Raw genomic sequence first — 70401 nt, forward strand, 5'->3', positions numbered from 1 at the left:
GCATAGTCTTGAATAATCTACCTTTGAATAAGGTTAGGTATAGTAAGAAGGCTATTGTTAAAAACATGCCACGTCCTTTTTTGGATTTATCTCGTGTTAGGTACGAGGTTGATCAAGTTATTTCAAGTTTACATAGACTAGACTTGTAGTTGCTTTGTTTTTGTTTTTGTTTTTCCCTTGGGCTTATTGACCTTCATAATTACTAGGGGGGGAAATGTCACGTGATTATCTTAGTCTTCTCTAATATTTAATTTTTCTATTGTTTTATCCACTTTTTTATCTGATATAAAGCAGCCCAGTAGCTCACCGATATGCAGCGGCCAAAGCCCAATATAAAATCCAACTCAGTTGCTATTGTTGATCATTAGATAAAATTGAATAATCATGATAGAAGAAATACCACGTGAAGAAATGCCAAGTAAGCTAAGTGAGCCATGTGACTCAATTAGGGAAGTTACACAGACAACTTTTAGTTAGTGAGTTTGTTTACTGTTGTGTGTACATTAATGGCTATACATGTGAAATATGTACGTAAGTTGAAAGCATTCTTCATAATAATGAATTCAACTTTCACACTTCGTCTCTTTTCTCCGAGTTTCAATATGGTATCAGAGCTCTGGTATTTGCTTCATTTATCATTGTTGTTCTTGCTTCTTGTTTGCCATGACGAATCAAAATCCTCTTCTTGAGTTCTTGACAAACCATTCTCATTTGTTCTTTTTACATCCTAACGAGAGTCCATCTCAAGTGCTTGTTACTCCTCTACATAATGGAAACAATTATCATGTTTGGGATCGTGCCATGACTATGACTTTAAGATCCAAGAATAAGCTTGGATATATCAATGGAAATCTTGCTCCTCCACCTGAAGAAGATCCTATGTTTGAGGCTTGGGATCGATGTAACACAATGGTTGGGAGATGGATCCATTGATCCATTACGCATATCATCGCTCAGTCTATACTTTGGATTGAGAAAGCATCAGATGAATGGAAAGACCTACGAGATTGTTTTTCTTAAGTGGATATCTTTTGTGTATTTGATCTCCAAGAAGATTTGTACAAGTTGTGTCAAGGAGAAAAATCAATAAGTGAGTATTTCACTCAAACTTAAAACCATGTGGGAAGAATTGGAGAATCTGAAGCCACTTCCCACTCCTATTACTCCATGTGTTTGTGGTGTTGTGGCACAAATGCAGTTGTATTGTGAGAACGACCAAACTATCAGATTTTCGAGAGGTCTGAATAAGCAGTATGCTCATGTGTGCTCTCAATTAATGCTACTAGATCCATTGCCAAGTGTGACGAAGGCATTTTCTTTGGTAGTGCAATAGGAATGGCAGTTCCAATTTAAGAGCAACACGAATTTTTCGAATAATCCTCAAGCTCTATCTGTTGTTGGAGATCAGTCCATAATAAGTACCTTTAATGGTGGCCAAAGTTATAGGGACATGGGCGTAGCAATGGAGGACGAGGATCCAATGACACAACGTTTTGCACTCATTGCAATAGGAGCAATCACATCGTGGAGACGTGTTATGCTCTTCATGGCTTCCCACAGGTTACAAGAGAAATGGAAGTTCCTCGGTTGCCAATGTAACAATGAATGATCAAACACAACAAGAAACTTCCTCGATAGCTCTCATCTAGGATCATTACCAGCAAATCTTGAATTTGCTGCAGAAATCCAATATACTAGAAAATGTGTCACAGGAACACTCAGCTAATGCTACCATTATTTCTCACTCACACATGAACACTAATCCATCAGGTATAACAAGTATTGAGTGGGTCGTTGACACATGTCCAATAGATCACATTACATACCTTTTATAGAATTTTTCATCTTATCACACAATTCAGTTGATTCTAATTTCTCTTCCTAATTGATTCACATGGCTCACTTAGCTTACGTGGCATTTCTTCACGTGGTATTTCTTCTATCATGATTATTCAGTTTTATATGATGATCAACAATAGCAACTAAGTTGGGTTTTATATTAAGCTTGGGCTGCTACATATCAGTGAGCTACTAGGCTGCTTTATATCGAGTAAGAAAGTGGATAAAAATATAGAAGTGTGAAAACTAGGATATTAAAGGAAAATGTTTCTAATTCAATCCAATTCAAAAAGGGAAAAATTAGGTTATGGCAAAGCTTGCCTCCAATTTCTACTAATTCAATCAATAATGTAGGTAACCTTTCGATCAAGACATATCCTAATTGATAAAGAGCATGGCTTAAAAGTTTTTAAGATCGATAACGATAGATCATTCCACACCTTAATACTGTTCCCCAATTTTTCGTGTCATCCCAAGCCTCTTTAAAGAAAGGTTATTCCTTCAAGGATGCTACTATAAGTAAAAGATGAATTATTACTTCAATTAACATCCAAGAAAGAGCAACTAGGGACATCATAATTGTCTAAAAAAGGTCAAATCAAAAGATTTCAAATTTCAAAAATCAAATTTTCTATTAGCTTTTGCCCGACACATTCTTTTTCCACAACTCATTTAGCAAGCCTTCCTTTAACCAAGTAGTTTGGTTGGCTAATGATAAAAAATATTTTAAATGCTCTCGTCGCACCCACTACTTTATACATCCATCAAATAGAAATAAGACACTAGCGCTAATATGACAACATGTCAGCGTTGACGAGAGAGGAAAATGGAGAAGTCGCAAGTGACTTACTTATTAAATACAAGTATTTTATTTTAGGGTTCGCTTTTTTCTGCAGTTACTACAGATAAGTTATCTGCAGTAAGCCCAGTACGACGTTATTTTGGGACGGAAATCATGGTATTTTTGTAATTTTAATTTATTTCAGGGTTATAATAGTCTTTATATTTATAATTTTTTAAGATTTCAATACCAAAATGACGTCATTTTTGGAATAAATGCAAATAACTTGTCTGCATTAACTGCAGAAACATTTTTTCCTTCATTTTAAATGGCAATAGTACCCATTACTGGATGCGATCGGAGCACTAAAAATACTCTCCTAATGATACACCCACCTTTTTTCTTCCAATACCAAAGAGACCAAACTAAATATTTCAAAAACCATGTCTTCCACCAATTTTTGGATGAGAAATTCATTTTCTCAGCTCGTTTAGTAGGTCTTCCCTAGGGGTGTAAATGGGCTGGGCTTTGGCTATCCTGGCCTAAGCCTACGTCAAAAAAATTCAGCCTATCTGACCTACTGGCCTATTAAAGACTTTATTTGTAGGTCAAGTCTGGCTCATTTTCAAAAATAAGAAAGTCTGACATGGCCTACAGGCCTTGTAGGCCTCCCACTATATATACTAAGCAAAAATAATAATTGTATAGTGCAAAGAAAGTTTCATTTATGCATGCACTAATACTTCTCATAAGAAAAAAATGACAAACAAGAAAGAGCCAACATAATACCTCAGCTCTAGAATGTATATCATAGAGGAATAGAGTCAAATAAATGGGAAAAATAAGAAAAATACAATTACTGGATGCTGAAATAAAGTCTATAAGAGAATGTCATTCATCTAAAAATCTTTAAACCACCATCAAGACAAGGGAAAAAAGAGTATTATTGAAAGATCTTCATCAGTAACATCATAATCCAGCAAGGTACCCATTGCTCCATGGTATTAAGCTGCAACAACATGTAAAATTTGGAGACATTAGACAAGTTTTTCTTTCATAAAATAAAATAACACAAAAAGTAAGAGATATTGGTATTTGGTACTTTGTGTCTTTGCCACATAAAATAAATATTATTTTATTATTTTATTTTAATAAATTAAATAGGCCAGCTTACAAGGTTGTAGGCCGGGCTTGACAAAATTAGCCTATGGCCTATTTATTAAAAAAACTTTTTTATAAGCCTAAGCCTACTCTACTTTTCAGAAAGGCCGGGCCTGAGCTAGGCTCAATGTAGGCTGGGCTGGGCCAGCCTGACCCATTTACACCCCTAGTCTTCCCTATCTTAGAGAAAGGGTTTTCTTTCCAACCCTAAATAAGTTTTCCTTACGGGTGGTAAATGGAAGGATTGCTTAAACTTGAGTTGGTTTACAATGGATAAATCATTAATCCATTTAGTACATGTTAATTTTTTTTATAAAAATCCAGCCAATCCATCATCCTCTGAATAAATGAATATATTATTCATCACATTTATTAGAAGTTCTCTAATCATTATTTTTTAATTGATTATTTTATGACAGATATAAGGTTTATAATGTTAATATATATATTTTGGTTTTAGATAATTAAATACATTCCTAAATTTACTTATTTACATCATATCTTTTTTTTTATAACAAATGATAACTACATATAGAGGGTTTTCTTAAAAAGGGACATAAGAAATTAAGAAACATATGACAAGCATGGCGAGTTGGCGACACGAACTAATAATTGTACTCCAATAATCCATGTATCCCCTTAATAGTAACTGCCAGTTTGAATGTGTTTTTATTCTTAAAAAAGTTAATTTTTCTAAATAAAAGTTATTTTGAAAATTTTAAGATGTTTGGATAATTTTTTTTTAAAAAAGCAAAATTTTAAAATTAAAGTTAAAACGTTACTTTTTTTATAGTTAGTAGTTGGTTGCTTTTGAAAAAAAACAGAGATTAAAAGATAATATACATTTTTTTTTGGAAATAAGATAATATAAATTTTTCAAATACAATTTTAACCTTATCCTATCATACCTAGTTTATCTCTCTTTATTTCACGATAATGCTATTTTATTCTTTTTTATTGGAATTTTATATATAAAAAGTGTTTTTATTTTTATTTTAACATCCAAATAACTTTTTTTATGTAAAAGTGATTTTGAGATTATATATAAAAACGTAAAATAATTTTACCTTTTAAAAAAAGTTATTTTAAAAAAGTAATACATAAAAAGTTATTTTTTTAAAAGCTTATCCAAACGGACCCTAATTAGTATCATTTTCGCATGCATATGTACATAATCTAACAACATTAATTTAACCACATATCATTTGAAAAAATACAATACATTTTTTTATATAAAAAAACGTGAAGCCGCCCTTCCTCTTTGAATTTGAAATGTATTTATTTATTTTTAATACTCCCTAACCCCAAATTGTTTTTACAATAATATTTTTTTTTTTTTTTTTTGATAACAACAATAATATTTTTTAATTTGAAGTGAGCACCAGTCAACATGGCCATCATGATTTATTCGTGACAGAAAATGATCAGTGTGAGCGTTTTACATGCGGACCATAAGGGCGCCTAAATTCAAAAATTCGAAATGACGAGACTGAGAAAGGTGGAATCCAATGCGGACCCGTCCACATAAACATTCGGTGGAGAAACCATCTTCGAGAGTCACATCAACGTCAATAGCTCAAGGGCCCCACTCTAAAGCGAAATCATGTCAAATCATAATAATGATCATCAAATCACTATCCACGCGTCAAAATCAGGCACGCGAGCAACTCTTTGAAAACTGAAAAGAACCCCTCTCTGCTATTTGAATTCCAATTTCCAACTCCTGAGTTGATCATTGGGAAGAGGTGGTTCCGAAGATGAAGACAGAATCGCGTTCGAAAGATGAAACGAAAACGTATCAGGAATGGTTCAACTTAGCGGATTCAGGTTAGTTTCGCTCACTCTCACATTCTTTACTCAACGCATGCTCATTCAGAGACTGCGATTCCAAAAACGATTCGTTTTGATTCGGCGTTTGATGGTAGATGGAGATGGCCGCATCTCTGGAAACGACGCCACAAAGTTCTTTGCTCTCTCAAACTTGTCTCGCTCTCAACTCAAGCAGCTTTGGGCTCTCGCTGATACCAAACGACAAGGTTTTTTGGGATTCCCGGAGTTCGTTACTGCAATGCAGGTTCTACGTTTTAACTATATTGTATTGTTACTTTATATCGGATTCTGATACGAGAAACTAGCTTTTGAATTCAATTTTTCGTTGCAACGAACAGCTGGTTTCTCTGGCACAAGCAGGATGCGAACTTAACGCAGATATCCTCAAAACTCAAAGTAAGTGTGCTTTCTTTAATGCTTCCTGATCTTGATCTTTACTCTGCTTATTGACCTATACAAAATGCTTGCATCAATTTTTTGTATTTGCTTGTAGAACATGATGTGTTTGGTTTGCCATGATAATATCATAAGAATGCACTAGTGATTCGAATCTTAATGAATTAGACATATAAATCTTAATGAATACGGAAAGAGCAACGAGACGGGAGAGAATCTTTTATCCTTTAGACATAAACAGCAAGTATTTATCCTCTGTATTAAATAAATATCAGTTATTGACTTTAAATACCTGACTTTCTTTTCATCATTTTAAGTAGTTTTTTTTTTTTAATAATTCACTTGTTTCAATGAAATTCATTACTCCATTTTTATTGATTACAGTTGACAAGGAAAATATTAAACCTCCATTGATGGAAGGACTTGATGCTTTAGTAGCAGTAAGAGTTGCTTTTTACCTTATTCCTTAGATCATGTTATTTCAATTGATTCTTTTCCTTATTGTCTTTTATTTTTTTATTTTTTCTTTCTTTTTTTTCCCCAGAAAACAAAGAGTATGACAATTGATGCCCCACCTGAAGTAAATGGTTAGATATATATATCTTGTTCTTTTTAATTATTCATAATATTGTACTCTTTAATATTTGATTGGAATCGGATTATTTAACTAATAATATGCAGGGACTACTAAGCCTCAACCATTTCCAACTAATCCATGGTTTGCTTCAAAATCTTTAAAGAAAGTGAGTCCCATTATTTATTCTCAGACTTACAGGTGCTACTTTGTTTTGATGAAATTAAAATTTCCAAGTTACATTCTTTGTGTAGCCATATTATGAATTCCATATTGTTCCCTTAGTTGTTGGCGCGGGATACTCATTATGTTGGAGATAAATTTATCATTTCTTTTTATTTGATAGACTGATTCTTCTGTAATGAGAATTGAGAGATCATTGAAGCTAATCCACGAATAATGCTCCCTATAATGATTAACTAAAAGATTTTAAGCAAAACGGTTGACATATTGGGTTGTGTATTATACTTTAATGTTAAGTTATAATTCACACTTTCGATTATTATAAATTAATAAGAATTCAGTTTTGCTTTTTTAGTTCGTTGATGCCTAGTTTTGACAAAAATAAAGTTTTACCTTTGATATAAAAGAAAACTATGAAAGGTCACCTTATTTGTACTGTTGAACCAATATTTTTGATAATATTTGTAATAAATTAACAATTGATTTTCTGGTGCAAAGGTGCATGGTGAATGCTGTCAATTTTGTCCACCTCTTATTTATCAAATGGATTTTTTTCCTCAATTGTTTGTATTATTGCGAGAGATAGATGTATAATAGTATAATTTTTTATGAATTTATTATTTCTTTCCTCTCCCATTTCCATTCATTACTTTGATGACTCTAATGATGTGTACACTGTACAAGTCAATATTGGAGCAATGTGGCTACATGTTTATTCTATGGAAAAACAATTTAGAATGAGCTTTTATGATTGTTTCTTCTCAAATATCAAGACCTATTGTATATGGTCTTGCTCAATTTTAATTTGTGTCAGATATATTCTAATCATGATAATTTGCTTTTTCTTAGTTACCTCTCAATGCAGTTACATCAATAGTTGATGGCTTGAAGAGATTGTATATTGAGAGGCTTAAACCCTTGGAAGTCACTTACCTATATAATGATTTTGTATCTCCATTGATGGTAAGTGGCGTTTGCATCCAATGTATAAATAAAAGACATTAATTTTTGTCAAATGCGTGTGAGCATTGTACTTGCTCTACTTAGCTATGTCTTATTCATGTAAATAGGATGATATTAACTTATTATATTGGTTTCTCCCTTTCAGACCAACAGTGATTTTGATGCTAAACCCATGGTCATGCTCCTTGGTCAATACTCCACGGGAAAAACAACATTTATAAAACATTTGTTAAGATGTGATTATCCAGGTAGGCTAAGTTGTGGATGATCTAGTGGCTACATTATAGCAATTCCTTCCTTCATAAAATTGATGACTGATGGACGTAAACTACTATATTGATCTTGATCCTCCTATATGCTGTCTTTAAACACTTTGTACAGGAGCACACGTTGGACCAGAGCCTACAACTGATAGATTTGTTGTCGTCATGGTACAAAAGCTTCCTTTTATTCTTGTATTTCCTCTAGAAGTCAATAAAGTTCAAACAATAAAATGTGTGGGGTGGGTGTGCGTGTTGCATATTCATGAGTTTGCTTCAAAACTTACTATCTCATTATTTATAGTCTGGACCTGATGAGAGGAGTATTCCTGGAAATACTATAGCTGTCAAAAGCTTCCTTTTATTCTTGTATTGCCTCTAGAAGTCAATAAAGTTCAAACAATAAAATGTGTGCGGTGGGTGTGCGTGTGCGTGTTGCATATTCATATAGTTTGCTGCAAAACTTACTATCTCATTATTTATAGTCTGGACCTGATGAGAGGAGTATTCCTGGAAATACTATAGCGGTTGATGCTGACATGCCTTTTAGTGGCCTGACGACATTTGGAGGTTCATTTTTGTCAAAGTTTCAGTGTTCTCAAATGCCACATCCAGTGAGTTTTATTTACATTTCCAAGTCCAGTGATTTTGTTGTTATTTGTGCTTGAACATGAAGCAATTTTTTTCAGCTGCTAGATGAAGTAACATTTGTGGACACTCCTGGTGTCCTATCTGGAGAGAAACAAAGGACTCAACGTAGCTACGATTTCACTGGTGTTGTATCTTGGTTTGCTGCAAAATGTGATCTCATTCTTCTCTTATTTGATCCCCATAAACTTGACATCAGTGATGAGTTTAAACGTGTAATATCATCTTTACGTGGTAATGATGACAAGATACGAGTGGTTTTGAATAAGGCGGACCAGGTTGATACTCAACAAGTAAGACACTTTCAACAAAATTTAACCTGATTTATTGTTTTTGTTATCTATTTTTTGGCTTACGGAGATGCCTAATTGTAATATCGCAGCTTATGAGAGTTTATGGAGCGCTAATGTGGTCATTGGGTAAAGTTTTAAATACTCCAGAAGTTTCACGTGTATACATTGGGTAAGTTTGTTATATTTCAAACATGTCTAATGGTCCACTGCTTTGTTTACAAGGTTCAATTTGACCATTCTTTTATATTTATGCCATCATGTAGTGATTTGAACAGTCTAAGCAGGATGATGACAAGTCTTTGGGTTTTGTTTATTCAGAGTTTTAGTAAACATTTGATCTTACTGTTTATTGTTGACATTTCATAGTTGAAATTTGCATTATCTTTCTATAATACTCACATTTATTCACTTTACATTATTGGATTGCTTCTCCAATTAATTTAATATTCGAGAGTTGCAAGTTTATGCTATTTTTCTTGAATTAACAGCTCATTTAACGATAAGCCTATGGATGAAGGCTTTGTTGGTCCATTAGGACAAGATCTCTTTGAGAAGGAACAGAATGATCTGCTAGCAGATTTGATAGATATTCCAAAGAAGGCTTGTGATCGTCGGGTATGGTCCCTAATTTCTTATTACTTTTGTGATCTGTTGGTGCAAGTTGAATGAATTATAGGTAGATCGTTGATCACTGCATGCCTATACCTTATGTTTGCTTCTATATATTTACTTCCTGTTTCAAAGATTGGTTGTAATTGGAATGGTGCAGATCAATGAATTTGTGAAGCGTGCTAGATCTGCTAAAATTCATGCATATATAATTAGCCATCTTAAGAAGGAGATGCCTGCAATAATGGGTAAAGCCAAGGCTCAACAAAGGCTTATTGATAATCTTGATGATGAATTTGCAAAGGTCTACTCCTCCGCTTCCTTCTACCTTGGTTGCTTAATTTCTCAATTACTTATCATTTATATTTTTGCTAAACAGGTTCAAAGGGAGTTTCATCTACCTGCTGGTGATTTTCCTAATGTAGAGCACTTCAGAGAAGTTTTAAGTGGTTATAGCATCGACAAATTTGAGAAACTAAAGCCTAAAATGATTCAAGCCATAGATCACATGCTTGGATACGAAATACCAGAGCTTCTAAAGAAATTCAGAAATCCTTATGATTAAATTGAAAAATGTTTATGTTACTAGTTTTCATATTTGAGTACGAGATTTTAATGTTTGAATTCATTACTAATGGATTGTGGATGATTTTATGTTCACTGTTTAATGTCCATATTCGGTTCAGTGCTTGATAAATGTTTGTAGCAAAGGCGAGTTAAGAAAATACTCCTTCGGTCCTTCCCATTTTTTTTGCTTTATAATGAGTGCCAGGGCTACTTATCCAAATGCTTTTTTTTATCATAGGCACTAGCCCTGTAGCATCAAACATTTCTAGTGCTTTCGTGAGAGTGGGAGTGTGGGACAAGACAACCATGTCTAGGTAAGTAGTGCATGTGCGGTACTGATAGAATTGCTGTGAGAAAGTATTCAAATTTCAAAGTATACTTATATATTGTATGGGGAAAGTACTTCTTATGTGACTGCAGAAGAGAAAATTTGCAGCAACACAGGATACGCGTCCGAATCCTGGATTTTTTTTGTTTTTTTTTGTTTTGATAGGATCCGCACGTGTATCCTAGTGTTAAAAATTTGCTGCAACTTTTCTCATCAGCAGCCACATGAGAAGCGAGGGACCCATATTGTATATGGTGGTATCAAATAAAAGTCGTTTTCGGAGGTGCTATTTGCCAAAAACGCGTCCACTGAAGTTCCTATGTCGTCTAAAGGTCACGATGAAAATATAACTACTCTGACAAGACTGCATAGTAACCTGGTCAGCTGATGATAATTGCGATTTTCAAATATATTTACCTAATCGAAGCAAAATCAAGGTTCAATTCTGCACTAGTATTACTAGACTTGTTTGTATTGACCGGAAGAACTCGTGTCAGACAAAGGCAGGATTTCACTGCTATGGTGTGGAAGAAAATGCACTTGTGCAAATGTTTATCTTTTGCCCTAAACAATGAGGATGGATATGACTAAATATTGAGAGGACTTGCCAGCATAATAGAATCTCTCTTCTTTGCAAAGGTGATTGCATTAACATTCTTTTGTGCGATACAACTTTAGCGACAAAACTTTAGATCAAGATTTTGTGTGCAGTCATAGTTTTTTCCTTGAACTCTATTATTGCAATCTTTTCATATAGATGATTAGATGTTTAAGGTCTTCTGATGTAGGTGTTTTCCTACACTTCTCGAAAAGTAAAAATAAAAAGTAAAAATCTTACCTTATTTTTTATTATTATTATACTTACAATCTGTAACAGCCCCAAACCCTGTAGCATGATATTGTCCGCTTTGCCCCGCGCACAAGCACCGTCGAGCTCACGGTTTTATTTCTTGGGACACCCCACAAAAGGCCTCACACTAGAAGAGGTATCCACACCCTTATAAGGCATTTGTTCCCCTCTCCAACCGATGTGGGACATTACATCCTCCCCTACTGGGAATACAGTGTCCCCGCTGTACACACCGGTCCAGGGCCAGGCTCTGATACCATAAATGTAACATCCCCGTCTCGAGCCGGTTCAATTAACATACATATGATACAAACAGAAACAGCGGAAGACTTAACTTACGAAAATATAAGCTAACTTTTTCTTTTTCTTTTTAAATTCTCATTCGTCGTAAACGAAAATCGGACAGAGTTTCCTCTATAAATCGGACAACTGGGGATTTTCCAATCCCACTCAGAAGCATTTCCTGATAAACAGCTTATACAAATATAATCAAATGCCCATCCATGGGCGCATGCATAACTTGGCTCAGTGCCACTATATCTAACAACATGCAATCCAACACGTAAACATATCTGAATACTCAAATGTACATGCATCAAACTGACAGACATGTACAAAACATATACAGGCCATATACAAAATAAAGGATCAATGTCATGATCCATCAAAGGCTGAAATACAAAACGACATGAATATACTTCCAAAAGGTAGTAGCCTACAGCCACTCAAAATCCGATCCGTCAACTGCCTCAGCCACGTGTCGCGTCCCTGCCTAGTGAGGACTCACCGGGAATCTGGGCACCTGAAAATATGTCCCCAACGAGGGGTGAGATTACAAATCTCAATAAGCTCCAGGTTTATAGAGAATTCTCCGTACCCTGGCTCACTCTTGCATGAAAGTCAGATACAGAGTATACAAATACAACATATAACAGATATCATAACAGAACAGAGCATATATCCATATCATATCAAAGATGTGCGTCGTCATTCCCAAGGGAGGACCCCAAGCGGAAATCAACGCACGTGTTCCCGAGGGAGGACCCCAAAGCGGAACTAGACATATCAGAGGCGTACACAATCAGTCCCGAGGGAGGACTCCAAAGCGGACATCCGGGTACTATACAATCAATGGCCAGAGATTGTTACAGAAATCATATTACAGAAGTCATATCAGAGCAAAACATATCATGTTATCAAATAACTCTATATGAATGCATCTATACAAAGCATCTAAATAATAGTCATACAGTCCAACCATAGTTCACTAACCATGGTGGAGCACTCAAGCCGGAAAAGACTCCTTAAACATAGAGCTTACTTCTTGAAGCTTTACCAATACCCTTACTTGTTGCACAAGTTACTTATATATCTTCAAGAGATTCTGATTCCTTTTTAGTCCCTAGGTACACCTAGAGCAAGAATCCACAAATACCAATTAATAAAATGCTATCATGCCTAGCTATGCCTAGCTTTCACATAAGGCACACATTTTATCGCTTCTTTTCATTTCTTTGCATTTTTTCCAATCCTATGCCAATACACAAGTCTAGACCACCTTATACTCGTTAGCGTTCTTTAATTTAATCAAGTGTTCACTTGAGAATTCTCCAATATAATTCTTGCCACTTTCCTTAAAAGGCCGTGGACCTACCTAGAGGAGAACAAAATATCTTTCAACGATTTTTAATTCATTTCACTTTCTTTAACTCATTCATTTTATACATTGCATTACAACACATTTTATTAAAATAAGATGTGACAAAATGTCCCCTATACTACCCTCTAGGTCGAACACTATACGGAAAAGGCAAGGGCTTTTTTCTTATTAATTACATGTAACTTACACATACAAATGTATGTTGCCATATTGTTCTAACTTAATATTTGAACATCAAGTCCCTCACCACTCTCCATAGCCGAAACATAGGGAATCAAGACACAAAGAATTTTTCCCACTTTGGCCTTTACACTAATTTACCAAATTCATACTCACTCCAACACATTAGACACTCTAAATATATCAAATAACATTTTGCACAATGCACCCTATGTGACCCATCATGGCCGAAGCATAGAGGAGGGCATAGGATTTTTTTCTAATTTTTTTTACATACATATTAACACTTATTTTCATTTCCTAAATCCAAAACATCAAGGATTCATCATCAATCAAAGTTTAACACACAATGCTTTACCACCAAAGCATATTCATAATTTTATAACTTAAATAATCAAGACACTACCATGAAAATAGAGGTTTGTTACCTCTAATCAACTACCAAAGCCTAGAAGACACATCTCCAAGCAAGGCTCCTTAAAAAATGCACCTTTTCTTCCTTGATGAATAGTGTCACGAAAATGAGATGACCAGTATCTTTCTCCACACACAAAATCAGCTCAAACGGAGGGGTGGAATAGCTTCCTTGGACGATTTCCTATGAGATTGGAATATTGGGTGGAAGATTTGGTGGCTTAACCATGGAGAAATCAAAGAAAGAAGAAGACAACCCCAAACCCTTCCCCCATGGCTGCAGCTCGGTTTTGAGAGTGAGGAGAGGAGAGAGAAACTGATTTGGAAATGAGACTTAAGTGACTTAAGAAGGTGAGCACATGTGGCCTTTTACCCGGGTATTTTTCTTTTGCGTATTTTCACTTAAACTGACCCGGAACTAACTCAATGCTACAAAAATATTTTTTATTTTTCTAAATCATTTACATTAATTTTTATTTCCTAAGGAACAATATTCTTAATTTACAGTATGGTTTCTGCACCGTTTTTGACGAAATGCACTGTGAACCACTAACTGTACTTCATTTACTTAGGAAATGAAAATAAGTGTTAATATGTATGTAAAAAAAATTAGAAAAAAATCCTATGCCCTCCTCTATGCTTCGGCCATGATGGGTCACATAGGGTGCATTGTGCAAAATGTTATTTGATATATTTAGAGTGTCTAATGTGTTGGAGTGAGTATGAATTTGGTAAATTAGTATAAAGGCCAAAGTGGGAAAAATTCTTTGTGTCTTGATTCCCTATGTTTCGGCTATGGAGAGTGGTGAGGGACTTGATGTTCAAATATTAAGTTAGAACAATATGGCAACATACATTTGTATGTGTAAGTTACATGTAATTAATAAGAAAAAAGCCCTTGCCTTTTCCTTATAGTGTTCGACCTAGATGGTAGTATAGGGGACATTTTGTCACATCTTATTTTAATAAAATGTGTTGTAATGCAATGTATAAAATGAATGAGTTAAAGAAAGTGAAATGAATTAAAAATCGTTGAAAGATATTTTGTTCTCCTCTAGGTAGGTCCACGACCTTTTAAGGAAAGTGGCAAGAATTATATTGGAGAATTCTCAAGTGAACACTTGATTAAATTAAAGAACGCTAACGAGTATAAGGTGGTCTAGACTTGTGTATTGGCATAAGATTGGCAAAAATGCAAAGAAATGAAAAGAAGCGATAAAATGTGTGCCTTATGTGAAAGCTAGGCATGAGGGCATTTTATTAATTGGTATTTGTGGATTCTTGCTCTAGGTGTACCTAGGGACTAAAAAGGAATCAGAATCTCTTGAAGATATAAGGGATTGGTAAAGCTTCAAGAGGTAAGCTCTATGTTTAAGGAGTCTTTTCCGGCTTGAGTGCTCCACCATGGTTAGTGAACTATGGTTGGACTGTATGACTGTTATTTAGATGCTTTGTATAGATGCATTCATATAGAGTTATTTGATAACATGATATGTTTTGCTCTGATATGATTTCTGTAATATGATTTCTGTAACAATCTCTGGCCATTGATTGTATAGTACCCGGATGTCCGCTTTGGGGTCCTCCCTTGGGACTGATGGTGTACGCCTCTGATATGTCTGGTTCCGCTTTGGGGTCCTCCCTCGGGAACACGTGCGTTGATTTCCGCTTGGGGTCCTCCCTTGGGAATGACGGCGCACATCTTTGATATGATATGGATATATGCTCTGTTCTGTTATGATATCTGTTATATGTTGTATTTGTATACTCTGTATCTGACTTTCATGCAGGAGTGAGCCAGGGGTATGGAGAATTCTCTATAAACCTGGAGCTTATTGAGATTTGTAATCTCACCCCTCGTTGGGGACATATTTTCAGGTGCCCAGATTCCCGGTGAGTCCTCACTAGGCAGGGACGCATCGGTTGGAGAGGGGAACGAAGCATGCCTTATAAGGGTGTGGATACCTCTTCTAGTGTGAGGCCTTTTGTGGGGTGTCCCAAGAAACAAAACCGTGAGCTCGACGGTGCTTGTGCGCGGGGCAAAGCGGACAATATCATGCTACAGGGTTTGGGGCTGTTACAAAGGCTGTGGCTGTGGACCTTGCCCACCAGCCCTCACCTCAACCAAGAGTAATCTCATCATTTCAATATTCGTCATTTTGCTTGCTGCCATCATTTCTTGATTGGCCAACCTATTAGCCTCTAACAGATCTTGATTTGCTTTCATCATCACTTCTAGCTCTCGCTGCCTAGCTGCAGTCATATTTTGTTGCATCTCAGTTAAGGCCGTTATCATTGGATCTGGTTGTGAAGTATTTCCCCGCTGGTTTATTCGGGGTCTAGCCAAATCTGCTAATATTGGATCGGTCGGGTCAATAGGAGGATCAGAAGTCCTTCTTGGGCGAACCATAATTCTGCATATTTCACACAAAGGAATGAGTTAGCTACGCTCACACTCGGTGGTCATACATGCATATCATAGTACTCCAAGAAAACTCAAGAATATAACAACCCGAACATTTCATGCAATATTTCACAGGCTCTCCTAGAGAAACTGCTCTGATACCATAAATGTAACAGCCCCAAACCCTGTAGCATGATATTGTCCTCTTTGCCCCGCGCACAAGCACCGTCGAGCTCACGGTTTTGTTTCTTGGGACACCCCACAAAAGGCCTCACACTAGAAGAGGTATCCACACCCTTATAAGGCATGCTTCGTTCCCCTCTCCAACCGATGTGGGACATTACACAATCTATTTTCGTTTACAACTTCTTACAATCATATTTTAACCGTTGATTTCCGTCAATCAACGGTTAAGATGTTCGCAAATCAAATTTATTAATTAATTATTAATTCTCAATAAATGATAACCGTTGATTGGCGAAAATCAACGGTTAAAATATAGTTGTAAAAAGTTGTAAACGAAAATAGGTTGTAAGTATAACCTTCTCCTGAACTTATAATTATAAATTTGTTTAATAGAAGGCAAAAAAAAAAAAAAAAAAGTGCACATGCATGCATTTGGTGATTATGATTTGCAACTTTTTTTTCTCCCTCTGCCAAATAGAACAGTAGGTGATGACTAATGGGGAACAAAAAATGGTGGAGTCTGGGATTAAATGGAAATGACCTATTTCTCCGTGTCCTACTGCTATAAAGAGAGGATAGCAGAGTTCAACTTGCTTCTCACCATTCACAAACAAGCCTCTTTCAATTGTTTTTGTTGTGATAAAGTTAGTCAACTTTTTCTGTTTTGTTGCATAGAAAACTAGGAAATGAACACGACCAAACTTGGCATGAGATTTCAAGGTAAGGTAGCCATTGTCACAGCTTCCACCCAAGGAATCGGCTTTAGCATAGCCGAGAGGCTTGGCTTGGAGGGTGCATCCGTTGTCATTTCATCTCGCAAACAGGTTAATGGGTGCCTTTTAATTTCCCATTTTTCAGCTTTTTTTCTTCAGAACATGTGAAATCTCAACTGTTTGAGGAAAGTTAGGATTATTTTATTCGCAAGTGGAAGTGTTATCTGTTTGATTTAGATTGGTGTGTTAGTTTCGTGTCATGTTGGCCCCTATGGAAATCCTGTTTTCTTTTCTTTTCTTGTATTTGGGTTAGAAGAGTTCAGGTTTTTCTGTATTGATTCACCTTTTCCCAAAAAAATGGAGGGGAAAATGGTGATAATAGGTGAGAAAAGAGCACATTGTTAAAAAGGCAGTCTTATCATTTGACAATTTTGTACAGATATTTGTTCGTTACTGAAAAGTTTTTTTTTTTTTTCCTTCTTAAATTACCACAGCAAAATGTTGATGTGGCTGCGGACAAGCTGAGGGCTAAAGGAATTGAAGTATTGGCGGTTGTTTGCCACGTTTCAAACGCACAACATAGGAAGAATTTGATAGACAAAACTCTACAGGTGAGATCTGAAACTTTCTTCAGAATTACTATGAATTTAAGCCTAAGGAAACTGATGGGTTTTCTTGAGTGCATTTATTAGTAGTTAGTCTTTGCAAATACTTAAAGAGTCCTGTTCTAAGATGCGGTTAACATTCTGGTTTGCTACAGAAGTATGGAAAGATAGATGTTGTTGTGTCCAATGCTGCCGTTAATCCTTCTGTAGATCCTATTTTGCAAACACAAGATTCGATCATTGACAAGATGTGGGAGATAAATGTCAAATCCACTATACTTCTTCTGAAGGTAACTCAAGTCAAAACCAAAAGAAGAAGAGAATGAATGCCATATATGTTTCAGCTTATTCTCTTTTATGTTATCTGCTGAAATTGGAATTGTCGTGTGGTGTATTATTCACTTTATTGTTTATACAGGATGCAGCTCCTCACTTGCCCAAGGGTTCTTCTGTAGTACTCATTTCTTCTATTGCTGGATATAACCCACCACGTACTATGGCTATGTATGGAGTCACCAAAACAGCCGTTCTAGGACTTACCAAAGTAGGTACTTGGCTTCATCTGTGCCTTCAAAAATTTCTAAACTATCTTTTTATATCTGCTAAATATTTTTAATTCATTGTGTAGGCCCTTGCTAGTGAAATGGCTCCCAATACTCGTGTAAATTGTGTTGTTCCTGGTTTTGTGCCAACTCATTTTACTGCATTCTTTTCTACTAATGATGCTATTGTGAGTATCTTTTGTCCCAAATAGTGTTTTAGTTTTAACTATTGCCTCAAGTCTCCTCAGTTTATCAATAGTCATTTGAATCGATTTTCTGTGTGCTATTGCAGAGGGAGGATCTTGAAGGGAAGACATTAATTAGAAGGCTTGGTACAACTGAAGACATGGCTGCTGCTACAGCGTTTTTGGCATCTGATGATGCTTCTTATATAACAGGAGAAAATGTAGTGGTTTCTGGGGGAATGCCTTCTAGGCTGTAGCTTCCAATTTCATCTTCTAGTGGTGGGCCTAGTCCAAAATATCCTGCAATGTTTGTTCTAACTGCTCATTTAATAACACAAACGAAGCAGATAATGCAAAACGTAAGTTAAAACTTACTTTCAGCCAACATTTATACAACAGGGTCGTGGTAACATTGATGGTTTTGAGTTTTTTTCAACTAATAACACAGGCAGGACACAAGATATCAACTTAAGAATACAAGGTAAACCAAACTACACAACTAATATTTGGCGACAAAAGCTACATTCCGGCTAGAATTAACTCAATATAAGAAAGCAACTACTTTGAACCCCTTCGGGCACCTCTAACTATGTACATCAAATAAGCAGTAAAGGAACAATGTGCAACTTCGTGGATGACATTCTCAAATTGCTTGTAGTTGGCCATGATGGATCCTTACGTCATATTTAATCAAATCATATTATATGATTATCATGACAATCTTAGTAGTCTGCTTTGCATCATCTTCTTCCAAGCCAATTTACACAAAAACCTGCAAGTGGAAAACACTCTGATTCTGTAGTGTAAGGATTTCCCCATCAGTTTCTGCCATTTGTGTATTGTGACACTGATTTCCAGGCTAAGAGAAGATACTAAACAGGAATGACATCAGCATTTTGATTATCCTCACATGTCAATATAAGGCCTTCAACGTAGGTTGGCAAAAGGCAGCGGATCCATTGACAGCCTGTTGAGACAGGCTCAGCAGAAGGAACAATCATGAGCACATTATCATGCCTACGAACAACTCCCATCACACTTACAGTACAACCTTCTTTGATGTACCTACGCATTCCCCAAGTTTACTTACTAAGTACCAAAAATAGCAATTAAAAAGTAAATTGTAAAAACAGAAAAAATAAAACGTTTAGGTGCATGATGAAAATAGTAAACCACAGAATAATGCAGTCCATACCCTTCCTTTAGGCGCATTATCCGATCATCAATAGAGAGTTTGCGGTCCGCAAGCCAGCCTAAGAAATTTGGAGATAACTCTCTGTTATCCTTTGTTACTTCCATTACAGTAGTTGGTTCCACGAAAGGAGCAACCTTGGCACCAAATCCTGCTTTCACTAATGCTCTTAATCCAGACTGGAAGTCTGATATGTAGAAGTCTGCTACGTATTTCTGTCCATGTAAAAATAATAAAACTGTCGCAATTATGTAGAGTAAGAGAGACAGACCAAACCAAAAATATAAATTAAAATCCTTACATAGATATTTGGTGTGAGAATTTGTTGTAAAATGTACGGTACAAAGATATTTGGTGTAAGAATTTTCTTACGCAGGCTAACAATAATTCTGTGTTTTGGTTTCTGATAATATGATTCATTTAAAGACATGCGTGTTAATGAGTTTAATTAATCCAACTATTTTGGGCTTTACACATCTTTAGGTGGATTGGTGTGGTTGGGCAGCATAAGCGTAGGACTTGATCCAACTGAAGCCTGTGATGGTAGGGCTTTTTATGATTTGTTTAAATAGGCTAGGTTACTTTTAAGTGAGCATCCACTGTAGTGTTTTTGCTATTCCTACTCAACGGAATCTGACACTTCCAGATTTATTTACCTTGTGTATCTTTAGTTCATATGACTACGTAGAAATATCTTATATTTAAATTATGGCACGAGTGAAGTATAAGAAAATAATACATGTTAAAAGATACCCAGTAAGTGGAGACATATGAAGTAACAGAAAATGTAGTAGTCTTGGCAGTGATGATTTCAACATGTTTCTGGTCTCTAATGTTCATTCAAATCATATCATATCAACCCTCCTTAAGCATATTCAAATTTAGGCAAATTACATTGACCGGCAGTTACATCATTAAAAATTATATATGCAACGGCATGGGGCCACAAGCTAAAGAATTGAAATAATATTTGACCTTGCCAGTACTAGTCCACACCCAATTCTCAGTGGGAATCAAACACTGCACTGAACTCTAAGGTCTCCTTAATTTTAAGCTGCTATACAATTTCTTCCCTACAAATCAATTTGTTATTCCTTAAGCATCTAGTCATTGTACATTTTAGGTACCAATCAAGTCAATGTAGGTCTGTATGCATAAGTGGTTTCTCTCTCTTATCAAATTGTTCTTGATCTCGAATCAGTACACATAAGCATAAATGAAGTAGTTGAACAAACTAACCTCAGAGTATCTAGAACCCCAAGAGAAGCAACGGTGTTTAGGATTCGCTGATTTCCCGCCCAATCCTTTATATTCATATAATTCTGTGGAGACATATACACATCTAGGTACTCTTTGGTAGGATGACTCCAAAGGAATACTGCCACAGGTTACAACCTACAGGAAAAGACAAGATGCATGTAAAAATATATTATAGAAGTCATGCCATATTATTTTCCTCCAGCCAAGGCTATTAAAAATCCATATTTTTTAACTTGAATTACACCAGAGCTGTATCAATGAGGCAACTCCTTCCCATAAGACTGTAAGAAACAAAATATCCGAGTACAAAATTTCCGGAAAATTAGCATGTCTAATAGGCCACAGACACATCAAGTTTAGTATAGGACATTATCATCCATATACAGAACATCCTATTTGAGTACATTGTAGCGCTAATGTAAGAAATGAACAAACAATTAAGAGTAAGTGGTGAACCTGTTCAGGAAGTATGATTCAAACAATTAAGAATATAACAACCTGATAAGCATGATATATCCACAATGACATGAAGAAGATTTTGCCCTGCAGCCTGCTACTTAAATGGCAACCAGGAAACCATAAGGTGAGAAGAGAGAAAAAGAAAGGGAAGGGCAGGTGAAGCAAATGCAAGAAGAACTACTTAAATGCTGTGCAATTCTGCAGCAAAACAAACTTCCCTAAATACCACAAAGCAGTAGAATCCAAGAAGCCAAGGTTAGTATTCAGTTACTTTTGCAAAGAAATATGATTACGTGGCAACCAATTTTTGTAGCAAGGCAAAAAGTTTCCTAATTCTGACCTTTATGGAGAAGCAAATATCTGATCCTTACTTAGTCCACCACATAAATGCACATTATATATCATTATCCCTGACCACCCACCATCTACGCTGAATTCATGAGGTTACCATTATCAAAAACTTAAGTTTCTGGACTAAGAAAATGATTCCACACCGTGCAAGTTAACTTTTCCATTTTGAGCAATTTTTTAGCCCCTCCTTTTGTTTGCAAGATCACTAAAGCATATTTATACATCTATATTAGAACAAAATTTCTTTTGGGTACATATATTAGAACTATATTTACTAGCTTAAATACTGATATTCAAGGCTCCAGCTACCCTGGCAGAGAAACATTCAGTATATAGGACAACTACATAAGTGGTCGCAATCACCATGGCCAAATCCATTCGTCATATAAGTATCAAACCCATACCAAAATCCCCTACCTAACAATAAATGATTTTTTAAAATAAAAAAAAACCATCCTCTCCACCACACTCTCAACTCATCTTAAAATGAAAAAAAAAAAAAAAACTTTGATCATAAATAAATAATGTTAGCTCAACAAAATAAATAATTTAGCATCAAGAAGAAGAATGATAATTATCAGATAACATTAGTTAGCATTAATGAGTGATTATAATCCAAAAGAGAAAAGTTAAAGAGAGAAAATTACCCCAGTAACCTTGACGTACTGTCCATCAATGGCACCTCTAAGCTCAGCATCAGGGTACCTCTTGACAAACCCTAAAAGCCCTTGTCTTCCCCAAACACAGTTCCAAGTGATCAAAACCACAACCGGCACGATAATCGCCCCCAGAGCCACCAAGATCACCGCTTTCTTCACTGCCACCATCAGAAACACCCCAACAAGCAAACTCATTGCCACCACCACCATAAACACCCACACCACCGCCCTCGACACCCTAAACCCCACCTTCACCTCCTCACCCAGGCTCGTCACCGCCGACCCATACACCGCCTTCCCCACCGACCCGGATTGCTCCAGCTGACCCGACCTCCTCCCACCACCACCCGAAACCCCAATCGGGCCGGATCCTACCGGACCCGACGTTATGAGACCCGTGGGATGCAGAGCTATCGGGCCGGACCCGGATGATTTCCTCGACATGGGACCCGAACCGCTTGTCCTTCCTGCTGGACCCGAATTGGGTCCGGATCTCACTGACCCGCTGTTGTGCTGAGAGGAAGAAGAGGGACGCGAAGGTTTGATATCAACGCCAGGGATGTCGAGCATTTTTCCGAGCTCGCCGGATTTCTTGGGGTCGCCGCCGGTGTACGGAACTGAGCGTGACATCATTGTCGGCTGGCGCTCCTTGAGCTGTTCGGGTCGACCCGAGACATAGAGGCCACTGCTGAGCTGGTGTGAAGGAATTCGGGTCCCCATTTGAAAAAAGCAAGTAGCTTTCACAACAGTGAGTGGTGAGGTTCTTGTTCTTGTTGTTACACCACTTTGGGTGTGTGAGTGAAAGGACTCAAAGGAGTGTGAGTGAGTAGGTGGTGCAAGTGGAAGAAGAAGAAGTGGGGGTGTAACAACTAAGAAGGTGGGAAGGTTTCAATGGAATTGCAGAAATGGGGTTGAGGTTTGTGATAATGACATCTGTATCCCAAGTCTCTTGAATGCTCTAATAATGTTGGGGTTGTGGTTGGTATATAACTTTGTTGCTGGTTTTATTTGCAAGTTTCATGTTTTTCATTGTCCCCACACTTTCTATTCATTTTACCTCCTTACCCTTTTTGTTATCTTCTTTCTTTCTTTCTTTTTTCTCTCTTTCATATTCTTTCTCTCTGTTTGTTTGCCTCTCTAAAAGTTTCAAACCAAGAGACCAAATTACAGCAGGACCCAAATATGGTAATTATATATTCTGATATAATGATGTCTTCGTTGTCTTGTTCCTGCATTTGGTTCAAGCCATGCCTTGTTTTCATATCTTGACACCAGAAATATCAATTGAATTGATTTGTTATGTTTATAATAATTGGGATTTGATTTATATGTTTTTTTAATTCCAGGAATCGTAATTTTCTGTTTTCATAATTAATAACTGTAAATTTTAAATAAATAGAATTAGGCTGCAAATATTTTAAGTTATTTTACAAATCTTTATTAATATTTTGTAAAATAACTTGACTTTTTGCACGAAATTGACTTTACAAGGTTTTATTATATTTGATTGATATTCTTAAAATATATATTTACTGTAACATTCTTTATATAATCAATTAATTACTCACTTGATTCTATATAAACGGTGTATTAAACTTGTATCATAATAGGCTATTTTATAAGCTTCAGATTTTAGTTTTAATATAATTATTTTAAATTAATCATTAATTAAGCTAACTATATTATAACATAATACAATAAAGGTGTCTTTGAATTAACTAAAACTTTTTCCCCCATCAAATTTAAGAGTGCATTTTTTCCATTAACCTGATACAATTATAAGAATTAACTATTTTTTTTTTAGATACACAGTTGTCAATATAGGAACTAAGAAGCATTCCTCTTTAATCACTATACCAATCCACTTACATTAACATTCCAACAAGTTGATTGTTCTGAATTGGAATTGTTTAGTTTGTTTAGTACGCACAACTCCATTTCTTTTCAAAACTTTCATGTCATCCTCTCACGGAGAAAGTAATAAGGCATTAAGAAAAAAAGTTCTATTATGGATTGGGTCCTACTGCATAGATTCTCCATTTGAAGGAAGATTTTTCGGCCTCTTATCATGGCCTCCATGCACAAATGATGGGTACATAAGGCAAGGATGTAAATTCCAATGGCTCATCGGCAATAAAAGCAATTCATTCAATTGCAGGTGTGGGACCAATCAAAGTTACTCTCTGGCAATACTAGTAGATCAACGATTCCCATCAACTGCCCACAACTGGAAGCTCCTTTTAGTGTTATTTGCAACAAGGTTCCAAAGGTGCATACCCTAAAAACAGGATATAGGACCCCTCTTTCAAATAAAATTGTAAAAAATTAATTTAATTCAAAAATTTAAGTTGTTAGGTGATGTTATATTAATGGTTTTATATATCTTTAACATATTCCTCACAAAAGAGTTCATCGAACTTAAAAGGTGAATGATGTATCAGACCCAACTTACGTGTGCTAAAAAATTCTACAAAGAAAATAGGAAGCGGCGAGGATCGAACCCAGAACATGTAAAGAAGTAATTCAAATCAAAAATTTAAAAACTTACATGTGCTAAAAAATTCTACAAAGAAAATGAAAGGCAACGAAGATCGAACCCAAAAGAACCAATTCAACCAAAAAATTTAAAGAGTTAGTTAAGACTACATTGATAGTTTTATATATCTTTAACAGTAGCATTATTTTCATCAAAATGGGATGGATTTATTATCTAGCAAACTATGGGTATAAAATTTGGAGTAATGTAATCAGTATCACCCTCCAAACAGTTGGGAGGTTGATGAAGTGGTTATTAATAAATAATAATACCTTTTGTTTTTGGGATTTGTCAGCATAATACAATAAGTTCCCTTAGTTTCAGAACAATTTCACTTATAATGTTAAGTTGATTTCTTTCACTTAATATCACAACACATATAAAGACATCTTAGTTAAAAATTAAAAAGAATATTAGTAATTAAATAAATATTTAATAACTATAAGTAAACCGCATAATAACACAATTTGTTTTGTTTTCCTTTTTAATTTTTGGTGCTAAATCAATCAAATTAATTATTATTATTATTATCATTATATAAAGGAAAATAGTATATGGTGTTTGATTTTTTCATGTTGCATGAAAATTTAATTATCATGTTGTGACTTTTTAATTTGCATGCAAAGTTTTTTTTTTTTCTCTTTTTAATAAATATGAGATTCACTATTAGTTGAGTCTCAACATGAGAATTGTTGAATTCTTATGCAACACGAGAAAATATTTTTAGTATATACTTATAATTACTGTTAGTCAGATTCCCGCCATGCTAATGTGGCATGTGGAGGTCAAAATAGTAAATGCGCATCACAGTGGAAGTCGGTGCAGAGATAGATGCGGCTTACAGTTTTCGAAAGGACGAAAATATCCTTTGCACTGAAGGGTGCTGAATTGCTATTTTTCGTAGTTGCAAAAGATGCGAGCGTGGAAGACAAATGCCTTCTCGTTTTATTGGGTGTGTCAATGACTCAATTTGGATCATAATCCATGATAATGACTAATGAGTCACTTTATTTATTATTGGGACATTCGGTTTGTGCTTTTTTATTTGGTAACAAAAAGTTTAGGTGTGTTTTTTTACCTCCGGAAGTTTGAGGGCATTAATTAAAGGGTAAATTGTGTGTTATTTTAAAGGAGGTAAAGTTGTGTCATTTTAAGTGAGAGAAAGAGATAGATAAAGGAAGAGAGAGAGTGAACAAAAAAAATAAAAGTGTGAGTCCCACCTCTTTGTGAAAGTAAAATGATATAAGTTATGTAATTTAAAAGGACAAAATATTTTTCCCTTAATTAAATGATTTAATAACAAACCAAGAGGAGTTTAAAACCAACGGTCCAACACTATTAGGGGTGTTCATCAACCGATCCAAACCGATTCAAACTGCGGTAACCGAACCGAAAAACCGAAAACCGAAAAAAAACCGCAAATTTTAATTGGATTTGATCGGTTTTTGGATGGGTTGATGAAAACCGATCCAATCCAAACCGATCCAATATATTAATTCCCCTCTACCTACTTGGGTTTTTCCCTAATCATAGCTCAAAAATTTCTAATCCCAAGACCCATTAATCCATCAACTAATTAACCCAAGAAAAAAATCTAGTCACATCTCAGCAATAAAATTTGATCTTTATAAACCTTCATATCTCATTGCCCAAAAAAAAAATTATATTATAGTTTACTAATGCTTTTGTATTTCAAAAATAAATAAATTACAAAGCCAATATATACAAAGATGTAATTTGCACAATAATTAAGAAATAAATTTTGGAATTTTCAAAAAACCGAAAACCGATCCAATCCAAACCGAAAAAAATTGGATTGGATCGGATCGGATTTGAAAAAAAATCCAAACCGAATGGATGATTATATGATCAAACCGAAAGGATTGGATCGGATGATTTTTGCTTCCAAAACCGATCCAATTCAGACCGCGAACACCCTTAAACACTATTGTCACAATGTTGTAATATGAGTAAACCAAGCCATAAAATTTTTAATTAGTGTGCAATGATATTTCATATTAATAGGATTGTGCAAAATAACCGAACCAAACCCAACCTAACAATATTTTTTTTCTAAACTAATTTTAAGAATCGAACTAGTTTTACAAATTCGTTCAAAAAATCAAATCGAATCAAAAGAATCGATTTAGAAAAATAGTTCAAAATTGATTCATAACAAGTTATAAATTATGAACTGATTTTAAACATGGATTAGTTTTAAAATATTTTCAAATTGATTCCGAAAAAATAAAATCAATTCAAATTAAATTAAATAGTTCATTTTAAAGAACCGAATCAGTTTAAACAGTTCAATTCGATTTGGAGAAAAAAAATCAGTTCAAATTACCATGCACGCCCTTATTTCATAGGTTACAAAATGACATACACAAACATTACTTATTTTTAAACTCAAACAAAAGAAAAATATAATTTTTAAAGCAATAAAAGAAAAACTACCTTATTCACAATCATCAAAATTGTGGAAATCCCTTCCTAATAATTAACTTTCCCCTTAATTATTTAACCTATAATACTTGTTCAAGATTAAAATAAAACGATCTAAACATGACAATGAACCACTTTACTATTCATTATGTATTGTCTTAATATCACGGTGCTATTGATTGCAAAAACAAAACAAAAAAACGAGGGTGTTCCCCCCCCCCCCCCCCCCCCCCCCAAGCTAGTTTAGAACTTTTTAAACAAGAATAATTGACAAATATTATTTATATAATATAAATATATCTGTCTAAAAATTATAAGAAAAACAATCGGGATGGATCAACACGACTCCTTTTATCTCAGCTGAAAAAAGAGAGAGACCATTTTTATCAACTCAAAGTGTTTTATCCCAATTTCAAATTATAAACTAATCACTTAACCTAAATACATTCATTATACTATCACCTGCTGGTCATCCACTTTTTAATAACGACTGTCCTCACTTCTTAAAATTTGTGGTTCAAACATTGACGTAATGAATAAGCCCACTCCCAAGTCAACAAAAACAAGGTTCCACTTTAACTCAAATAAAAGATTCGGGTTGAATTATGAATTAAGCATGTGCTTTTACTCACTATAACTGCACATGTGATTTTGGGTTGAATTAAAATCAATGCATTAGGTTAGCTAACAAAGTAGAACATTTAAATGCATTATTATACACATTTAATAAATATAGCATGTTGCGTAGATAAATATTAATATATTTAACTTTTTTTTATGCAATTGTGAGAATTAAACACCTAACCTAATACAAGTAACTTATATTTATTTCAAACCCCTCACCACTAGATCAATCCTAGTGGTTTATATATTTAACTACTTTAAAATACTAATTTCGTGATGAAAATTATCTCCAATAATGTTAAAACTACGTCGTTTTGAGAGTTGGAGAATTAATAAAGGGTATTTTGATAAAATTTGTATAATATATATAAACAAACAAATTTTTTAAATTATACTTTATTTATTCTTTCAATTCCCAAAATAATGTAATTTTGAAATTATTGAAAATAATTTTATCTAATGTGACAGGAGAAATATTTTTGCCTAAAATGATATATTGATAACAAGGCAAAGCATAAGAATTTTTACCATGTGAAAATTGTAAGATTTATACAACAATTATGTTGTACAAGAACTAATACTTGTATAATTAAATTAATAAATCAGTACCTTGTTTGACTATTGTAATTAATATTTAACCAAAAATTTAAATTTTTGAGATTGTATTCGTTAGAATATTTCTAGAAGTTTGGTTATAATGAATAATTACGTAATTTAAGAAATGAGCTAAAAATTAGTATGAAAATCCTTATCATAATATAAAAAAAGAATAAACACCCATTTTAGAATTCAAAAGTACAAGGGTTATCAGTTTAATTATTCAATAATAAATACATTGAAATGATTCTTTAACAACAATTTTTTATTTTAATGAATTCTTTTGGAAGATGAAATTGATAACCATAAATAAGAAATTTACCTGTTATAATAATATAGTACGTACTTCTTTAGTAATAGTTTAAAAATATTACTTTTTGATAAAATGTTTTTACTAACATATATTTACCCAAATTCAAGTTATATCACGCCTTATATATGTTTCAATATTTCTTTTTATTGTCCCTCGAAAATAAAGGGACAACAAAGAAGGAAGATTGCATTATGAGGATTATTTGAACATTTTACATTACAAATTCACCAATTAAAATGTCTCAATACTATTTAATCTTATATTAATTGTGCTGATTCTTATTTTTATACGACTCATAAATTTAATTATGCCTAGACACACCCAAAAAAATCTGATTTAATTCACTGAGTACTTTATTCTTACGTATTCTTAATTGATTATATTTTTTCTCTTTCTTTTAAGGAATTTTTCACATGTGATTCACTTGGTAGTTTTGTGATATACATGTATGGGATGATTCTTCCACGAATATTTTTTTTTTCATTTTCAGGATTTGAACTCGAAATATCTAATTAATAAGAATAAGTTTCTTGTCACTTGAAATAATGTTTGTTGATTCTATTAACATCACTTTCCTACTAAGTCTTTTTTAATCAAGTCTTTTAATAGAGGCAAATATTTTCAACACAACTCACTCACACAACACAAATATAATATGAAAAATTAGTTTTCAAGTTGAGTTATTTTTAAATTTGTGTCTTGTTCATGTTAAATTTGTGTCATGTCCTGTCTTCTTCTCACACGGTATAAGTATAACATTGAAAATTTATATCATGTTTGCATTAAATTTATGAAAAAAGTGTGTGTCATTTTAAAGGATGTAAAATTATGTCATTTTAAGAGAGAGAAAAAGATAGATAAAAGAGGAGAGAGAGTTGACAAAAAAATAAAGGTGTGAAAATCACCTCTTTGTGAGAGTGAAAGGATATAAATTATGTCATTTAAAAGGATAAATATTTTTTCCTAAATTTATATAGTATCTTGTTCATCTTAAAAAAAAATCTTATAAAATTTCTATATATTTTAAAATATAAAATTAATATTTACTTAAAATATTAAGATTGACACCCCCACAATTATTTTTAGTTCATTATTTATTTCTTTAGCATACCAACCTTTGGTTTTGCTTTTATCGCCCTACTTAGTTTTTGGCTTTTTGTGTGTGTGTAGGGTGTTAGATTCAAAGGTTTTATAAGAGTTACGTTGTAGGAAAAATGATTGTGTTATGTTATAGAGATACGTTTTGCGTGTCGTAACTTTTTTTTTCTTCTTCAAAACATGTGGGTCCCATAAAATATTGTATGTGTAGAAAACTTTTTGTGATCATGTTAAATGACGAAAGCAAACCCTAGACTCAATTAAGGAAACATTCTCACTTAAGTTTGTCATTAGTCATTTGGACTGAATTAGAGAAGTGTAAAGACCCCATTTTGAAATAGCTTTTGAATATTTAAAGTCCAACTCCAACCCCTTTCGGATTTCCTGTGTATAGAAAAGTATGAAAGGATTGAATGATAAGTGTTGTATTGCTTTGTGGCAGATAGCCAATTATATATACAAATGACAACAAACTGAAACAAACGATAACAAACTATCGTAACAATACTAATACTATCGTAACAATACTATATGGAGAACAAACAAACTATCTTAACCAAACTATACAGATACAAGATATTAACAAACTCTTCCTAAAGACTTGGTCTTCATTAGTTGAAGAATAAGATCAAAGGTGATCTTATCCTAACACTCCCCCTCAAGTTGGAGCATGTAATGAAGAAATGCCCAACTTGCTGCGAAGAAAATCGAATTGCTTCATGCCAAGAGCTTTGGTAAAAATGTCTGCAATCTGCTGATCGGAACGAACATAAGAAGTAGCGATTGTATTCGTAAAACATGATCTCGCACAAAATGACAATCGATTTCTATATGCTTGGTGCGTTCGTGGAACACTGGATTAGCAGCTATTTGCATAGCAGATTGGTTATCACAATGTAAAAGCATTGGCTGTGAATGGGGAACATCAAGAGAGTTTAAGAACGATTTGATCCATAATAACTCAGCTGTGGCTGCTGCCATTGCGCGATATTCAGCCTCTGCAGAGGAGCGTGACACTGTAGGCTGTTTCTTTGTTTTCCAAGAGATAGGGGAAGTGCCTAACATAATAAAATAGCCTGTGACTGATCGCCTGGTAAGTGGACAGCTAGCCCAATCGGAATCAGAATAAGCTCGAAGAAGAAGGTCATTTTCTGATTGAAGCAGTAATCCTTGACCGGGGTTAGCTTTTATGTATCGCAAAATACGTAAGACAGCTTCATATTGAGCTTCGGTGGGATTCTGCATGAATTGCGATAAAACATGGACGGAGTAGCTTAACTCGGGTCTGGTAATAGTCAGATAAACTAGACGTCATATGAGCCTTCTGTACCGTGCTGGATCCGAGAAAGTGGGACTTTCTGTAATAGCAAGTTTATGATTTGTTTCAAGAGGAAAGTCACAAGGTTTGCATGCAAGGAGGCCAGCATCTTCCAATATGTCGAGAGCATATTTTCGTTGGCTTAGAAAGAGACCAGAAGAACTGTGAGCCATTTCTATTCCAAGAAAATATTTTAAAATCCCCAAATCTTTGATATGGAAGCATGAATGGAGGAAAGTTTTGACAGCATTGCATGTGGTTGCACCATCCCCAGTTAAGATAATATCATCAACATAGATGAGAAGAGCGATGAAGTGACCATTCTTGTGTAAGGTGAATAGAGTATAATCAGCCTTAGATTGAGTAAAACCGTAGGACTCAAGAGATGACCGCAACGTAGCAAACCAATTTCTGGGGGACTGTCGCAATCCATAGAGTGATTTATATAAGCGGCATACTTGATGGGGTTTGTGATGCTGGAAGCCTTGAGGAACTCGCATATAAACTTCCTCTTTAAGATCTCCGTGTAAGAAGGCGTTTGTAACATCTAACTGGTATAATTTCCACTTCTTGGCAACTGCTACTGCCAGAAGTGTCCTCACACTAACCATCTTTGCTACAGGAGCATATGTGTCAAAGTAATCTTCGCCAGGTATTTGATTATTACCAGCAATTACCAGCCGTGCTTTGAATCGCTCCACAGTACCATCTGAATTGTATTTGATGCGGTAGACCCACTTACAAGGGATTGCACGTTTACCAGGTGGCAAAGAAGTAAGCTCCCATGTTTTGTTTTGCTCAAGTGCATCAATTTCCTTTCGCATTGCTAAACGCCATCGTTCATCTGTGATAGCTTCTTTGAATGATTTAGGTTCGACTCCAGAAGAAATGGCAGCAAGAAACTGTTGATGTTCGGGAGAAAATTTAGAACAAGAAACAAAGTTAGCAATGGGATAAGGAATACCTGAGGATAGACTGGAGGAGGTAGAAAAGGCTGCTGGATTATGTGCTATGACATTGGTGCATGTATAATCCTTGAGATATTTGGGAGGATGGCGAGAACGGTGACCACGACCCAAAGTTTCTGATGCAGTAGTTGATGGTATTTGAGACTGTTCATGTTGGTCGACTAGATTATCTGATGTAACAGTTCCTGGTAGTATGGATTGTTCATAGTGTGCAACCAAAGGTAAAGAGCGTTGGTCAACATCTGCAGGAGTTGTAGGATGTGGTGCAATTTCGCAATCAACTGATTGAGTGGAAGAAGATGTGTCATGTGCAGCCGGTGTTGGTTCTGCTTCAACATGAGACTGCATCAGTTGGGAAACTTCAATGTTGGTAGGAGTTTCTGTTTGGGTTTCATAGGGAAAGATGGTTTCTTCAAATACCACATCTTTAGAGACAAATATGGTCTGTGTATCAAGGTTATAAAGCCTCCATCCTTTCTTGCCAAAAGGGTATCCCAGAAACAGGCATCGGACTGACCTTGCAGCAAACTCGTCTGACGATTTGGGACGTGGATGAGCATAACAAAGGCATCCGAAGACACGAATGTGATCGTAGTTTGGTGTACGATTAAAAAGGCGTTCAAATGGAGTCTGTCCTTGAAGAAGAGGTGTCGGGGTCCTGTTGATTAGATGAACAGCAGTGAGAACACATTCTCCCCAAAATTCAATGGGAAGATGAGCTTGAAAGCGTAGTGCCCGTGCTACATTCAAAATGTGTCTGTGTTTCCGTTCGACTCGTCCATTTTGTTGTGGTGTGTCCACACATGACGTTTGGTGTATAATCCCCATGTCTGAGTAAACCTTACGAAGATTAGTAGCACAGAACTCTGAACCATTGTCAGATCGTATTATTTTGACATTGGCATTGAACTGAGTACGAACCATCAAGAGAAACTGAGATAAGTATTGGAACGTTTCAGTTTTAGTCTTCATTAAATAAACCCAGACATTTCGGCTAAAATCATCCACAATAGTTAAAAAATATCTTGCACCAGTTAAAGAAGCAGTTTGATATGGACCCCATATGTCACAATGAATAAGATCAAAACATGAAGTAGTTTTATTAATGCTAACAGGAAATACAGTGCGAGTTTGTTGTGCTCTAAGGCAAATATCGCATACTGAAGAAGAAATTTCCTTATGTTTATTCATTGTAACAAAAGGGAGAAAATGCAAGGACTGAAATGACGGATGACCCAAGCGACGATGCCAAATATCTGCAGTCTGTTGTTTTTTAGCAGTACATGCAGTAAAGGAGGATCTTTTATTTAAGGAGTCATGCACATAAACACCAGCCTGCAATCTACCCAGTCCAATCTTGATCCTCGTTGTGGGGTCCTGCAATTCACATCCAGTGTGAGTAAAAGAAATAATGCAATTTGTATCAGCAAGTAATTGAGCAACTGAGATAAGATTGCATTTTAATTGTGGAACATATAACACATCCTGAAGAATAATATTGGATGTCAACTGAAAAATTCCTCGTTGAACTGATACGAGTTGATCACCATCTGGTAAGCCTATGGAAGTAGGTGGAATGGATTCAACATTCGAGATTAATTGAAGATTCCCAGTCATGTGTTGAGAAGCACCACTATCCACTAACCAGGTGTAATTTGGAATGTGCTTACCAGAAAGTGTTGTAGTATTAGCAGAGGGTGTAGAGGGAGAGACAACCATGTTGGCAATCTGCTGAAGAATCTCAGGAGTCAGATTTGGAACGAAATTCGGGTTGGAAAACGTAGGTATGGCAGCTGCAGTTTGTGGTGCAGGAGAACTAATTGTGTAGTTCCTTTTGTCATAGGGTTTGCCACGTCCTCTACCCCGACCATAGGGTGGTTTGCCATGAAGTTGGTAACATTTAGAGACATCATGGTATAGCTTACCACAGTGGCTGCATCGAACAGGATCAGAAGGTTTAAGGGTAGGTTCGATGGCTGCTTCTGATGTGAGTTTTGCATTGGTATTGTCATTGGCGGCGAAAGAATCTGAATCAGCCATGGGAAATTGGATCGTTACTGTTAAACTGATACCATATAGAAAAGTATGAAAGGATTGAATGATAAGTGTTGTATTGCTTTGTGGCAGATAGCCAATTATATATACAAATGACAACAAACTGAAACAAACGATAACAAACTATCGTAACAATACTAATACTATCGTAACAATACTATATGGAGAACAAACAAACTATCTTAACCAAACTATACAGATACAAGATATTAACAAACTCTTCCTAAAGACTTGGTCTTCATTAGTTGAAGAATAAGATCAAAGGTGATCTTATCCTAACACTGTGCAAGGAAGGTGGGTGGTCTTTTCATTCTTTTGCTTTCTTAAGCTAATCATATGTACCCCGAACTTTGGCATTACGTATCTCAATCTTACATTCATATACCCTATTCAAAAGGATTTTGAGTACAATTATGTATTGTGCCTAGCTACATAGCATATTAGTATACTATATTATAAATATAATAATTGTCTCTATTTGGTATTTTGTGCACCATTATTCATATATTTTGTTTTTTCTATCACTCTTTCTCTCCAAGCTTTCGATATCTGTTTCTCTTATGAATATACGTAGCTGAATTACGCAATATCTATCGAATAAAATATCGTCAAAAGAACATTGAGAAAAAAAAATTAATAATGTTCAAGACATTAAGACAAGAGAAGAACTAACTAATAAGACCTAACTGACGTAGCAAATTTTGTGGAGATCAATCTACTTCATATATAAATTTTGGGGCCATATATTGTAGATATGAACTTCCTTTTCAAATGATTGAAATTTTAGTTACTTTATGTAAACATCAATATACATGAACTAAGTTGACCCTATATAGATATAGCGTGACATTATCTAATGGTTTACTCCATTCTATGATAAGCTTTGATCATTTGTCAGTGAGGGTCCCTTATATTTTCCTTCTTTTTAATTTTTCTTTAATGACAGAGATTTTCTTGTTTGCTATGGGTCACTGCCAATCTTGAGAAACTGACAGTTCCTTTTTAATGTGGAACGTACGCAGAAATGCCACAACACTAAAAAATTAATTGCAACCATAGCTAAAACTAATATCCCAATTTGATTAATTCCATGTATAATTACGAGGTGTGGCTTTATTGATACATTGAGGTTTTTATGATAAATGTTACTTAAAATGCAATTGTTTGATTTTTACTTAAAGTACGTTCTGACCAAGGTTAAGCCTGTCTATGAGAAACATGATTACTAATACGTTCCTCAGCTAGCTTAATTGCATGATAAAGAGTAGATGACAATAAAATACATTAAAGAGAAAGGGTTTATTGTTAGGGTTTTATTTCTCTTATGTCACATAAGAGAAATTTTATTTTTTACTCTCACTTCGATTTTTGTGTTTTATTTTTTTCTCTTTTTAAAAAATAAAATAAAGTGAGTCCCATCATTTGTTATGAGAGTAGGAGAGAAGATTTATCTTATGTGACATAAGAAAAATAAAACCCTTATTATTATTATTTTGAGGCGGGGGGAGGGAGTTTCTTAAATAAAAAATTAATATTGAAGGAAAAGGTTAAGCCCAAAGTTAAGCCCGTCTATGAGAAGTAAATTTAATGTGTCTGGGCACACATGGTCCCAATGCACTGATACGGGACACGACACACTGATACGTTAATTATAAAAAATGTCATATTTCGACACGTTGGGACACGTTTTGATATTAAATAAAAATTTGAATATATATAATATAATTTATATTTAATACATTTAAGAGTTCATAATAAGTGATATAACTAATCAAATATTTAAATTTCATAACATAAATATAAATAAAAATAATTTTTTGTACTTTGTTAATTTTTCATATCATATTTCATAACCGAAAAAAATTAATTTATAAATTATTATTATTTATTTAGTTAATAAAATAAAATTAAGATTTAAAAAAAAACTTGTCCGAACGTGTCTGAGTGTTGACCGCGTGTCGAAAAAGGTTGACTGTGTGTCCGAAAAACGTGTCAGAACGTATCGGAGAGTTGACCACGTGTCTTCAAATGTTGACCGCGTGTCGGAACGTGTCCGTGTTGGGCACATGTCCGACTGACAAAATTTTCAAAAATTGCGGTGTCCGTGTATTGGAGGTCCCAAAAAGAGAGAGAGAAAGAGAGAATGTGATGATAAAGGAGAAAGAGAGAAACAGATCACCGAATTAATTTTTATCTATGAGAAACTTGATCAATAATACTTTCCTCAGCTAACTTAATAAGCCTGTCTGTCTAGTTTTTCTCAAATTAGAAAGACTAAGGGTCCATTTGATTGTATTTTGATTTTTCTTATTCTTAAAACTGTTTTGTAAAAGAGTTATAAAAATATGTTTTTTATGTTTTTTTTTTTGTTTTAAAAATTAAAAGTCAAAATATAAAACAAAAATAACATAGACATGTTCTTTAAATTTGATTTTGAAAACAAAAAAATGGTTACATTTTTTAATTATTTTTTTTATATAATAGATCTTATCAAAAGGGTTTTTTTTTTCTTCTGAAAAATAAAAAATTGTTTTTAGAAACAATACTCAATGAGGGCCTAAGCCTTATTTTTCTTTTTTTTCCCGCCTATAGACCGTTAAAAATTAATATTAAAATAAAAGTTTTTAAAAAAATTAAATTTAATCTGAATATTATTATGAAGAGAGATCATTTGACTCCAGAGTAAGATTTATAAGTCTTACTCTCCATCCTAGCCGTTGATTTTCGTCCATTCAACGGTTATAGTTTAGGAAGTTATATTAATTAATTAACTATTAATTGCATTATAAATGACAACCGTCGATTTTTGTTCATCAACGGCTGAGATGGAGAATAAGACATTAAAGTCTTACTCTGGAGTAAAAAAAAAACCCTCTCCACTATTACTATTACTGAAAAATAATTTTACATTAAAGACTCTTTATGAATTTTTATCATAAATATAATTTTTTTTAATAATTTGCTAACTTGTAGTAACATTTTCCCGAAGTTTGGTCCTCAGGTTGTGAAATCTACAATGGGTAACAATATCGGGTTGATTAGTTGTAGTTGTTTAACTGTAACATCTATCAGTAGTTAAGTTTGTTTTACTGTTGATACTGTTCATTGTTTGCATTTTTTTATACCAGAATTGCTTTTTCTTAGTTAAAAAACATGTTTAAATTTTTGAAAAAAAATTCTATACAGGTCCCACAAATTTTTTGTCTCTTTTTTTGTACAGTGTCACTTGTATGTGAATGTAACAAAAAAATATATTTGCAGCAAAAACAAAAATATTAAATCCTTAAATTTTTTATAGTATTTAAGTAACATTTTTAAAATAAATTATAAGCCTTAAAAAATTATTTTGATATTTTCTAAAAGATAAAAATAATAGTTTCTGAAAAAATTATGTATAAATAATACTATCACGAAACTGATACAAACACACCAAAAAAATCAAATTGAAGCGTTTGTCATCGAAGAGCTTATTTGTTACGGAATTTGATGAGTTTAGTGGATTGCTTTGATATAGATTCTATTGCACAAGTCCATATTACTCATTTTCGCTTCTAATAATAGGGGAATGATCCGTTTACAAATTTTTTTACAAATACACTAAGTTCTCCTGAGAGAAAATAGTAGATAGTGTGACCTAATATTCTCTCAGAAGAAGATAATGTAGTTTATGAGAATTTGTAAACAAAAAAGTTTGTAAATATAACCATCCCATAATAACATGTTTTGAGCCCAATTCTTTCTAATTATTGCAAAAGCCTTTGACAATCCTCCCCCTTCCCTCCCTTCCCAACCATGATATGTTTGTTTATTTGAATATATTTTTAGTTATTTAGATAGATAGTTAATACGTAGATATATAAATAAAGGAAAAACAATTTCTTCTTTTAAAGGAGAAGAGCCATCTTCTGCGGTAGAGACAGTAGCTGTGGGTTCCATTTATTTTTTTTAAAAAGGAAAAGAAAAAAGCTGAGCACAGGAATCGATGTAAGAACTGTAAATTTGTTTTCAATGCAGTGACATAAGAGGCATAAACCCCATAAATAAATATAACTTGTTAGTATCTAATATCACATATACATGTGTTTTTTCTGTACCGTAAAATAATTAATCGTCCTTGCTCTAACTTCTTTAGGAGTTATTACTTCCGTAGTAGCTCAACACATCTTTTCTATTCAATTTTCTTTTGCATAAAGTTTATGCGCATAATTTCTAAATCAAGATAAAATACCAATCTCTATAATATAGTGAGATTATAGATCTTAGAATTTAGATGTGAATTTGTAATATTCAAATAATAATAATAATAAAGAAATATATATATATATATACATAGAAATAAAAATAAATAAATAATAGTAAATAAATAAATATTTAAATTATTAAATAATATAATTTATAAAAAATATATATATGGCAAGAGGTGGCACGTGAAAACACCCCTTCAAGCCAAATGTATTGGCTAGTTTAGATTGTATTGACTAGTTTAATTTTTTTTTGAAGTAATGAATAAGATTTCTTGGATTTTTATAAAAAAAAAAGACAAAATTATCATACAATATAAATACCCCCAATTGTTAGTGGTTACGTAGGAAACAAAAGAAAGGAAAACATGTAGAGAGAAAAGAAAGGAAACTGAGAGAAAGAAAAGAAAAGAAAAGAGAAAGGAGAAAGAGGAAGAGAGAAGGAAAATGAAAATGAAAAGAGAAGGGTAATATTATAGGAGCAATTCATTTTTTTATTTTCTTTCTTTTTCAATTATTTGTTTATATTTAAAGTTTTCTTTTAGTAATTTTTAGAAAACTGTGATGGTATTGTACTCTGTCAAACTCTCTTCGTAAATTTCTTCTTCTATTTGGTTTTATTTCTAACTTTACCTTTATCTTTTATTTTTATTCTTCAAATTTTAGTTTTATGAAGTTAGTTATAAGATTGATAATTCCTTTGGTATAAAATGAATATTAATACAATATGTAATATTTAATTGTATGATTTTGATGTTAACTGACTCATAAAGATTTGAACTTACACGGTAATATTATAAGGGACGCCTTACTTGGTTTGAGCTCCATTAATCATAACCTTTTGCATGCAGAGAGTCCCACAAAATTTTGGGCTTTAATAGTTTTAATTAAATATTACACAAATTTTCATATGTTTATTTTTTTGTTATTATTTTCTCATTATGAACATATTTGAGAGAATGATATTTTTCGTTATTATGGCTGGATTGGTTATAATTATAAAATCTCAATATTTTTTAGATTTATCTCACGTGTGTTCATTTTTATGCTAACTTTTCCAGAGAACAATACGCCTAGTTTCTGTTTTACTAGTGAAGGATGGGGAGTGACCATTTACTTCTTTGAGGATCGTTCAGAATTTTATATCATGCTGGGGAATCAAGAAGTGGCGGCCATATTTTATTAGGATAGGGTGGAAACTTATGCATATAGAATATACTAGACAAGACTAAAGCAGTGTACAAACTTATGACTTCAAGTAGTTAGGATGTAATCCATGTACCGAGCTGATGTAAAATAGTCTAGAATGTAGAATTAATGTAAAATAGCTAGAATGTAAAAATCTATGTACTTGACTCAAATCTATGTCCAAAGTATATTAAAAATGTTTATTTTATCATGTGTTTTAAATTATAATGATGTTTAAAATGTTTATATTTTTTTTTTTTTTCTTATTTTATCATTAAGATATTTTTAAAGAAGTAATGTGATATTTTCCATGCTAACTAGCTATATAAGGTGTTACATTTTATGATATTAAAGCCAAATGGTTCAGGTAAATAAAAGACCTAAACTATTCATATGTATTATACTTGCTCAGTATTTTTTTATAGATCATGCATACTTTGAATTATTTAGTAATGAGCCTGATCAAATCACTACCATGAAACAATATATATAGATCTATGACAGATATAAGACAAACATCTTCAACTTCTGAACCAGAAGTTAACCCAGTAACTAATGCATTTACCCGGGTGACAGAAGCTCTTAGAGAACAGACTGTAACAAATCAGCAAATTATTCAAGAGCTCTCATATCACATGAATTCCCAACAATAATTCAGAAATCATACTAGGAAAAACATGAATTCCTAAACACAAGCTCTGATATCACATGTAAAACATAAATTTTATGTCCTCTACCTTAGGGTTCATCATACAAGAACACAAATGGATATTGGATAATCATGTTTTCACATACATAAATTTGGAATTAGGAATACTAATTTTTCTCCATGATTCTTATAAACTTTGATTGCGGAAGATTCTTCAATCCTAAAACCCCTTGATGATTTATCGATCTCCTAGCCCCTTTTTTCTTTCATGTTTTTCTTTCTTGATGGTAATAATGATGAAGCATAAAACTCTCTTAGGTTGAGATTGAAGATGGGTAGTCTCTTATTTCAAAAAGCCAACAATTATCACAAAAGGACAATTCCCTATTACCTTTAGATAACCGCTCCCATCAAGTGGTTATGACTTTTATGACACCCTTCCCAAGGCCAACCAAATTACCATTTAGCCATTTATTAAATCGTACACATTTACACATTTGTCATTCACATATCAGTCACACATAAGTCATATCTTAAATTCTACCTCTTGGCTCATGTGATAAAATGTCATTCTATGATTTAATGAAATATCAATTTTAATGCGCACATTTCGGCTAAAGGTTTCATATGTAACATCCTTTAAAGTTTCAAATATAGAGAATATCACATTGTTTTCAACCAAATATATTTAATAATAATAAATAAATAAATTTAGGAAGATTAACTGGAAATACTAACATCTTTCATTATTTATACATGGATGTAAGTTAGTACAAATATTTTACATTCGTTCCCCACATATACTACATTCTTAACTACATAAGGTTATTCACATTTATTCAATATATACTTCTCATTCTAGTCTAGCCTATAGGTGTAGGTTTCCACACTGCCTGCATGGAATATGGCTACAGCTCCTTGGTTCCCAACTATTATGTAGAATTCCCAACGATCGTCATAAAAATAAATATTCACAGTACATCCTTCTCCAGAAAAAGATAAGTTAGGTATGATGGTTTTTTGGAAAGGTTAGTACAAAATAAACAAACGTGAGATAATTCTTAGTAACATTGAGATTTTTAAACTATAACCAGTTCCAGCCGTAATAACGGAAAATATCAATCTCTCAAGTATATTTCATAAACTGAAATAATATCATAGATGATAATATTAAATTGTGTAATATTTAACTGAAGCTAATTAAATTTTCAATTTTGTGGGTCTTCTGCATGTAAGAGTTATGTTATGGCAGAGCTCAAGCCATGATAAGACGTCCCTTATCCTAAAACCTTCTGAACCCAAACTTTTGTAGGTCATTTCACAGCAGTATCATTTAGTTAAAATTTACATGTTCTGTTAATATTCATTTGGTACCAAATAATTCATTCTTATTATATTTTACTGCTAGAGAAAATTTAAAAGTAGATAAAAATCACAATAAAAAGACAGGTAAAACCAATTTAAATAAAAGATTAAGGTAAAACTATAGATGAGAATAATTTAAATAAGAGAAGAAATTAAGTAACAACATTACAACTTTCTAAAAATCAATTCTAAAGAAAATATAACTGAAAAGAAGAAAAATAGAGAGAAGGTTTTACTCTCTCAATATTACCAATCCTCTATTATTATATCTTCGTCTTCTTTCTCTTTCGTATTCTCTCTTCCTCTCTGTAAATTTTTTTCTTCTCAACTTTACCTTACTTTCCTAACAGAATGAAAATGAGATAATGCATATATATATATATATATATATATATATATATATATATATATAGGGTCAGGATCATTTTACACCAGTGTAAGTTACACTCTCAATCTTATTTGTTGATTCCATTTTTATCTAATGGTTCAAATTTTTTAGTAATGTGAGCCATTGGATGCAAGTAGTTCAATGATTAAGATTGAGTGTAAGACTTCTAATTCTTACACCGGTGTAAGAATATCCTGCCCCATATATATATATATATATATATATATATATATATATATATATATATATATATATATATATATGTTGGGCGCTGATTCACTCCTTTTTTTTTTAATTATCCTACATCACTATACTTACATCATTCAATTTACATCATCCTAATCTAAGAGCATGGTAATTGTGGCTTGGAGAGGGTGTTCCACGTGGCCTCCTCCTTGCTATATCCTTTATATATATATATATATATATATATATATATATATATATATATATATATCAATTATCTTTAATACTTTAATATATATTTGTATTTGTTTATATATATATTTAATAATAATAATGTATTTATTAATTATTATTATTATTATTTATTACATCATATATTTGTTTTATCATAAGTCATAATTAGGAACAAAACCAATAAGAGTCATGGGGTTCTATACTATCAAATCGGGATAATTCTTTCCATGTACCACTATATTGATTCTTCTCCCTAATATGATACTTTAATGGGAAATATACTATTATGTCCAACAATAATGTCTTCATTAGGGGTAAGTCATGTTTATCAATGTCATCATACATTCATGCATGCATACATAAACTAAAAAAAGGAAAATATCATAAACATATACATTAATGACCTCAGAGTGTCAATAGTCAATACATAACAATAATTATCAACATTCACTAGTTTACATAATGCCCGTACTATATACATGACAAGTAAATATCTTGGGCGGTAATCCCTTCGCTAAGGGATTAGCAAACATAATATTGGTTTTAACATGCTTTATTGACACTTTATGTTTCTAAATCTTTTTTTAACGGCAAAGTATTTTAACTCCATATGCTTAGCACTTTTGGAATACTTATCATTTTTAGAAAAGAAAACTGCTGCACAATTATCACAATAAAATTTTAGCGGCCTATCAATATTGTCTACCAATCCAAGCCCTGAAATAAAATTCAATAGCCATTTACCCTAAACTATGGCCTCAAAGCATTCCACAAATTTAGCTTCCATAGTGGATGCAACAATTACAGACTATTTTTCACTTTTCCATGATATATTCCTCCAGCTAAAAGATATAAGTACTCAAAAGTTGATTTTCTTGTATCGACATATCTGACAAAATCTAAATTTGTGTATCCAATCATTCAAGGTTGTTAGACCTCCTATAATGATCTTCAGTGCCTTGCAGATTTTTTAGAATTTTCTTTGCAACTTTTCAATGATCCATACTAGGATTATTGTGGTATCTCCCCAACATTCTAACTACAAAATTGATATCTGGTCTCGTACAAGTCTGAGCATATACTAAGCTCCCAACTAGTGATGCATATAGAATTGCTTCCATTTCTTTTCATTTCAATTCAATTTGAGGACGTTGCATGAGATTAAATTTGTCTATTTTTTGAATTGGAACTAGAGATTATGAGTAGTTTTCCATTTTGAATCTATCTAAAACTTTATTAATATATGTTTTTTGAGACAAGCCCAACAATCCTTGTGATCTATCACAAAATATTTCTATCCCAATCATATAAGCTGCTCACCCATATCTTTCATTTCAAAGTTACTAGAGAAAAACTTCTTAGTCTCATTTAAAAGACTAATATCATCAGTTGCAAGCAATATATCATCAATATACAGAATCAGTAATATAAACTCGCTCCCACTCATTTTCAGATATATTCACAATTAACAATATTTTCTTTAAATCCAAAGAAAACAACGGTATCATCGAACTTAAGGTACCATTGTCTTGAAGCTTGTTTAAGTCCATATATTGACTTCTTAAGTTTTGCACACCATGTGTTTTTCCCCCTTTTCTGTGAACCTCATTGGTTGGTCTATGTACACATCTTCCTCTAAATTTCCATTTAAAAATATAATTTTTACATCCATTTGGTGCAACTCTAGATCATAATGAGCCACCCATGCCATAATGATTCTTAGGGAATCCTTCATAAATACTGGTGAAAATATTTCTTTATAGTCAATGCTATCTTTCTGAGTAAAACCTTTTGCAACAAGTCTGGCCTTGTAACATTCTAAGTTACCGTGAAAGTCACATTTGGTCTTAAAGACCCATTTACGACAAACTCTTACAACCTTTTGGTAACTTAATAAGGTCTCAAATTTCATTATGTTTCATAAATTTTAACTCATCTTTCATAGCATCTAACCACTTGCCACCACTTTCACTATTAAAGGCTTGTGAAAATGTAACTGGATAATGCTAAATACCCAAGTCAAATTTAGACTCTTGTAAATATACCACATAATCATCAGAAATACCAGATCTCCTTTCTCTTCAAGATTTTCTTAAAGTTATTTATTGTGGTGCTTCTACAATTACTTCATTCGGTTTATTTGCAGTAATTCCATTATAAGTAGTGGTATCATTCATTTGTTGTTATTCATTATTATTAGTCAATTCAATAACACGAGGAACAATAACTTTACTAGAGACACAAGTCAAGGGAACTTTTACTCTAACTTCTTGAATATCCATTCTATGTAGTGTTTCTGTCCCACTAACTTCACCATCCTCAATGAACCTAGCATTTTCAGTTTCAATAATCCTTGTAATATGATTATGACATTAAACTCTATACCCTATCTAATTTCTTCCTGGAAACCCCAAACATGCAGGTGCCTTAAGCTAGGTTTCCTTCCAGTTCACAGTTTAAAAGGAGTCTTTAGAATTGCCTTACTAGGAACCCTATTTAATAAATACATGACAGTTTTTATATCATAAGTCTATAATGAAATGGGTAAAGAAGAATTACTCAACATACTCCTAACCATATCTAACAAGGTCCTATTACGCCTTTCTGGTACACCATTCTGTTGTGGTGTACCCGGCATTGTGTATTGACAACAAATGCTACGCTTTTTAAGAAATTTAATGAATAGGCCTGGAAGTTGTTCGCTTTCATCATACCTTCCATAATAATCACCATCCCTATCAGACCTGATAATTTTCACTTTTTTTGTCTAATTTCCTTTCAACTTAATCAATGTAAATCTCTAAAGCATTTATATCTTGAGATTTATCATGAAGCAAATAGATATAACATACCGTGAAAAATCATCAATGAAGGTGATACAATATTTTTCTTTATTAAAAGTGTTAACATCAAAAGGACCATAAATATCAATGTGTATAATTTTAAAAAGCTAAGTGCTTCTTGTGGTTCCTTTCATTGTGTGTTTTGTTTGTTTTCCTTTAACACAATCCACACAAACATTTAGATCAGTAAAATCTAAATCCAGAAGGATTTCATTCTTTACTAATATTTCCATTCTTTATTTGAAAATATGTCTCAAACGTTTACGCCACAAGTAAGCAGAATTTTCATTCATTAAAGTATGTTTAGTGCCAACAATTATGATGCAGGGTCATAAGTGTTTCATCATATAGATTATCAAGACATAATTTATATAATCCATCATATAAAGTATCATTACTAATCAAATGATTGTGCTGGTATAAATGAAACAACCATAACCAAATTTAAAAGAATATCTAGCTTTATCATGTTTTGAAATTGAAACAAAATTCCTAGATATACTGGGTACATAAAGAGTTTCAAATAAGTCCAAATGATGTCCATTGTCAAGGATTGAACGGTACGTACCCAAGAGCTTCTACTGGAACCTCCACTCCATTTCCCATAAAGACAAACTTTTCATTTGGCTTTGTGGTTTGGGTTAAAAGGAAACCCTTTCTTTTCAAACAAGGTCTTATACTTCGGGAAATCCTTTTGGAAGTATCATTCCTTCATACAAAAATTGCATATGTTTCCATAATGTCCCTTCTTGTGGATTTTAGAGAAGATGCCCTCGTAAATCTTTAGGGGTCCTCTTCCCTTCTTCTCATTTTCTTATCACTTTTGTTTTCAGCTCCTTGATGTTTGACATAATTGATGGAATGAATTCTCTGGTTCTTGAGTCTAGTTTCCTTCTAAACTAGCATATTATGCAGTTCATGCACATTCTATTTATCTTTCATGGTATTATAGTTCATTTGGAATTGAGCATACTCAGTCGGTAATGAGTTTAGGATGAATTGCACTAGGAAATTCTCATGCAAGTCCATTCCCAATGACTTAAGTCTTGCTACAATGTTTGTCATTTAAACAACATGCTCATGCATAGTACATGAACCATCAAATTTCATGGTGGTCAATGTACTCCTAAGTGTCACAGCAAGAGACTTGTCAGCTGTTTGGAAGTGCTCTTACGCAAGTTTCATAATTTCTTTGGCATTTTCAGTTTGTGGAAGAGATGACTTAATGTTGCCACCAATACTCATTCGCATGTACATCAGACTTAACCTGTTAGATTTTTCCCAATTTTTAAAATGGACCCTTTCCTCCTCAATGCTTGCAGCAATAATAACACTTGGTTTTCCTTCTCTAAGAGCCAAATCCAGATCCATTACCCCAAGGTAAAATTGGATTTACTCATTCCATTAGAGAATTTTAGTCCATTAAAAATTGCAACAGTTGAGAACATCGAATGTGTAAGAACGGTACTGCAAGGAAAAATAATTTTAAAAATATTAATGCATTGAGTTACACATTTCACATATCAATATGCTTCACAGATTTTCAAATATACTTCATACAATGCATGTTAATATTCACCTTTGGGTGATTCGTTAATACACAACATTCAATCATAATGATGCTAATGGAAATATCATATAATTCGGCAATGATGGATACCCCAACTAGAAATATTTATCATCTTTGGATGTATAAAATCTAAATAAACTAGAAGTGTATGAACAATACCAACATTCATGCTCGATTATTTTAAAGACAAATAACCAACCTTTGGGTTGATCCTTAACTGCTTTATAATAACGAACTTCAATTAACCCACAACACAAACATAACTTTCATAGCATCAAGGTCATGGGTAATTAAAACATCACCATAATATTTGGAAATAAAATATTTCATAAAGATTTGACCAGACTAACAAATCCACCATACTTAAATGCAAAACTCATACATTATTGACAATTATGAGTATTCATACGGTTGTTATTCATAATTTCCAAAGAAGCATAAAAGTCACACACACATAGTGTGAATATATATCATAAAATTGTCACTAGTTCAGTTGACAAAATGCAACCTAGTCATATAAGTGGTAATAGGTTCAATTCCATCTCATGCAAACATTGCTAAACTTGATTCGCGAATCATGAATAGTAATGAACAGTAGCCAACATTTCAGGTTTTCAGAAATTTGAAGAGAAGATAAATTCCAAATATCGATGATTTATCCATAACGGAACCAATCTTTCTTGGATCAATTTCAAAACCCAACAATAATCCAGAAATCATACTAGAAAAAATGAATTCCCAAACACAAGCTCTGATACCACATGTAAAACATAAATTTCGTGTCCTCTACCTTAGGGTTCATCATACAAGAACACAAATGGATCTTGGATAACCATGTTTTCACATACATAAATTTGGAATTAGGAATACTAATCTTTCTCCGTGATTCTTATAAACTTTGATTGCGGAAGATTTTTCAATCTTTAAAATCCCTTGATGATTTATCCATCTCCTAGCCCTTTATTTCTTTCATGTTTTTCTTTCTTGATGGTAATTATATTGAAGCATAGTGGAGATTAAAGATGAGTAGTCTCTTATTTCAAGAAACCAACAATTATCACAAAAGGACAATTTCCCATTATCTTTTTTTTTAATACATATTTCCCATTATCTTTAAATAACCACCTCCATCAATTGGTTATGACTTTTATGACACTATTTTCAAAGCCAACCAAAATTGCCATTTAGCCATTCATTAAAGGGAAAATATATTGTAGGAGAGAATTTTTCTCTCCTACACATACATCGATTTTCGTGTTACTTTTTTATTCTATTTTTCTTTTTCTATAATGGGTGAGTCTCACACATAATTATCTCTATTGCATGAGAGAATCCTCTCCAATTGCATGAGATTAATAAAGGCCTTCATTAAATCATACACAATTATATATTTAGCCTTCTCACATGACTTATATCTTGCATGGTATCTCACCAAAGTCGGGACAAACCTCCAACCTCTTTGAAAATTTCTGAAAGAGATTACATATCACATTACTGATGAAATCCTCTTTGAAGATTTTTTTGATAACTTTTTTGGTTTTTATCGGAACATGAATTTGAATTAGTATCCAAGTATACAGTCAAAAATGTTAAATTACAACATTTGGTGAAATAACTTTGAATATGTGATTCTTTTGACTTGCCCAACAAAAAACAACCATCTTTTCTTTACTGTGGCACATCTGATAAGCCCACACCACAAAGCACCGCAACATTTAAACCAGCATAGCCTATTCATTGGGAAATCTAACTGTTTGCGGGCCACATTGTGTGATTGCAAAGAAATCTTGAATGATGAAAGAGAAGGTTTGGTACGAGTATTATGATCTCTTCCTCTTTCTTCTTTCAACTTTTTTTTCTTCACATTTTTAATCTCTTTCTCAAAATATTAGCCTTCAATTAGATTCCACACCTTGTCTTTTGTTTCTTTCAAAGGCCTGATTCCACGCTTAGAATCTCTACTTTGCAAAATTGCATATCAATGCTTCAATTGTAAGCCTTCAATTATGGAAAATTAAAATGCTTGAAAGAACATCTTGTCTTCCTCTATCAAATTGTTATCTTTCGGTCTAGTGCTCTATTGGAATAAAGGAGCCTTGTGAGGTTGAGCACACAATAGTTCAATACTAATAGGTCATCCAAATCCGTCAAATAAGGTACCATGTGTACCACCCAGTACCTTAATTAGCATACAGAATTTTCATTTTTCACATCAGAGGGAAAAATCGTTAAGTCATAGCGGTTCTTGACTAGGTAGTTGGCACTTGTTTAGTGCTTTTTTTGTCCTTTTTGTTAGTTTACATGCCACTTGTATTCTAGGACTTTTTTGGGTCCCAACAAGGGTGGGATATATCCAAAGTCTGAGAAGACTGCAAGTAGTGCCAATTGTTGGATGAGCTCATCACAAAGCTCAAGTCTTTAGCATTGATGATAATGCAAGAAAAGAAACCCAAACATAACCAATGAAGTTGAATTAATCGAGCAAAAAAGTAACTCTCTTTCTCTCAACTATTTTGCTTTTGAACCAAGCAGTCACGAGACACCCTTGAAGCTTTTGCCTTTGAATTCATCTTTACGCTGCTAAACGACCCAATCTTATTAGAAAAAACCGTGAAAACTGCTTCTTCTTCTTCTTCTCTTTCACTGGTACAGTTTCATTTTTTATGACATCTCCTTCCATTTGGCCCTCCAATTCCTTAAGCAATGAAATCCCAACATCCCTCTCTGTTTCTGCAGGTTCTGTTATGCTGTAAGATTTTTTATCCATCACAACTTTGATACACGAAGTAATCATTACTTGACATGAAAAACTGTGGTCTGGTTCCATAATAATGACATTCAAATAAAGGGTCTTCTTTGATTTGATGAGTTTGCATGAAAACCTGGACATATTCTTCATCCTTCGTTGGAGCACATGCTTCGAAATCAGTTTATGCACTTCATGAAATCGATTCACACATTCAGGAGGAAACTTCCTTTTGACTCTCCTTTTTGACAAGTATAAAATCACTGAAAGGTTTCACAAACTCAAATACACCCATTTTCAAAGAACCTTAGAAAGAGCTAGCTTCAATGGCTGGCTCATGTTTCCACGGCTTCGAAAGTAAACCTTTACCAGCACCCTCATGTTCTTCCAAGACCAAGTTTGATTGTGACATGGAGAACATGGAAAGGAAGAGATTTGATAGCATGGAATCATGGTCTATGATATTGGACTCTGAGAATGTGGAGACATGGGAGGCTTCAAAAGAGGACCAAGAGGAATGGACTGCAGACTTATCGCAGCTTTTTATAGGTAACACGCTTGCTTCTGGAGCTCACAGTAGGATTTACCGTGCAATTTACAAGCAGAGAGCCGTTGCTGTGAAAATGGTGAGGATTCCAACACAGGACGCAGAGAGAAGAGTGTTGCTAGAGCAACAATTTAAGTCTGAAGTGGCTTTACTTTCACGTCTCTTTAATCATAACATAGTGCAGGTAAAGGTGTTACTGTAGTTAATATATATATATATATATATATATATATATATATATATATATATAGGGGAAAACATTTCTCAAGCTGCTTGAGATAATGTTCTCTCCGGCTAAGTGAAACTACGTCGTTTTGCATTCAGATTTCAAGTAAAATAATAATTTTATTTTCTAAATAGAACATCCACTATTCCATCTTCGTTCCCTTTTAGTCAATCACAGAGCTCTTCATCCCCAATCTGAACCACGTTGAAGAGCGTTGATAATGGGTTGGAAGAATAACAGAGCGTTGATAATGGTTGATCAGAGCGCACTTCTCTTATGCCGTCTTCGTCGATTCAGATTTTAAAAAAAAAATTCTAAAAAGTCTTGCTAGTCGGTGCCCCAATTTGCGAAACCTATAGGTTATCGATGCTGACTGAGGTGGGTTTGTTGAGACATTAATGATTTATGTTGTTCAATGTTTGCTGACAATGTTTTGAGCTCTGGCCACCCTTTTGACCTTCTTTGCCTTTACCATGCTTAATACACGTCATCTGAAGTTTCTCCATAGCCATAGGACTTGAGATTTAGCTATGTTCCAATATGTACCCTTGTGGGTTATAATGCAGTCCGCAGAATCTCAAAACATGCTGTAAATGTCAGTACTGAAATGAAAGAAAAAGAAACCTTTGTTATATAGCTTCACTTATTTTCCTGCCCTCTGTCCCGGGCTTTAGTGTTATTTAACTGATAATGTATGATGAGTAACTTTCATTTTGTTTCCTCGTTTAATTCCTTTCCCCTTGTAATCACAAGCGAAATCTTCCCAATGCACTAGTACATAAGAGCTCAAGGTTCTGGTCTGCTACACTATAACCCTTCATGTATTAGTTTCCTAATTTCTGGTCTCCTCCTATGTTTCCAATCCGTCTACAAATTTAAAAAAAGAATAAAAATAAAATAAAAAACAAATGGTATCTTCTAACCATCTTTATTTCTTTCTCTTTTTCATTTCTCATATGAATCATATGACTATTTTGCATACTGGTATTTACTATTAGCTATAAATACGAACAGAATACAAACTAGAAAGCAATAAAAAAGCACAAAGAACTCTACTCTGCCTCTTCATCGCTTTGTTATGCATTGTTTGGCTACTAGAACTCCAGTTGGAGGACCAGTCATCTCTATCTAGCATATGCTAGTCAGTTGACAGGATTGAGACAATATCCTTGCCTATTACTTAAGACTTTTAAAAATTAAATAAAATACTTTTTTTGTGTTGCCATTTAGTCCCTTTTTCTTAGAATATCCCCTTTTTTCAAAAAATCAAACAGAGTCTAAAGCACTGACATACCTGGTTTGCAAAATCAGCAACAGAGTGCACAACTTCAGCCAACATAACATGGCTAGAGGAAGCTAACCATACTCCAAATTTGAGAGAAAAAACAAGAAAGTTACACCACAATGCAGTTGTGACAGCTCGCTGACTAGAGTAATGAACAATAAAAGGAAAAAAAAAAATCAGGTGCAGGCAAATGGGACAAGTTATGGAAGCATTATCCTCACACATAAAATAAATACAGTAACAACAAAGAGAAATGCTGGATAACAAGTATCTGTTTTAGGCTTAAAATGCAGAATAAAGTGACTTAAAAAAAGTAAATGAAGGTAACATAATTTCAAGAAATTGCATTCTGCCCGAACAATTAACATCGTCTATGATTTCTTATCTTATCATCACTATGAACAAGGATAACTAAAGAACATGATAGATTAGGGCACTGATGAACTAGAGTCAAATACCTGTCTTTGGTTGAGCACGGGCGTTGCAGCAAATGGTGGAGAGAGCAGTGAACGTCCAAGAACTGAGAGGGAAAATGATTCAGAGAAAGAATGACCAGCAACGAAGGAGAAGAACGCTCTCTGATTAGGGATTGAGGATGAAGAGCTCTGTGATTGACTAAAAGGGAACGAAGATGGAATAGTGGATGTTCTATTTAGAAAATAAAATTATTATTTTACTTGAAATCTGAATGCAAAACGACGTAGTTTCACTTAGCCGGAGAGAACATTATCTCAAGCAGCTTGAGAAATGTTTTCCCCATATATATATATATATATATATAGGGAAATATAAGAATCATGTTGCAGGAATGACATTGTTCATTCTTGCAACAAGGATCCGGCAACGTATCTTGAGGATACGGTACCGTATCCTGATTTTAGTTTGACTTTTTTTTTAAGCGTGGGACCCACACTTGATTTGTGTGTGCAGGAAAATGGTCTTGTCATGTGACATGACAAAAAGCGAACCCATATATATATATGGACAAGTTATATTTACAAACTTTGTTGTTTACAAACTCTTACAAATTACACTAAGTACGACGGGTCATATTTTAATCATGTAGTGTACGACCGGTCGTATTTAGTGTAATTTGCAAAAAAAAGTTTGTAAACGAATCCTATCTCATATATATATATATATATATATATATATATCATAAGCCTTCTTATGCAATTTAATCTTCTTGTCCCCATGTTAGTTTGTTTGTTTATCTTTATGGGTTTTTGTCTGTGAGGGTTTTGAACTTGGAGGTAAGCAAGAGCTAAGTTTATGAGTTAATATATACCTTTCCTTCTTCTAATTTTAGCTGTAGTTTTGGTTTTCCCCATAAAAAACCACTGCCACTTACCACTTTAGTAAAACGGATAATAAATTTCATGAACTACTAAGGTCTTGTTTGTCAAAGTGAAAAAATTTCAGAGGGGCAAAGAGGAAATTGTACTATCTTAACAAGTAGATTGACATGGATCAGGAAAGCCTAACATTTATGTGTGGTGGTTGATCGTGTAATCTTTACTTGCAGGGGTATTTCTAATGCCTTTTAGTAAGTAATGGATGAATAAGGTTTGATTTTGAAATGAAACTTAATTTACAGTTTATTGCAACGTGTAAAAAATCGCCCGTGTACTGTATCATAATAGAATACATGTCACAAGGAACTCTGAGGATGTATCTGAACAAGAAAGAGCCATACTCACTTTCAATAGTTAGGCTCTTGACATATCTAGGGGAATGGAATACCTTCATTCACAAGGTGTGATGCACAGAGATCTCAAGTCAAATAACTTGCTTCTCAATTATGATATGAGGGTTGAGGTGGCAGATTTTGGTACATCATGTCTTGAAACAAGATGCCGGGAGACCAAAGGAAACATGGGCACATATCGTTGGATGGCACTAGAGATGATTAAGGAAAAACCTTATACACTTAAAGTTGATCTGTATAGTTTTGGTGTATTGTGCTTTGGGAGCTCACAACTGCTCTACTTCCCTTCCAAGGAATGACCCCTGTCCAAGCTGCTTTTGCAGTGGTTGAGAAGGTTAGATAGCTATGTCTAAACTCCAAATGATGTCTTCTTTATTATGTTAAATGCTTTGTGTACCTCACAATACTTTAGTCTTAAGCAAAATGAAAAATGCTTAATGTTATCATAAGTAATTTAATTCAAAAACTGATTCAATGATTTTGAGCAGAATGAAAGGCCTCCACTGCCTTCTAGTTGTCAGCCAGCACTAGCACATTTGATAAAGCGTTGTTGGTCAGCAAACCCTTCAAAGAGGCCAGATTTCAGTGATATTGTGTCTGCTCTGGAGAAGTATGATGATGTGTGAATGAGGGCTTACCTCTATCTCATCATTCAAGGTTAGTCAACAGAAATGTAATTATTGAACGCCTAAAAGGCTGTGTTTCCATGAGCTCCTCAATACCTGTACATGCCTGATTCCCTTACAATGTATATCTATCCATATTGATACTCATATTACTTTAATATATATATAGTCCATTATAGTTTATACATACTTCATGTTCTTTCACTTGAATTATGTAACTGTACTTTAGGGAAAATTCAACTTTGGCTCTCTCTTTTCATCCCTTTTCTTTTTGTGACTATGGGATGAGTTATTTGATTAACCAAAAATCAAGATTGATACAACTGAATATACTATCTTGCATTCATAATTGTAGTGCATTATAATACTGTGAGCTTCGTTTCAGTTTAGTAAGATAATGTTAAAATGGAATTACTTAATTAACTAGTAAAAAGCCACATGTACAATTATGATATGTTGTGGATTTATGCAAAAGTTGATTACCAACTACCAACAACCAGAGGCAAACTGAACTCAGCAACAACATCCATCCACTCACCAAACAACCTGAGAATTGCATTAACGCAACGACAACTACTACATTCCACCTACCTCAAACGCTGACACTAATCTTAGAACTACACACTTTGTTGGAAGACTCGCTATGATATGCTTATTCTTGTCCTTAAAAGTTTCCACCTGAAATTAGTGAACACCCTGCTAGCTTAATTGAGTGTAAGGAATTTGCACTGTCAACTGGATGTTTCAGTTAGTCGAATTGGTAAATTCATTTTGCGGAAGTTACATTGGTCAAAGGATCAAAATTTAAATTCTCCATTCAATAGGGATAAAAATGTTTTAGTACTAGAACGTTATTTCCAGTTGGGTAAGATCATGAATGAGAAGTCAGCAAAATGTGAAAACTGAAGTGTTACACTTCTTTTTGGTGTACTCATAATGTAGCCATATAGTTATGCTTGTTGATTGTCCTTCTGATGCTTGGCTTCCTATCTTATACCCAAGAAAAATATCGATGGTCATCTAAGGCACACGAAGTTGGAAAATCTATGCTACAGCTAGTAAATTTGTCATTTGAATTTGCAATAGCAATACTTTAAAAAGTACTTTTTTAAGTTTAATTTTGATCCATTATCAATATGAATTTTTTAATACGATCATTGGATCTTGTGCTAACACATTATTTAACAAGTTTAATTACATTAATAATTAGATTAGACAGCAAACTCTCATTAAATAATGCGATAATACATTATTGTTAGATGATAATGTAAAGAGAAATGTTATATTTACCATCATTTTAAACTTATCACTTTTACTACTTATTTAATTATTATTGGATCGATTTGAAATAGACGGTTAAAAAAAAAAAAAATTAATTATTGTCGATTTCAAATTAATTTAACGATAACCATACAAATGGTATGAGTGATAAGTCTCAAATAATGATAATTTGATAATTATTTCAATGACTTGGTTATTGAGATTTATTGTTTGCTTATCTGCCGCAACATACTCCTTGTTAACCGGCAAGGCAACTTTAGTCCATGTTATCTTCAAAAAAATTATCCATCAGAACTCTTGGAAGTTTGGGCCTATTTATATTTATCTGTGTGTATGTAAAATACATTAAATTATGGGATTTGATTTTCTCATGTTGCATGAGAATTCAATTCTCACGTTGTGACTCAATTAGTGGTGGGTCCCATATTTATTAAAAAAAGAAAAAAAAAGTTTTGCACGCAAATCGAAGGGTCACAACATGAGAATTGAATTATCATGTGGAATGAGAAAATGTTTTCCCCTTAAATTATCCATCAGAACTCTTGTAGCCAACTATCTTTCTTTTTTTCCACAAATTTTTTACTGCTTTAAAAATTTCATTATAGGAAGTGAAGAATGTAAGAAAATACGATTTTCAGTCATGTGCATTCTCAATGGCCAAAGAAAATCACACGTTTGTCCTTGATGCTTTATGATACATACAATCATAGATGACGAGACAGAAAAATTAGAAAAAGATGAATGTGGAGCGAAACATGTACCTAACTCCACTGCTCTGCTTGTCGTCCTTTTCTCCTTAGTCGCACAAATGCCTTCATCAAAATATATGAAGTATCAAACCTGAGGTTGCGGTTGCAATCATTACAAAATGGAAGTAATCTAATCTTATTTGAATTCGTTTATTTAAAAAAAAAATTGTTAAATTTATTTAAGAGTTTGGAATACATTTTTTGTTTTGTTTTGAAACTTGATTAAAATGTAATTAGTATTCAAAATTACTAGATTGTTTGTGTACAGACAAAAAATATTGAATTAATTATATATAAGGAAAAATATTTCTCCGGTGAGCTCAAAATAACGTCGTTTTAGAATTATAAGATTAAAAAATTATAATGATAAAGACTAATATAACCATACATTATATTAGAATTACAAAAATACCTTGTCGAAGTCGTTTTGGGCTCACCGGAGATAGCTTATTTTCATTGACTGGAGCAATCCTTATATATATATATATATATATATATATATATATATATATATATATATATATATATATATATGGGTTTGATTTTTGTCATTTTAGGAAAAAGATAGACACAAGGAATGAAAATCATGGGAGAGAAAGTGAGTGGGTCTTTTTTAATTTAAATTTTAAATAAAAAAAATATTGTTTTATGTCTATCTATCTCTTAGAATGACATAATTTTATGTCATTTAAAATGGCAAACATTTTTTCCTATATATATATATATATATATATAGGGTTTGGTGTTTGTCATTTTAAATGACATAAGTTATGTCATTTTAAGAGAGAGATAGACATAAGAAATGAAAATCATGGAAGAGAAAGTAGGTGATTTTTTTTTAATTTAAATTTTAAATAAAAAAAAATTCTTGTGTCTATCTCTCTCTTAATATGACATAATTTTATGTCATTTAAAATGACAAACACTTTTCCTATATATATATATATATATATATATATATATATATATATGGGTTTTATGATTGTTATGTTGTAGGAAAAGTGATTGTGTAATGTTATAGAGATTCGTTTTGCGTGTCATAATTTTTTATTTATTTTTTTGTTTTAAAAAGTGTGGGCCCCACAAAATGTTGTGAGGGTATGAAAGTTTGTTGTGTTATGTTAAAGGATAAAACTAAAACCCTATATATATATAGGGTTTTGTTTTTCAGAAAAATATTTATGCAGTTACTACATATAAGTTATCTGCATTTACTCCCAAAACGACGTCGTTTTGGGATTGAAATATTAAAAAATTATAATTATAAAGACTATAATAATCCTGAAACAAATTAAAATTACAAAAACACAATGATTTTCGTCCCAAAATGACGTCGTATTGGGCTTATTGCAGATAACTAACTGCAGAAAAAGTGAACCCTTTGTTTTTATCATGTTACATGACAAGAAATAATTTTTCTACACACTCATAATATATGTGCGTTCCACTAAATAGTGGAGTGAGAAAAAAATCAAAGGTGGGGCCAACTTGAATTGTGTGTATAGAAAAATTGATTTCTTGTTATATAACATGACAAACCATTTTCCCATATATATATATATATATATATATATATATGTGTGGGGTAAACATTTCTGCAGCCACTTTAGATAAGCTTATCTACAGTTACCCTTTATAACTATGTTCTCCCGGGAGAATATAGTTATAACATTAAAAGTTGCTTTTTTTTCTCTCTCCTCATTTACTTTTCAGAACCTGTCTACTGATATGGAGAGAGAAAAAAAAGCAACTTTAATGTTATAACTATGTTCTCCTGAGAGAACATAGTTATAAATGGGTAGTTGTAGATAAGCTTATCTAATGTGGCTGCAGAAATATTTTTTCCTATATATATACATGGGAAATCATTCTCTCATTTTACATGAGATAACTATCTCATATTCTTCAAACATAAAAAATGTGCCATCAATATGTGTCTATAGTAGAAGATAACTATCTCCAACAACATGAGAAAATAGAACTCATATATATATATATATATATATATATATATATATATATATATATATATATAGGGAAAATATACTCTTATGTTGTAGGAGAGTGTTTTTCTCTCCTACACATACATCGATTTTCGTGTTACTTTTTTGTCTTTTTTTTTTCTATATTGGGTGGGTCTGTAAGAATTTTCATATAATAATTTAACATAAAGATCGATATATGTATGATAGATAAAACACCACATATCAATTTTGATTTTGATAGGAATTTGTGTACCTAATTGGCCCATCTTATCTACTAAGCGAAGAACCTTGATCTCACGGCTAGAGTCTTCCTCTCTATAACCTATTCCGAAAATGGCAGCCTTCAGCGATGAGAGCATGATGGCTCATGGGACTTAATCCCAATATAAATAGGCTAGAGAGGGGATCTAGCAAAACTCTATCAACAGTGTGTCTGATGGGTCCACCCATCACAGAAGCCCAACCAGACACTAATGCCTACACTGTGCTGCCCAACTAGGCCCAATAACAAAAGATGCCAAAAATCCAACTCAACATGATCACAATGGACTTATTACAATAGATTAAATTGGAATATCCCTTAACCCAATTATTTTAGAAAATACAAAAACATTAATTAATATTGCTCACATATAAAATTTCTAACAGGTCCCACACATGATTATCTCTATAGCATGAGAGAGCTTCTCTCCTATTGCATGAGATTCATAAAACTCATATATATATATATATATATATATATATATATATATATATATATATATATTTCAGCATTTTAACTATAGGTGGCAAAACGGGTTGTCCGCCCCACCCCACCCCAGCCCGCCGTAAGTCCACCAAAAAGCGGGCTGGCCCGCCTCGCACGCTTTCGAATGTGGGCTAGAAATCTCAGCCCGCCCCGCCCCGTCGCTACTTGCCAAACTCGTGACATTTTACACTAAAAAAATTCAGCCCAGGCGAGCGGGGCGGGCGGAGCCCGTTTTGCCACCTCTAATTTTAACTAACCAATGAACAGGACAAAATTGTAGATGTTTATGAGCAGTTGAAAGTTGTTGAATTCGCTTGCTTCAGTGTTAAGGGGACGATGCACTTTTTTTGGTAAATAAAGGATATTATTTTTCAAAAATCCTAAATGATGACATGATACTTGACATTGGAATTAAGATAATAAAGCTGCTGATGGGAGTGCTAAGTAATGAACTTGACCGAGAGCTATATTGAGAAATTTTACCAATGAAGACATGAACATGGATGAGTTTCAAGACTAAAGCTTTAAAAAAATAAAACTTAGTCAAAGACGTTCGGTTTGTATTATGAATAGATTATTTAGAGTCGTTATCACAATCAAATGATAGTATCTCAGTTAGCATATAAGAGTTAAGTAAGTGAAAATAAGAGTATGTGTTCGATACTTTTCAATATTATTTTTGAAAGAAATTTAAAATCTTAATTCTGGACTCATTCTAAACTTTGAATTAATTCATAAAAACCTTATATATGGGATTACTTAGGGGATAATAAAAAAAAAAGTCATTATCACATATGTATACGATGAGAGGTTGGGGATTGAAATTTAGTGTTTTCTTTTAGTAAGAAAGAGGTTGGTAGGTGGGGAATGATGACAGCAAAAGCTCTTTAGTGTTATATGTTATTTAAACAGGTAGACCAATATTTATACAATTTTTAATATTATTTGATTATTAAGTTATATTATATGCTTGATTTATAATTATTTTTTAATTACCCAACAAGTGGGAGATGTGATTTAATAATAAAAAAATTAAAAAATTAAAAAATATGTTGAATGGCAATTTTGCCGTGAACCATGGGATGAGTATTTTGTCTTCTTCGAGAGAAATCAACGACGTTACAAACACTGCAAAATCTTGACTTATGACTCATTCCAACCATAAATGTGTTTCTTCATTGGCTCTGCTGAGGTGTTGACCAGTGACCACAGTCAATTCAACCTTAACGACGAAGTAAGAACAACAAAGATACGCATGTGCACCGCACTCCCATTGCACTGGAGGCCATCAAAACTGTGATTTAATCAAAGGGCCACTCAGGATTTTGATTCATCGGATCCACTTAGCTGAGCCGAAACTAATATTGAATTCGATCTTCTTTTAGTGTAATTTGTAAACTTTGTTAAGTATAAGATACAACTAATGTTATTAACATATTTTTTTTCATATGACATTGTCTAAAAGATTACTTTTGAAAGAAAAAAAACTTATAACATTGTCTAAAAGATATTAAAAAAAACATAAAGCCTTAGGTCCTGTTTGGTAGAGGATTTTTGAGAGGATACCTAGGCATCTAAGAGTTGGATTATGTGTTACCCATGTTTGGTACGAGAGAACACAAAATTTGCCTACCAAACTTAGTTCCCCAGCTTTTCAGAATTGTGTGAAAAAATGGACAAAAGTTACTGTGCAAAATACCCACTTCTCACATGGTATTTCACGAGATAACTGGCTAAATGAGGGATAGAGGACAACGACCAGACAAATATGCCCTCTCCTAACCTAGCTAAAGTGAGAATTTCCATTACCAAATCCATAAGCTATCACTGCAACATCATCAAATTTCCGTTTTTGGGTTGCAAGATACCCACTTCGAGAGGGTTTGGTTGCTTTTCACTGGCTTTATTACCATGTTTCTGAGATGCATCCTTCTTTTCTTAATATAGGTTTCTACCAGCAACTACAAGAGTACGAGCACAAGACTTATGGATTTATTGATGGGGTAGCTCTCTGCTGCCTGGTTTTGGTTTCTTATCATCTGTAGAGCCTCTTTCAATTAGCTTTGGCTTCCCAAAGATCAATATCAATGATTCATCATCACTTCTTGGCTTCAACAGTGCTGGAACTCCTTCTATATTCACCCGGGCACCGCTAGACATTGCTCCTACTGAGTTTATATTCGGAGCCTCCTTCTGTACAAGATTAGACAATCTGTCGTGGAATTCACCTATTCCGTGTTGCCTGAGGGTTATTTTGTAATTTGAATTTATTATCCCATCTATATTTTACCTCAAACCAAACATAGACTTTATAAATCTTACCTAATTTGCCTGGTAAAGTTGTTTCTAACCAAACAATTTTTTTACATTTTCCTATCAAACTCACTTTCCAACCATTTCCCTATCAATTACATTTCTCTAGTATTCAAAAAATTTCCCCTTAACCAAACGCCCCCTTAAGAAAAAGCTAAGAGAAAACTTGGTTTTGATTTTGAATAGAAACTCAAATCCGCTTAAAAACTTGGTCTCTTCTATCTCTTATGTCATCGAGTGAGTGGGGTGAATCAAGCACTAAAATGAAAAATAATAATAAGATAAGAATAAAGCCATGAAGGATTATTGAATAATTATAGGGGGTAACAGGAATGTTTTGAGTTGTCTGGAAAAATGATATTGGGTTTCCCAAAATGATGTGTTTGGTATCAGCATATAAAAAAATATTCCTGCAAAGATTTTACCCCGAATATGTTTGGTCTGTGTAAAATAGCATCCAATGTCCAAGATAAAAATTCCACAAATTTGTTGGCATTTTGGGTTCTCCGGGGAAAAGAAAAAAGAAGCGCGAACTTTGTTACCAAATTACCCTTGAGATTGCTGCCTTGTTAAGAAAGAGAACAATAGTCTGTACTTTATCAATCTCACTTCCGAAAGAGTAGCTTCGTATTTGCTTTGTGAAATCTAAATCTAAGAGAACAATGTTTGACAGTAATCTGAATGAGTGTGTGTCCAACTATGGCGTCTCTGCCGAAAGCCCAGCACAATGTCTTAACAACTGCTTCCTATTATTCCCACTCCTTTCAAATATGATGATAGAGCTCTTAAAAACCATGGAACCCCACCTCTGGAGAAAAGATTTCTTCTAACTACAGTGGCTGAAGAAAACCCTGACCCAGATGCCTATTTCAACGTACAAATACATGTTTGAATACAAAAAATAGAGGTGGTACATTCCTAGTAATATTTCATTATCAACCAAACATAAACTCAGTAAACTTAACCAAATAGTCCAAGGAAAATTTGTACCTACCAAACAACTTTTTTGATAACATTCCGGTAAAATATATTTCCAACTACATTCTGATAATAATTATTTCTCGGATAAAAAAAATTCTCTTGTACCAAACACCCCATAGTTCTAATTGAAGGGTAAATGTACATGGCTAAAATCAATGAAATACAGAAAACCTTAGATGACACGTGTACGGCGATGAGGTGGTTATTGTACTACGTCAAGTGGATTAGAAATGCGGGGGAAGTGGGGGCATGGAATATATGCCAAGGGATTGCCCCCTCTTTTGTGTATTTGTTGATTAATGATGATATGTCTTGTAATATATGCTAACTTATAGTTTGTATCCTCAATTATTAATGAGCTTATTTCTCTTGATCTAAATTTTAAGTTTGAATTTGGAAATGGAAAAAATAATGTTAGAGAGTCCCTAACAGTGTTCAAACTAAACGGGTTAAATTTCTTATCAACCGGTTAAACAAAGTAATTTGTTATTTATGCACTTATGTTAATATACTAATTTTATATTCATAACTAAAATAAATATGAAAAAAGTATATTATAACTTGTGTTTTTTATGTATTATAAAAATAGTTTATAAACAATGTAGTAAAACAACATAAGGTAGTTTTTTATTAAAAAAATTCATTTTCTAGAACCATACAAAATATATGGAGCCGAAGGCAATAATAATCTTAATTGCATAAGATTATTTTTTTTTTGGAGTTACCCAACCCTAATTACCTCTTTGAGGCGAGTTGGCTCCCTCCGGTATCCCCACGAGCTTCGACTCTTTGAGCCGGCTATAGGACTAATCCGGAGTGCGGGGGAGCAGTGATGGCTAAAGGTTCAGCCCCCTCCCCAAGAATGCATTCAGCAGGAATCGAACACATGTCCAACCCCACTAACTCAGCGCCAAGTTACCAACTGAGCTGCACCCATTGGGTTGCATAAGATTATCTTATAGCATCAACCTTTTTTTTTAAAAAAAATAGTGGATTCCAATAAATTATTTCTACTGTAGATTATCTTATACAGTAGAAATAATTTATTGGAATTCACTATTTTTTTTTTTAAAAAAAGGTTGATGCTGTTATTGAAATATATACAGAAAATTTTTGTCTCTTATGAAAGCAGAAAAACATTTATCTTAAATATAATATTTTTAAGGGTTTTATAAGGGTTATGTTGAAGAAAAAGAGATTATGTAATGTTATAGAGATTTGTTTTGCGTGCTGTAGTCTTTTTTTTTTTTTTTGCTTCAAAAAATGTGAGCCTCACAAAATATTGTATGTTTAAGAAACTTTCTTGTGTCATGTTAAATAATAAATGTAAATCCCTATTTTTAAAACTTAGGAAGAAGAACTTTTTATATCGCCGGAAAAATTCTCTCTCTTCTAGTAGAGGCAAAAAAATATAAAGAACTCACCACTTTAAATATAAAAAAGAAAAAAGGAAACGAGATAGTTTTTTAATATATGCTAGAAGAGATATGAGAAGTTCTTCTCCCTAAAACTTACCCGGAAAAGTTTTGTTACCATTTGAATAATCCTGTATTCGATGAACCAATAAAAAAAAAAAAAGCAAAATATATGGAGCCGAAGGCAACACTTCAGCTTCATGTGTGTATATAAATCTGTGTAATATAATATGAAATGTCCACTTCCTTAGGGAGGTTTAGTATAAGAGATATTTTTTTTTACTTGGAAAAACATATATGGGTTTTATAAGAGTTATGTTGTAGGAAAAATGATTGTGTAATGTTATAGAGATTCGTTTTGCGTGCCTTAATTTTTTATTTATTTTTTTGTTTTAAAAAGTATGGGCCCCACAAAATGTTGTGAGAGTAGGAAAGTTTGTTGTGTTGTGTTAAAGGATAAAAGTAAAACCCAACATATATCTAAGAATATGGTAAGGAAGTATTTTGCACGGGAAAATATTAAAAAATGTTTGGTAAGCCAAAGTATTGCCGGAAAAGTAAGATAAATTTTATTGATACTATGTTTGGTTGATGGTAAAATATTAATGAGAATGTTAATTGAATTTACCAAATTACCCATCTTTTTTTTGAATTTTGCAATGAAACATTCGTTTTAATACTGACACAAGGAGGTAACACCATGTGCAATTGTTGAATCTTTATACAGAAATGTGCGTACGAAGAACTTACTCACAATCCTGTCAACAAGATCACAAACCGTTACTGTTGTATCTGTTCTGATAGGCTTTACTTGTTAGCAAATTGTTAGCTAGGTTGTTATTATTTGTTGTTATCCTTTAGTCTTTTGATTTGCTGTTAGCATACACTTGTATTTGCTATTTTATCTCTTTCGGTTGTAACATACTTCTGTATTTAAGTCAGAAGAATCATTTCAATGATATCATCAAAACTTCAAGCCAAATACACTTCCGCTATTGAATTCTATCATGGTATCAGTAGGTTCAAAATCCAGGAACCATTAATCCTTCAATCTTCAACCCTTCTCATCCTACAACTATCATGGATGATAACCAAAACAATACCACCCCACCCCACCACCACTCAAATCCTCTGATTCACGTGCCCCTCTGTATCTCTCTCCCGCTGACAGTCCAGGCATTCTCCTTACAAATATCTTCCTTAAAGGCGATTCCAACTATGACACTTGGAGCAGAGCTATGAAAAATTCTCTGGATGCCAAGAATAAGCTAGGCATCATTGACGGCTCCGTGACAGCACCGACAGACATAAATTCAGATGACTATCATGCTTGGTGAATGTGTAACTCCATGATCTCCGGCTGGATTCACAATACAATTGAATCCCAGCTTCGTCCCTTCTTCAAGTATTTCCCTACAGCCAAACAATTATGGGATGACTTAAAAGACAGGTACTGTGTTGCTAATATCCCTCGCATATACCAGCTCAAAACACTTCTCCCTACCATTAAGCAACAAGGATCCACCATTAGCTCTTACTACACCCGTCTTCGAGCTATCTAGGATGAACTTGAGGAGCACTATACCTCAGACCCATGCTCAAACGGTGCTGATTGTCCAGTCACCAAGCTTCTCACCAAAATCATAAACAATGATCAGGTTTATCAATTCTTGATGGGTCTAGATGAAGCTACATTCGGCATTATCCGCTCTCAGATTTTAAACACAAACCCACTTCCCTCACTTAACCGCATTTATTCTATGGCTACTCAAGAAGAAACTCACAAAAATATCATCCGCACAACACCTAACACCATTGATGCTGTTGGTTATGCCATTCAAACCAAACCCCCTCCTTTCACAGGCTCCAAACCTCCACAACGTATCTGCAGCCATTGTGGCAGACCAAACCATGACGTATCCAAATGCTTTTTCCTTCATGGTTTCCCTCCCAAACAACCTTCCAAGGACCGCTACAAGCCTAAACCTCCTCATGCTTCTACACATGCAGCACTCTTGCCCACTCCTTCCACAACTTCAGGACTTCTGCCAACTCCATCACCAACGCATGCGGTTGAATCATCCCCTACTCTCACACCAGATGTACTGCAACACTTATTGTCCCTTGTTGACAAACCTGATTCAGAAACGTTAACTGGTAATGACACTCAACCTTCATGGTTAATTGATAGTGGGGCTTCTCAACATATGACAGTTAATTTACACCTGCTACATAACCCTCACGATATTGCACCTTCTCCGGTTGGACTCCCCAATGGATCCACCACTACTGCCCTAAAAGAAGGAACCGTTTATCTCTCCTCCTCTCTTGTATTGCATAATGTTTTACTAGTTCCAAACCTTACATGCAATCTCATATCTGTCTCTCACCTTCTTAAATCTTCTGCCACAACCATTCTCTTTAACAACTCCTCATGTTTTCTGCAGGACCCCATCACTAAGACGCAGATTGGATTGGGTAGATTGGTCAATGGAGTTTATGTCCTCCAACCCAGCCATCAAGCATGCGTTGTTCAAGCACAAACCAAATTATGGCATAATCGACTGGGACACCCCTCATATGTTGTTTTTTCCTTTCTTCCTAATTTTTCTTCTGGTTTTAGCAAAAATAAAACACACATTTGTGATGTATGTTGTCGAGCAAAAATGTCTCGCATTCCTTTTCCTTTGAGTAATAATAAAACCTCACATTGTTTTCAACTTGTTCATGGTGATGTTTGGGGACCGTATAGCTGTTCTACACTCACAGGAGCACGTTATTTTCTGACATTAGTCGATGACTATACTAAAACAACATGGGTTTATCTCATGCATGAAAAATCCGAAACACATTTATTCATCACTAAGTTTCTTGCTATGATCAAAACTCAATTTGGCAAGCCACTCCAAACACTAAGAACTGATAACGGTTCTGAATTCCTTTCAAACAAAATGCAAACCTTGCTTTCCAATCTAGGTATCATTCATCAAACAACTTGTATATACACACCACAACAAAATGGGTGTGTTGAACGAAAGCATCGCAGCATTTTAAACACAGCATGTTCCCTCCGCTTTCAGAGTTCTCTTCCAGTAGAATATTGGAGTGAATGCATCCTAACCGTAGCTCATCTCCTCAATCGTACACCGAACAAGATTCTTCAAGGAAAAACACCATATGAACTTTTACATGGACGACCTCCCTCATATTCTCACCTCCGCACATTTGGTTGTCTGTGCTATGCATCCATCCACCCCAAGCCATCCGATAAATTTGCACCACGGTCGTCCCGTTGTGTTTTCCTTGGTTATCCTTTTGGAAAAAAGGGTTGGCGTCTGCTTGACCTTGAAACCAATAACATCATAATATCCAGAGATGTCCGTTTTGAGGAATCAACATTTCCTTTTGCCACAGACACTACCCCTCCTCCTCCCACGATTGCCATACAGTTGCCAACATATCCTACTCCTCTTCATACAGCACCTGAACCACCTTCCCAAACCCATATTCCTGACACTATCCCATCGTCCCATGACAGGGGGAGTAACCCTTCTTCACCCTTACATACAGAAGCTCCCCCACCTTTACCTGATACTTCTACCCATAATCAAGCCTTCCCAAATGTACTTGACCAATGCCAAGCCTCCTCAAATGAACCTGAACCTTGTATCAACATCCTGTCTCGTCCTCAACGCACCAGACGGTCACCTAAATACCTCGATGAGTACTCTTGTCATCACATGAAGGCGCATAAACTCCATTATCAATCACTCTCTCCATCTGTTTCTTCTAATGTAAGGTATCCTCTTGAAAACTACATTTCTTATACATCATTTACACCCAAACACATCAATTTTCTGGCAGCCTTAACTACAGGTCTGAAACCATCATCCTACAAAGAGGCAGCAACAGATGAACGCTGGTGTGACGCCATGAAAGCCGAAATAAAAGCACTCCAAGAAAATGAAACTTGGACACTCACAACACTTCCTCAGGGCAAACGTGTTATACCTTGCAAATGGATATATCGAATCAAATACAAGTCAGACAGCTCTGTGGAACGGTATAAAGCACGCCTCGTTGTTGCTGGTAATCATCAGGTGGACGGTGAGGATTTCACAGAGACCTTTGCCCCTGTCACAAAAATGGTAAGTGTCAGATCCTTTCTTGCTGTTGCAGTTGTGAAGAATTGGGAAGTTCATCAACTAGATGTGCACAATGCGTTCCTTCATGGTGAGCTTCATGATGAAGTTTACATGTGTCTCCCTCAAGGTTTCCATGCAACCAATCCCTCACAAGTATGCTGTCTACGCAAATCATTATATGGTCTACGGCAATCCCCTCGCAACTGGTTCGCTAAGCTCTCCTCATCTCTCATCAGCTATGGCTTCATTCAATCCAAGGTTGATTACACACTTTTCACATTCGCAAATGGACCTGTCTTCGTAGCAGTTTTAATTTACGTGGATGACATCCTTCTAGCAGGAAATAACTCTGCAGCATGCAATGACATCAAGCAGTACCTTAACTCTTGTTTTCAAATCAAGGACCTTGGTCCTCTAAAGTATTTCCTCGGCATGGAGTTCGCAAGGAGTCCACGTGGATTCTTCATGTGTCAACGTAAATATGCTACAGATATCCTGAATGAAGCAGGTCTTCTAGGGTGCAAACCAAGTGAATTCCCCATCGAACCCAACCATAAACTCGCAACTGCTGCAGGCCCAGACTACGAAGATCCCACACGGTATCGAAGACTCATTGGGAAGCTAGTGTATCTAACCATCACTCACCCAGAACTTTCCTATGGTGACCACATTTTGTCACAATTCATGCAGCAACCAAAAATGGAGCATTATAATGCTGTCTTGCGTCTCCTTCACTATTTTAAATCCAATCCAGGTCAAGGACTTTTTCTATCATCATCATCGGACCTCCAACTTCGTGGCTTCTGTGATTCCGATTGGGCAAGCTGCCCAATCACAAGAAGATCCATCACCGGGTACTTTGTGCAGTTGGGATCATCTCCCATATCTTGGAAAACCAAGAAGCAGCCTACCGTCTCAAGATCCTCAGTAGAAGCCGAGTATATGGCCATGGCAGCAACAACTTCAGAATTACTTTGGTTTAAGTCGTTTCTCCATTCATTAGGTGTCACTTTGTACGGGAACACTTAATGCAAAAGACTATTTCTACTGCTCATATTGCCTCTGCAGACCAACCAGCGGACATTTTCACCAAAGCTTTAGGCAAGAAACCGTTTTACCATCTGCTGTCCAAGTTGGGTATTTCGCATCTCCACACTCCAACTTGAGGGGGAGTGTCAACAAGATCACAAACCGTTACTGTTGTATCTGTTCTGATAGTCTTTAGTTGTTAGCAAATTGTTAGCTAGGTTGTTATTAATTGCTGTTATCCTTTAGTCTTTTGATTTGCTATTAGCATACACTTGTATTTGCTATTTTATCTCTTTCGGTTGTAACATACTTTTGTATTTAAGTCAGAAGAATCCTTTCAATGATATCATCAAAACTTCAAGCCAAATACACTTCCGCTATTGAATTCTATCAAATCTGAAGTCAACAGAAAAAATAAATACCATATATAAAGAAGGATTTTTTTTTATCCGGTCTTTAGTGAAAAACTCAAGTGCCTAGTATATTTTTTATCTAGGAATTTCTTACATATCTTCATATCAAACATTGTAAAAAATTATTATCAAACTCACTTACTCATCATTCCAATCAAAGAACTCATATCAAACACTCCCTAGAAGTAAATGAAAAATTTCTTAGGTACAGTTCATGTATCCACTTCGTTACATTAAAAAAAAAAAAGTGGATTTTTTTTTCTTTAAATCCAACTTTTAACTTATGTTTTTCTCAATATCCCAAAATTTATCTTTTTTTGGACAAAATATATTTACATTTGCTGCACCCAAAATTCAATCAAGTAAAAGGGAAATTAGTAAATGAAGTGACGTTGATTTTTGAGAGAGTATCATAGAAAGAATAAATGAAAATGTCTTTTCGCCTTGGAGAACAATGAAAGATTTCGAGTCAAGTGTCCATAGTGGGGATTTTTTGTTCTGCCCCCTTCGCTTAAATCGAAGCCTTTACTTTTGGTCTTTTTCCGACCTCGTTCTTCCCCACCACTTAGCCTCCTCTTATCATTATTCTCCAATTTGTTTTTTTAAAGAAAATTTTAAGATAAAAATATTTGTCATTTTAAATAACATAAAATTATGTTATTTTAAGAGAGAGATAAATACAAGAGAATATTTTTTATTAAAATTTAAATTAAAAAATCACCTATTTTTTCTTCATAATTTTTATTCTTTATATTTATCTTTATTTTTAAATGACATAACTTATTTTATTTAAAATTACAAATAGCGTACCCTAATTTTAATTATCATTTTTTCGTTTAGTGCCGAAAATACCACACGTCAGCCATCACCGGCCTTTATCAGCGTGCCACACTACATCATCTCAAACAAATAAAAAATAAAATGTTACTTTTTCTTCAATTTTTTTTAATCGTATTAATCTATTATGTCATCTATGTTACAATTGCACAATTTTATTATAAAATTAATTGTAGAAGTTGAAAAAAAAAATGAAAACTTTCAGATTGCTAAAGTACAACTAACTGGTCAAATTCCTGTACGTTTATCGAATAACCACGTACGAACTTTTCCCGGTGCGCCGAACTGCAGTTTTTTTGGTCCATTTGAGAATTGAAATTTGAAATCAAACTACGTGTACGACGATGACCTCCAGCAACTTTGATGGTTTCAATTGAATTCCAATATTATATTAATTGAATAAAGAGTTATATTTTTATTATGTCACATAAGATAAATTTTTTTTCTTACTCTCACAACAAATGATAAGATCCACATTACTTTTTAAAAAAGAAAATAGAAAAAATAGAACACAAAAATCAAAATAAGAGTAGAAGATACAAATTTTCTTACGTGACATAAAAAAATAAAACCCATGAATAAAAGAACAATACAATGTAATAATAATATTAAAAATTCATCAAAAATATATATAATAATAATAATAATATGTTATTG

At 33.9% G+C, this 70401-nt stretch overlaps 4 protein-coding genes and 1 pseudogene across 4 annotated transcripts in view; 4 read left to right on the forward strand and 1 right to left on the reverse strand.

Moving 5' to 3' along the window:
• LOC133287236 (uncharacterized) overlaps positions 1–933 on the forward strand; it is a 4509-nt gene extending 3576 nt beyond the window's left edge. The window contains exon 3 of the mRNA XM_061484802.1: positions 613–933. Within this exon, the coding sequence (XP_061340786.1) occupies positions 613–933 (321 nt within the window). The remainder of the gene's footprint in view (positions 1–612) is intronic.
• A 4599-nt stretch (positions 934–5532) lies between these two features.
• On the forward strand, positions 5533–10102 carry LOC133287259 (EH domain-containing protein 1-like). The gene is made up of 15 exons (XM_061484828.1): positions 5533–5608; positions 5707–5855; positions 5950–6007; positions 6392–6447; positions 6552–6594; positions 6689–6750; positions 7614–7727; positions 7873–7975; positions 8109–8158; positions 8473–8601; positions 8677–8928; positions 9018–9097; positions 9417–9543; positions 9698–9841; positions 9917–10102. The coding sequence occupies exons 1-15, from the start codon at positions 5539–5541 to the stop codon at positions 10100–10102; spliced, it is 1623 nt and encodes a 540-aa protein (XP_061340812.1). The 5' UTR covers positions 5533–5538.
• A 6710-nt stretch (positions 10103–16812) lies between these two features.
• Positions 16813–18484, forward strand: LOC133287267 (tropinone reductase-like 3). Its single transcript, XM_061484842.1, has 6 exons — positions 16813–16950; positions 17334–17450; positions 17600–17734; positions 17863–17988; positions 18073–18174; positions 18279–18484. Exons 1-6 carry the CDS (start codon positions 16813–16815, stop codon positions 18426–18428), a joined length of 768 nt encoding a protein of 255 aa, XP_061340826.1. The 3' UTR covers positions 18429–18484.
• Positions 18485–18559: 75 nt separating this feature from the next.
• LOC133287216 (uncharacterized membrane protein At1g16860) lies at positions 18560–23050 on the reverse strand. Its single transcript, XM_061484776.1, has 4 exons — positions 22081–23050; positions 20603–20758; positions 19367–19578; positions 18560–19236 (listed from the first exon to the last, which is right to left on the reverse strand). The coding sequence occupies exons 1-4, from the start codon at positions 22810–22812 to the stop codon at positions 19044–19046; spliced, it is 1293 nt and encodes a 430-aa protein (XP_061340760.1). The 5' UTR covers positions 22813–23050; the 3' UTR covers positions 18560–19043.
• Positions 23051–49782: 26732 nt separating this feature from the next.
• Positions 49783–53958, forward strand: LOC133287238 (serine/threonine/tyrosine-protein kinase HT1-like; annotated as a pseudogene).
• Positions 53959–70401: the final 16443 nt, after the last annotated feature.

This window comes from Gastrolobium bilobum, unplaced genomic scaffold, assembly GCF_033153095.1.
Source record: "Gastrolobium bilobum isolate Gb01-03AN ecotype WA unplaced genomic scaffold, APGP_CSIRO_Gbil_v1 utg609, whole genome shotgun sequence".
Classification (NCBI taxonomy): Eukaryota; Viridiplantae; Streptophyta; class Magnoliopsida; order Fabales; family Fabaceae; genus Gastrolobium; species Gastrolobium bilobum.

Excerpts from the sequence above, each read along its gene's own strand:
- LOC133287216 (XM_061484776.1), bottom strand. The coding sequence starts at position 22,812 with ATGGGGACCCGAATTCCTTCACACCAGCTCAGCAGTGGCCTCTATGTC. Across the intron at positions 19,579-20,602 it reads GGGGTTCTAGATACTCTGAG|AAATACGTAGCAGACTTCTA; the intron begins GTTAGTTTGTTC and ends TTACATGGACAG. Across the intron at positions 19,237-19,366 it reads ATAATGCGCCTAAAGGAAGG|GTACATCAAAGAAGGTTGTA; the intron begins GTATGGACTGCA and ends GGGAATGCGTAG.
- LOC133287259 (XM_061484828.1), top strand. The coding sequence starts at position 5,539 with ATGAAGACAGAATCGCGTTCGAAAGATGAAACGAAAACGTATCAGGAA. Across the intron at positions 7,728-7,872 it reads ATTTTGTATCTCCATTGATG|ACCAACAGTGATTTTGATGC; the intron begins GTAAGTGGCGTT and ends TCTCCCTTTCAG. Across the intron at positions 9,842-9,916 it reads TTGATGATGAATTTGCAAAG|GTTCAAAGGGAGTTTCATCT; the intron begins GTCTACTCCTCC and ends TTTGCTAAACAG.
- LOC133287267 (XM_061484842.1), top strand. The coding sequence starts at position 16,813 with ATGAACACGACCAAACTTGGCATGAGATTTCAAGGTAAGGTAGCCATT. Across the intron at positions 17,989-18,072 it reads CCGTTCTAGGACTTACCAAA|GCCCTTGCTAGTGAAATGGC; the intron begins GTAGGTACTTGG and ends TTCATTGTGTAG. Across the intron at positions 18,175-18,278 it reads TTTCTACTAATGATGCTATT|AGGGAGGATCTTGAAGGGAA; the intron begins GTGAGTATCTTT and ends GTGCTATTGCAG.